This window comes from Neopelma chrysocephalum, unplaced genomic scaffold (genome assembly GCF_003984885.1).
Source record: "Neopelma chrysocephalum unplaced genomic scaffold, ASM398488v2 Primary Assembly neopelma1_86, whole genome shotgun sequence".
Taxonomy (NCBI): Eukaryota; Metazoa; Chordata; class Aves; order Passeriformes; family Pipridae; genus Neopelma; species Neopelma chrysocephalum.
The window spans coordinates 1-72,089 of NW_020897748.1; the positions used below are offsets into that span (position 1 = coordinate 1).

The following is a 72,089-nucleotide window of genomic DNA, read 5'->3' on the forward strand; positions in this document are numbered from 1 at the left end:
CTGAATCTTTTATCATTACACACGAGGGAGGCCTCCAAGCCCCTCTCAGCCCTTCGACTCCAGGCGAGGGTCTTTTTCTTCCGTGGGCTGTGTTCACCGGGACAAAGGTCGCTTCACCGCGTCATATCAGCGAAGTACAGGAGCCTTCATGACGGTCCCTATCTTCAGGGGATTCAAATTCCCTTACAGAGCTCTTGGGCTCTGATCTCAGGCTGCTAGCTTAGCTTAGCAGCAGTGAGGGGGGCCATGGTCACCCCCTCTGCATTCCTTTGGCCGTCCCGGTCCAGCTTTCTGGGACACCTGAGCTTCTTAGCTCCTCTCTGTCTCTCTGGTGCTGCATTTTAGGACTTCTCTCAGGTGGGAGTCCACCACCCCTCCTCTCTATGAGAGGAGAGGTCTCCAAGGAGTTGGGGGGAGTTTTGGTTTTCAGTTCTTACCCCAGCTCTTTCTCTCTTCAGACAACTCTGTGTCTCTCTGATTAGCTGCATGCTTGGTTTGCTGCTCCTTCAGTTCTTATCTCCTTCTGGCTCTCTGCCACCACTCTCCGTCCACTGCTGCTCTGCTGTTGCTGCTCCTGCTCTCCACGGTGGAGGGAAAAAACTTCCAGCTTCTCAGCTACAGATACTTAGCCCAGTCTCACTCTGTTCCAAGTCCCTGTAGCCCCCCAGAGGGGCTCCTGCCCCTTCCTCGTGGCTTAGAACATGGCCACTTTTCCTCCAACAACAACTACTACTACCACCTCCTTCTTTTCCAGTCTGAGTGATATGTTTATATTTTGCAGGAGCGCTCATTGGCTTAACCCCAAGGGTCACCACCCCCTGGGGGTTTACCATTTTATAACTCTAGGGGGAAAACTGTTTCCCCCCACCACAACACTATAGGATCCGGCATTATATTTTAAAATTTCATGTTTGCATCATAGTCAGTTTTTGAAGGAGCTTCCTCCCATCAGAGCTATCTTTTCTCATTTAACTTCTAAATGTGTGTCCTATGCCCTAAATAACTTATCAATCCTTTGTAATTTCTGCTAATTTTCGTCCTGAATGACAATGCCTGCCTGGACACAGTGTGGCCCGCCTTTCAAGATACCCTAAATCTTTCCATAATTTCCTTCTAAATAGGCTTTGCTGTATTTCAGATAAAAATCATTGGCAAACGAGACAAATCTGTTAACCCCATTTGCTGCCTGTAGTTTCCCCAGACACTGGGAGCTGCCTCATATTATTGTTTTCTTTCATGTAGTTATTGTCCAGAAGTAGAAAAAAAAATCAGTTTGTGATCAACAGGGATTTGTTTCGTTGTTACATCTGTGGAGCTGGCAGCAGACTTGCACAATTACATTCTGAAATTGATATAAACTCAAGGTATGCCCATGATATCTCTTACCTCATAAATGTTGGATGGGTGCTACTCAAGTTAGATTCTACTTGTTTTCTGTACTTTATTTTATTGGAAGCTATGAGTTAAGTGAAGCTTTTGGGTGAAAGTCTCTACTTAAAATCTTATTTTCATTATTCCTTATTTAGATATTGTCATGGTTTGAACAGCCTCAAAATCCAGTTCCCTTGTTCTAGCCCCCCTCCCACATCTCAACCCAGTGTGAGATGGGTTTTCCAGACAAAAACACAAGACTTAGTATGGGGGGAAGGGAATTATATTACAGTGACTGTACAACAAATAAATAGTATAATACATTATATATATAATCTTAACTCTATATCTATCTCTACCATGACAATAATATTTACAATGGGCCAAATCTCTTCTCCCTCCAAATAAAAGTCCAGGAGAGAAGAAGAAGAAAAGACCCCTTCCAGTCTCTCAGCAGCAGGTCTCTCTAGGCAGCAGGCTCTCTGTGTCTTTCATGAAGCAGTTGCAGCTGGGTCCTTGCCAATGCACACAAGGGAGGCCTCCAAGCCTCTCTCGGCCCCTCGTCTCCAAACAAGGAGTCTTTCTGTGGGCTGCATTACCCCAGACAAGGTTGCTCCACCACGGTCATATCACGAAACACAAGGGTCTTCATGATGGTCTGGTATCTTCAGGGGAAATCAAGCCCCTTCACAGAGCTTCTGTGCTCTGACTCAAGATGGCTGCCAGCTTCTCTGAAGCTGCAGCAAGGGGGGCCCAAGGTCACCCCCCACACACACATTCCTTTGGCCGTCCTGGCGTAGCTCTCAGGACAGTCTGAGCTTTATAGCTCCTCTCTGCAGTGCTTACTGCACTCCAGGACTCCTCTCAGGTGGGAGTCCACCACCCCCTCCTCTCTCTCAGAGGGGTCTCCAGGGAGTTTGAGGGTTTTGGTTATTTAGTTCTTACCCCCCGAAACTCGCTCTCTGCAGTGGCTCGGTTCTCTTTTCTGCTGCTGCTTTCCTTTCCTTCAGACAGCTCTCTGTCTACCTCGGCTGCATGCTGGCTTCTGCTGCTCCTTTGGTCCTTATCTGTTGGCTCTTTGCCACTGCTCTTCGTATGCTGCTGTCTCTGCTGCTACTCCGTCTGCCCACTCACAGTGGAGAAAACTCCTTCAGCTTCCCAGCTACAGGTACTTAGCCCAGTTTAACACTGTTCTAAGTCCCCATAGCCCCCCAGCTGGGGCTGGGGGGGGGGGCAGAGCCCCCAAGGGGCCCTGAGCTCCTTCCTCATGGCTTCTCACAACATGGCCACTCTTCTTCTAACAACAAGTGCCACAATTCTCTTCCGGTCGAGAGATATGTTTATATTTTGCAGGAGCACCGATTGGGTCAAACCCCAAGGGTCACCACCCCCTGGGGGTTACCACTTTCTTAGTTTCAGGGGGAAAACCTGGTTCAAAGCACTACAATATATACAAGCTATAAGATGTAAATGATTGTTAACTATGAGAAGGAGAATTCATATACTTTATATAAGACAGAAGATTATCATCTGAGATTGTTATTATTTTCCATGGTTTCATGCATTCTGTCTGTTTGTCCCAAGCTTTAGCCTTGGCAGACCAAGAGCTTTTCTCCTCTGCCTGGATCCTAAATGTGTGCAGAGCAGGAATACCTCACTCTCTGACATGCAGTCAGGGTATAGCTCTCCCAGTACAGATGTAGTTTGGCTTTCCCTCAATTTTTCCCTGCTGAAATCAAGAGCTGAAAGAGACTCCAAATGCCTGAGGAGGGTTGAGGAGTTCTGATGAAAGAGGAACGCCCCATCAGGCAGTTGTAATCTGTGTAGGTCAGTGCTGCCATAATTCATGTCTGCAGAGTGTTGGGTATTGTATTAGTATTGCTTTTGGAAACTGCATGCAGTGGTGAATGTAAGCTTGTGTTTTCAGGAGGGAAATTCAGTGAGGTGTAGGCTAAAACTTGGAGTTCTATGTGGCTGAAGGATGCCGAGGCCCTCAGGATCCCACCTGAGGCAAGTGCTCTGCCAGACACCAGTGCCCTGCCCCATCCTGCTGAGCATTTCCCCCCCCCAACAGCAGCCCAATGCCCTTGGCTGAGACCAGAATGTGCCCACTGAAGTGCTCTGCTTAGCTCTATACATCAAATCATAAATAAAAATTCATGTTTTATAAACATTGTAAAAACAATTAGAAAAATCATCTCTTTCACTTGCAATAAAAGAGAGAGAAATGCAATGTACTGCAGAGGAATAGGGCAATTATGCATCTTCACCAAACCAAAAGAGTTCGTCTGAGTGGTAACAAATAAACACTCAGTTGATACAATCTAGAGCCGTTAGGTAAAGCTCTAACAGTGAAGTTTATAGGGCAGCATTTAAGCTTGACTTAACAACATTTCTGGGACATCTGCTCCAATGTTTGACCACATTCACAATAAGAGCTTTTTCCCAATTTTTAAGTGGAATTTGCTGTATTTTTATTTGAAGCCATTGCCTCCTGCCCTGTCACTTAGCATTGCTGAAAAGAGCCTTGGAGTTCCTCCTCATCAGGTATTTATACCTGCTGGCAAGATCCCCCTGAGCCTGCTCCTATGCAGGTTGAACAATCCCAGCTCTGTCAGCCTCTCCTCATATGTCAGATGCTCCAGTTGCTTCACCACCTCTGTGGACCTGCACGGGACTCATCCCAGTATATCCCTGTCTCTCACGTACTGAGAGGCACAGCACAGTACCCCAGATGTATTTCACCAGGGCTGAGCAGAGGGGAAGAATCATCTCCCCTGACCTGCTGGCAACGTTCTGTCTAGTGCAGCCCAGGAGGTTCATGACTATCTCTGCTGCAGAGGCCTTTTCCTGCCTCAAGCTCAGTCTGTTCACCAGGATCCACAGTGCCTCACATCTGCACAGCTGCTCTCCATCTGGTCAACCCCCACTGTGCAATAATGTATGGGTTATCCTGTAGCGTCCACGTGGCGCTGCCTTTATATAATAAAGAAATCATAGCACGCTCTCTGTGAGGTGGTAAACAAAGAGGTTTATTCAAACAACGCGCGCCTTTTTACCTTGATCCCACGTGACTCTTAACCAATAGGAGGGTCTGGCTCTGCGCATGTCCCCTAGCTTCGGTGCCTACCTGTTGCACCTCGGGACATGTTCCCTACATTATCCAGCCCCATGTAGGCAACTGGAGTTGGGTACAAATGAAAAGACTAAGAAACCTACTACCTGGGATTCACAAAAGTCAGCAAGATGGAAACGGAGCCCTCTGTATTTATTTTACGAGTCATAGAACATTCACGCAAAAAATGAGAGACATGTATTCAGCTTTAGTCTAGCCTCTAGGGAATTCAGCCTTTGTGTATATCCCGATTCCCAGGAAACTGAGTTTCCTATGCATTACATTGAGGAAAATCAGAGCAGACCACGTAATTCTACTCATCCTCTTGAGGCTGGGTCCAAGCACAAGTGGCTGACATCACCAGAAAAGCAAGGCAATACCCATCAAGTACAGAAATCAACTACACTGACAATGGTCACCAAAGAAAAAAGTGGCTTTTGATCTCTGTCCCTACTCCAAAGATATGGTGTTTTGGTGGTTTTTTTGGTTTAGTGGTTTGGGGTTTTTTTGGTCTGTTTGGGGTTTTTTTTGTTTTATTTCGTTTAGTATTGTCCAACCAAATGCATAAATAATCCTTGTAGCAGGGGCAATGATTCACCCATTTAAGCACTGTAACTACTGCTATGTTACTGGCAAACTACACTTTCTTCAGGAAACAAAGCTTGCTTTTTTCAGGATGCTCATTCCCCTACATATGACAAAGGATGCTGTTATATTACCTGTCCATTGGCAAGGACAGCAAGACAAAAAGTATGTATTCAAGTGGTTGTTAAAAAAATTAGAATTACAGTATAATTATCTTGTTCAACATTTTATTAGAGTAGCAACAAAAATCCATCACAGATTAATCTCGGCAGTGGAATGCACCAAAGAATTACAAAATGCTTCTTTTGAACAAAAATTGTTCTACATTTATCAGTAGTACATTTCTCTGCACAATTTCACAGTCATTATAATAAACAAATGTATAAACCACATGCAGTGTCAGAATGAAATCAGAATTATTCTGCCTAGATGAAAAAGAAATTCCTTCTAAACCAGTTGCTCTTACATGGTTTGTGGGAATTCGGATTTCCAGGATTCAGCTCCCAAATTAAGGAATTCCGGAATTTAAATCACTTTGGCTGGGCCAATTCAGTGCTATTTGAAGTATCACTTTATTTAATTAGTAACGAAAGATTCAGGAGAAAACAAACTCTTATTGAAAAGAACAAAACATCAAATAAACAATTCTGTCTGAAGAAGAGAGAACAAAATACTGAAAGGTAATTTTTAAATTTCACTGCAGTTTGTACCAAATGAAACAACTGTACAAACACATAGTTAAGAAATTAATAAGCACGTTGAAAGAACAGTTTAGCTTTGTGCACTCTTGAAATCATATATTTTTTCCATGGTGACCATGCTCAGATCTGGGTTTTTTTGGTTGGTTGTTTTGATGTTTTTTAAATAGCTTTATAAAAAACAATGAAGAAAAATTTTTCTACTTCCAAAGGCCAAGTAACTGATCTGAGCCTTTACTGTGTAGCTGGGGAGTTATGGCAGCAGCTCCTGAAGCAGGATCATTCCTTCAGGACATTTTTCTGGATAATTGTTTTTGAAGGGATGCTAATGAACCCTGTATCATTTGATTTATGCCATTTACTTCCACAGGAGTGTCATAAACCCCTTCACAATACATTGGAGCAGCTTCGATATCTTTGATATATCCTTAACTTTGACCTCAAAGGGGTCATATCATAATTTGAACCGAAGTGTGTTTTAAATACACCTGACCTTTCTCATCTGGACAATTTACCAACACAGAAGCTTCTGAAATCTCAGTATTTCACAAAGGAAGCAGCACAGCTCCAGAAGCCAGATGCTACAGCATCATCTCTTCTGTTACATTCTGGGTAAAGTTCCAAATAAAAGTGCAATAATAATGCAATCTCTCACATCAAAGACATTAAGTAAGGATATAGGCATGGATTTCAATACTGGTACCAATCAGACAATTTTTTCAAACTAAATGTGGCAGAGGAATTTACTATCCACAAAATAAGTATACAAAGATAAATAGTTATATTACTGCAGTCAGTAGCTGACATTCAGTCACTTTCACTTCTAGCAAAAGAAGTTTGATATAATTATCAATAAATTTAAAACCACGCAAATTTTTAAATAAACACATGCCCACATGTCTAATTTACAACATCTAGGCACAAGAAAAAAAGTTGATTGCTGTTATAAACCGAAGGGCAAACACAGAAATAGATCTAAAATCACATTAGCCTACCAGACAAAGTTTCATAGTGTTAGCTGTGGGAATCAGTATATAATTAGTATGGATTTCATAATTAACATCCATAAAGACACAGTCACAGCATGTTATGAGTTCAAATCACACCTTAACTAAAATCTACAATTTTAAATATTGCATTTTTGCACACAATTTTGCAAGCATCATCATTTCTGTTTGCACAAATAAATACCAGAAAAATTCCATTTCATTTGTTATTCCAAGTGATGGTGCATACAAAACCTTCTACATAGATTTTAGCCCTTGATGAAACCTCACTAAGAATATGGACTTAAATACCTCACTTGAACATCTGAAACAAGAAAAAAGAATTATGGAAGAGAGGTTGAGAAAGCAGAATTGACTTCTGATATTGTCAGTCTATAAAAGCTGTAGCCCAGTCTGTGCTCTGAAAAGTGTTGAGATAAAAGTGTTTGCGTTACTGTCATTACATGAATACTGAGCTCAGTCCTCACCTGGCAGTTTTGCTCCTCTTTGGACAGTCAGGTTTTTGTGTAATGCACACTTTGCCTGATGTGAGTCCTGCCCACCTGCTCACCTTTTAAGAAAAGGAACTAGTTCTACTACCTCTTTAAAAAGTCTGGAAAGCAGAGCCTGCTCTGAAAGGTGCCTGACTGAAAACAGCATGTGAAGAGCAAAAGGATTTCCCGACACCGGTGCCAACTGTGGCCACTTCCACACCTTCTGCCTCCAGTTCAGATCTGGGGATTGTCTCTCATCAGCTCCAAGTGGTACTGGCTCACTGATACAAAGCCTTTGCTCAGTCAGACACAGGAACTTGCTTTGACTTTGAATATGTCTCTTGGCTAAGCAAACATAAATTCCTGTGTAAGGTTCCCAGATAATTTAATTTCTCTCTGATAGGTGCTTTGGAGGAAATGTTACACAGGTGGTGGTACCTCTCCTTGACTTGCACTTGTGGTGGCACAGTGTAGCTTTAAGCAAATGTGAGCAGTAAAGTGCTATAAAACTCTGTCATTTCACATCAAGCTCTACGAAGCAAAAGTTTATTCAAAGTGTATGTCACAGCTATAGAATTCTATTTATGAGACAACTGCTAGGTACTAACTCAAGAATACACTGGTATCCTTCTTTCTGATTTCTTGAACTCCAGCCAACTTTGCTCACTTGGCTGCCATGTGCCTTACTCTGTAATTTTAGTTCTTCCTTATTATTTCAAAAGTAGTCTGGACAGCCCCCTTCCAGTCATGTGGGTGTTCAGGTGCCGCAGTGCTGGAGCATCCACACAGAAACAGACCCCATGGGATGTGCCTGGTGGTCTATGCTGCTGAGGCAGACAAGCTGGCAAGCCTCAGCCCCCCATAAATAAGGAAGAGCCACAATGCAGAGGATTTAGGAAAGATTGCAACACAGCTTGCATGGGTTCTGCAGCTGGGTCTGCTCCAGCCAAATCTCTGCCAGCTCCTAGAAGTTGGTCAGACCTATACTGCTGGTTAAAACCTCCTACTGCTGGTCCCTTCCTTGTCCTTGCCATCACTTTGCCAAGCTAGAAAGTCCCTATGGAGCTCTGCAAAGTTAAAACAGGAGTTAAAACAAGGGTGCAGACAGAGCAGGATACAGACTGTTCACAGAATCACAGAATGGCTGAGGCTGGAAGGCACTACAGTGGATCATCTGGTCCAACCTCCCTGCTTAAGCAGGGTCATCCTAGAGCACGTAGCACAGGATTGCGTCTGGATGGTTCTGGAATATTTCCAGTGGGCAATCTATTCACTTTCTTCTTCCTATGCAGAGAGTGTTGAATAGAATCTTTTGGATGCAGCAGACACAGGTTCACAATTCACAAGTTTTAACATTTAAATCAGAGGCCTATCAGGGTATTTTTAGATCTCTTTAAGTTTGCAAATATAGCTGAATGTAAATGGAAGTGATGGGGAACTGGCAGGGTGTGCAAAGTAATACTGGACAGGAAAGCCTCACTGGAGGGGCTACCACTTTCATCCCACTCTGGATAGGTTTTTTACTAGAATAGAAAGGTTTTTTTTTCAAGTTTCTAAATGTCATGTACAAGAGCTGCGCAAAATGTTCATGAAAAACAAGGCACCTTCCTCAGTTTCTGTTTCTGCTGCACAGAAATGGGAAAATATTATTCTGGCAAGAATAAGCTCTGGTCTAGAGCAAAGCCAAAGCAGTACATGCTGTTTTGTCTGCAGCTCCAACAGGGAGACTGTGGCCTCAGGCTGCTGATCATGGTTCTGTGTGGGAAGAGCATGGAAGTGACTATGCTGGCAAGTGAGAAGCCATGGTGACTTCTGTTCTGACAATACTTTATGTCCTAAAGTATTCTAATAGATAAGCTTTGAGACAAAAAAATTAAAGTTGTCATTTTTCACTGAATTTTCCTCTTTTCCCTAGACATTACCTATATTGAAGCTATAACTGCCCTGCAGCTCTCTTAGACAAAATTGCTATTGAACCAAGGTAAGAGGAACTGGTGAAAGCCTGTCCAATACTCTTTAATATGTGTCAAGTTCTGACAGAATTCAATAGTAGCTGAGACTTACATTTAAAGTGGTACATCTGTAAACTAGATTGCTGAAAATAACCAAGATATTTTAAAAGCTTCTTAATAACTTTTTGTTTATTCCCTGCTGCAAATTCATTCAATGGTCTTCCTATTTCATGCTGCTCAAGGTGAAAATAAACTCAAGAAGAGAAAGATTTTTCACTCTTTGCAATCAGATACCTGTTATTGAAGTGTGCTATGATGCCCACGATTGGATTTGCTCTGATGTGGGATGAGGAAGTCACTGGCAGGTAATTACTGTTATCGGTGGTTCTGGCTGCTGTTGGACAGGCCCTGCTGGTAGTGCCCAGTGCAGCCACACAGAAGGGCAGCTCCTCTCCTTGACTCCCAGATTCACTGGGAGTATCAACCACTGCCCCACTCTGCATCCATGGATGTGTCCTAGGAAGCCTTGCTCTTCCTGAGAATGCAGACCACTCTTCAGCCAGTTAAAGAGACAAAGCATTTGGGTAGTCCATGGAAGCCAACTCATCCTCCTAAAGTTATACTGTATTAAGTGCTTTGTTCAGTTAGTCTCAGTTGTATATTCTTTTCATTCCCCAAGAGGCTGTTTTTCCTTGTAGGGCACAGGCAGGTGTGCAGAGATATATAGTAACCCTGCAATTCTGTGAGCAGAAATGTCTTTACATTCCATACAGTTCATTAGGAACAAAGCATCCAAAGGTCTTATATGGCTGCATACAACAGAAGAAGGTGTGCCTCAGGCCTGAAAATGAGGAGAGAAGAAGTAAACTGAAAAAAGACTTTTTCATTCTCATACAATCTGCAAAAAACAAATAAAAACTAAGTCTCTCTATAGATAATCTATATTTATAAGTTCTGAAGTATACAGGTCTACAAACAGCATTTAAATAGTATTGTGTAAAAAAGCATCATGAAATCAGTAACATGCATCATGATGTAGAAAAGAGCTGGATTAGAGAGAAGTGCTACACATGGGGATGTTGCTGCTGGCATGGAAGTGGGTGGCACTTTCAGCACTCTCAGGACCAGAGTGCTGGTGTGTGGGAGAACCCTGTCTTCTCTTAGCACCAGCTGCATGGTGGCACTGGGCTAGTTAACTCCCAGCTGGAGCCAAGGGGTGAGACCCCAGAAAATGCCCCATTTCCCTCCCTGCAGGCAACCAGAGCATGCCTGGAGGAATCACTGAGCTCAGACATCCACATCACCCTCTTGCCAGAGGTGTATGTGAGGCACCATGCCTGAGCACCACTTTCTGATGCTCCGCTATTGCCCTCTGCTCCTCAGAAAACAAGGCTTAACTTGTGTGTTTGTCCTTACTCTTCCCCATGCTGCAAATCCTCCAATTCCTATCATACTTGGCACACGGTCCTTTGAAAGCATTACTTTCCAGACCTGGGCAGTCCTCCCTCCCTGCCATGCCCTGTTTGGTGCATCACCTGCTACCCTCAGCCTTTCCCGGCCCTCTGCGGTGCTGCCCCGGCTGAAAGCAATCCCAGCACAGCCACATGCCCAGCAACATGCTCCAGCTCATGAGGACTCCACACAAAACACTGAAATGTATTAACTGTTACCTCAGATGACAAACATGTATCACCAAGGGACAATTTTGCAGAGGCCGGGTAGGTATTGGTAACAGTAATATCTTCCAGCTCAGTGCTGAAGTGATCTGAATCTTTGATGATGTTATAATTTAGGGCGACACTGTAACTGGCAGGCTTCTTCTCCTGTTTCTGCTGGTAGTTGCAGAGTTTCCTGAAGGCTGCTCTGAATTTCTGAGACATGAGATTGTAAATTACAGGATTGATGGCACTATTTAAATAAATACAGATTCTGCAAAATAGCAGGAACCAGTTTTCTTGGAAGGGCCTGGAGAGAAAGGAATTGACCACAACCAGTGTGCGGTAGGGCATCCATAGGAATGCAAATAGGATCACAACCACAGCCAGCATCTTGGTAACCTGGGGGAACACAGAGGTAGGCAGAAGAGGGCAGGGGGTTAGTACTCACCTTGAAATGAACATGTGCATTCCTACACCTCTAGAGCCAAAGCAAAACTACGGACAGGCCTTTCAGTAGGAATTTCTAATGAATATTTGATTCAGAAAGTTTTTCTAAAGTAAGAAGGACAAAAAAATTTGGTTCCCAATTCTTCCTAGTTTTTGTTAAATTACTCTTTCCAGGTGATATCCCAGTCAGATAACTGTTGTAGACCTTAGACTTTTCAGCTTCTCACACATATGTATAGAAGTCAATTTGTTGGTTTTGTTATAGGTATTATGATAAAGAATGTGATGAAGAGCAAAGTTACTCTACAAATTGACGTATTTTTATCTATTTGTCTTCAAATGTACATATTCAAAGGTTACAATTTTATCTTATAATTCTACTCCCTTCACCCTCACTTTTGATTTCCCTACAGCTGTGTTCAGTAGAAGTAAAAAATGAGACAGAAATAATATCTCCTTTTCTTGTCACCTGATACATTTAATTATGACTTATAGACTGTTTTTTCTGATTTTCTAGTGCACATTGTAATAGAACAAAATGCAAATGTGAATGTCTTAGGTAGCTCAAAGGATGATTTTTCCTTATCTACAAATCACTTCTAAAAGAGCAATTCCTGTGAAAATGGTAGCAAGCAGTGAGGTGACTCAGTACTGACTTGCTCTGGCTCAGGAAGTCTCAGGACTCCTCACCTCACCCTGCCTCAGCTTCAGCCTGTGCCTCCAAACTGAGCAAATCCATTCAATGGAGAATAATCAGTCATCATGGAAAATAATCCACATCTAAAGGAAGAAAGTAACTATTTGTGGAGCTTGGATGAACAACTGGACTGAGCCCAACTAACAGATGTGTTGCAGCAGGTAAGGCATTCAGTGGATAATAGTCTACACAAGCATCAGAGTATTTTAATACCAGAAGCTCTGCAGGGTACTTTGTTACCAATCATTGACAATTTACATTTCTCCCGAGCATGTCTTTAAGGAAAAATCGCTGCTTTCTTATCCACACCAAAAATCTTTATTGATATGGATGGGGCTGCACAGAAATAGTCTAGAGGAAATTTTGGTCCACTTTGTTTAAGTAAACTGCCATATCTTTTTTCAAATCACTTCATATGAAATAGAACTAAACGTCATTTGGGAGGGGGCTAATTGTTTGACATCGTGGAGTTCTAAGAGGACAAACTTTTAAAGAACATACTTTTTATTACCCATAAGCCTATACACCAAAGCTCTCTGAAAACAGCAGTATTAGCATCCTCATTCATTGCTCAGGTGACGGCAAGGATTCACTGATTGCTCTTTTCTTGTGGATGTGCACTGCATTCCTACACTCAGAGTACAAATTATTCCTAGTTAGGGAGATCGAAAACATTATTAAAAGGCTTTGAGTAAATCTAGCTTAGTCCAAATTTCAAGTATATTTTGAATGGCAATGAAGTGCTTGAGACTGAATATGGTGCTGGTTGCATACATTCTTCAAACCCTATCTTTTTATTTCTGAGAATGTTCTAAAAATATTTAAAATGTATTTTGCTAAATAGATTCCCAATATTTTAATTCTGAACTAGTATTCTCCTTTCTTTCCTGCTCCAAAACCTTGTCATTCTAAGGAAGTGTTTTTATTAGACATTTTCATTACTCATCATGGCTAGGCTTCGCGAACGAAGATTTGGGAAGGGCTCTACCCACATTTCTTGCAAGCGCGTTGGTGGCTAAAAAGGCCAATACGAGAAAGGCATGTCCGGTTGCAAAAGACACAGCAGAAAGACTCCTTAGGTGGTTGTTATAGTTTATAATCTGAGGGGAATTTTTTCCTTCCCTGCCCCCCCCTGTAAGAGAGACAGGAGCACGAAACAGGGAAGGGGGAGAAGGCGATTAGCATAACATTAGATTTAGCCAGCCTGACTGCATTCCTGGCTAATGGGCGATTGGAGAAGCTGGCTCTGCTCGGAGGGGAGAGGGGCAGTGTTGCGGGACGCTCCGGGGAGGACGGAGGCAGGGTCTGGGTGCAGGGCTTTGGCTGGAGAGAAGGCCTGGAGGCTTGCTGCCTGGCTGCCTGCCCTGGCTGGCCCGGACTGCTGACCTTTGGCTCGGCTTGAGGAGCTTCTTGCGACGCTACCACCTGGAAAACCACAGTGAGTTCTCCCATTCTCCTTTCGGCTACTCCCGTGACCTGGGACCGGCCCCAGGCCCCTTTCTTCCCCGTGGAGGCTGCCGCGACTCGGCAGCGCCCCCTACTGACCACACCAGCGAACTGCAGGCTCTGCGCCTCTGCGATCCAACAGCGCCCCCTGCAGGCCACGATTAGGACTGCGCTAATAGGACAGAGAAGTATTTGCCAGACTTTGTTTTTTTTCTAGGACTACTGCATAGTCTTGTTGTGTTCTGTTACTGTTGTTTCTAACTGTTTTGCTAACATACATATATCTTTTAATAAAGGGTTGTTATCTCCTCTGTTTTTCCACACTTTCCTCGAGTAAAGCCCCGTAAATTTTAAACCCACAATTGCAGAGAGAGAGGAGTCTTGTTTCGTCCCATAACTCATTCTCTTTAGCAAACCTTCCAGTCTCTTCAGACTGAGACATTTTTGGCACCCAACGTGGGGCTCGAACCCACGACCCTGAGATTAAGAGTCTCATGCTCTACTGACTGAGCTAGCCGGGCCGTACCCATATCCGCAGCAGGTCTCCAAGGTGAACAGCCTCTGGCATGTTCACCCTGAAGGTGCAGGGCCTGCAGTTCGCTGGTGTGGTCAGTAGGGGGCGCTGCCGAGTCGCGGCAGCCTCCACGGGGAAGAAAGGGGCCTGGGGCCGGTCCCAGGTCACGGGAGTAGCCGAAAGGAGAATGGGAGAACTCACTGTGGTTTTCCAGGTGGTAGCGTCGCAAGAAGCTCCTCAAGCCGAGCCAAAGGTCAGCAGTCCGGGCCAGCCAGGGCAGGCAGCCAGGCAGCAAGCCTCCAGGCCTTCTCTCCAGCCAAAGCCCTGCACCCAGACCCTGCCTCCGTCCTCCCCGGAGCGTCCCGCAACACTGCCCCTCTCCCCTCCGAGCAGAGCCAGCTTCTCCAATCGCCCATTAGCCAGGAATGCAGTCAGGCTGGCTAAATCTAATGTTATGCTAATCGCCTTCTCCCCCTTCCCTGTTTCGTGCTCCTGTCTCTCTTACGGGGGGGGCAGGGAAGGAAAAAATTCCCCTCAGATTATAAACTATAACAGTGGTATATTCTGCGAGGCTCGATTCTTTCTGCGTTGTCTTTTCTCCTCAAGGGTGATCCTGCGTGCTTTCTCAAAAGCATCAGCAGCGTTATAAATGGTCTGTCTCCAGGCTTCCCGATTGGAGGCCAGAGTAGACCAGTTATGGTGATCAATATGCCCAAGGCCGAGTTGTTGCTTCAGGGAGTCCTTGTATCTTTTCTTCGGGGCTCCTCTCTTGCGGCAGCCAGTGGCAAGTTCACCGTACAGCAGGATCTTAGGGAGGCGGTGGTCCTTCATCCTAGAGACGTGCCCTGCAAAACGCAGCTGTGTTCTCAGTAGCATGGCCTCAATACTTGTGATTGCTGCCTGTTCAAGAACAGATGTATTGGTCACATAATCTGAGCAGTGGATGTTTAGGATTGTACGGAGGCAGCGTTGATGGAAGCGTTCTAGGAGACGCAGGTGGTGGCGGTAGATGACCCATGATTCGGAGCCATATAAAAGAGTAGACAGCACAATGGCTCTGTAAACACTGATCTTGGTACTTTTCTTCAGGTGTTTATTTCGCCAGACTCTTTTATGAAGCTTTCCAAAAGCACTATATGCCTTCGCTAACCTGTTATCTATCTCCCCGTCAATCTTACCATCCGAGGAGATGAGGCTGCCTAAGTAATTAAACTGTTGGACTGATTTGAGCTCTGATTGGCTGATGGTGATGTGGGGATGATGGGGGACTTCCTGAGGTGCAGGTTGATGGAGAACTTCAGTCTTCTTTAAGCTGACTTCCAGCCCAAAGAGCTCAGCAGCATCTGCAAAGCAGGATGTTAAACGCTGCAGAGCTGCTTCTGTGTGGGCAACAAGGGCGGCGTCATCAGCATAAAGCAGCTCCCGGACAAGATGGTTTAAGGTCTTAGTGTGGGCTTTCAGTCGCCTTAGGTTGAATAGGCTTCCATCAGTACGATATCGAATGTAGATACCGTCCTGATCATTGAGGTCTGCCGTGGCCCTTTGGAGCATCATACTGAAAAAGACCGTGATTAGGGTAGGAGCGAGAACGCAGCCTTGTTTCACACCATTCTTTATTAGAAAGGGCTCAGAAAGTGTGTTGCCATATCTGACTTGGCCGTGCTCATCCTCATGAAGTGAGATGATCATTTTAAGGAACTTGGGGGGACAACCTAAACGTTCCAAAATCTGCCACAGACCTTTTCTGCTCACAGTATTGAAAGCCTTGGTGAGGTCGACAAAGGTTACATAGAGACCTCTGTTCTGTTCCCTACACTTCTCTTGCAGTTGTCTGAGAACAAATATCATGTCTGTGGTGCTCCTGTTAGCTCTGAAGCCACACTGACTTTCAGGTAGAATTCCTTCTGCTATAGCAGGTATTAGTCTGTTCAGGAGTATTCTTGCCAGGATTTTGCCAGCAATGGAGAGCAGAGTAATACCATGGTAATTTGAACAGTCTGATTTAGTACCTTTCTTCTTAAACAAGGTGATGATGACTGCATCACGAAGGTCTGAAGGTAGTTCGCCTAGTTCCCAACAATGCACCACAAGCTCGTGAAATTTAGCATGGAGTTCAAAGCCCCCATGTTTCCAGACTTCAGGTGGAATTCCATCAACCCCAGCTGCCTTGCCGATTTTCACCTGCTGTATGGCCTTGAGAGTTTCTCCTAAAGTGGGGGCAGTATCCAATTCGTATTTCACCGGTTGTTGTGTGATGGACTGAATTGCTGAGTCTTGGACTACACGGTTGGTACTGAAAAGAGTCTGAAAGTGTTCAGACCATCTGTTCAGAATGGAGGTTTTATCTGTCAGAAGCGTTTGACCATCTGCACTGAGTAGTGGGCTTTGGACTTGGTATGTAGGCCCGTATGCTGTTTTCAGGGCCTCATAGAATCCTTTGTGATCCCCTGTATCTGCACATAGTTGAGTTTTTGCAGCTAGATCGGTCCACCACTCGTTCTGGATGTCACGGAGTTTCTGTTGGAGCTTGCTGCATGCAAGACGAAAGGCTGTTTTTCTTGCGTGACAGGATGGCAGTGCAAGGTGTGCTTGGTGGGCAGTTCTCTTCTTCCTCAACAATTCCTGGATTTCTTGATTGTTTTCATCAAACCAGTCCTTGTTCTTCTTGAGGGAAAACCCTAAGGATTCTTCAGAGGATTGCAGGATGCAGCTTTTAATATGATGCCAAATTGTTTCAGGGGAGGAAACTGCAGAATCTGTGGAATGGTTTTCGAGCCTAGTTTGAAGGTTTGCCTGAAATCTTTGTCTTACTGTGGCTGATTGGAGATCATTAACTTGGAGTCTTCTCCTTGGGATACTGCCCCTTTTGGGTTTGAATTTGAGATTAAAGTTGAGTTTACAGCGCACAAGCCGATGGTCTGTTTGACATTCTGCGCTGGGCATCACGCGGGTATGGAGGATATCGCGGACGTCTCTCCGTCGCACCAGGACATAATCAATGAGATGCCAATGCTTAGACCTGGGGTGCATCCAGGTTGTCTTCAGACTATTTTTCTGCTGAAAGATAGTATTAGTGATGGTAAACTGTTGCTCCGCACAGAATTCTAGCAGAAGTCGACCATTATCGTTGCAGTTTCCAACACCATGCTTGCCTAATACTCCTTTCCAGGCTTCAAAATTCTTACCTACTCTGGCATTGAAATCCCCAAGGATAATGATCTTATCATCTGCGGGCACCTTTTGGGTAAGGCAGCGCAGGTCAGTGTAAAATTTATCTTTTTCAGCAGGGTCAGCTTGGAGAGTTGGGGCATATATACTGAAGATGACAACGTGTTGCTTGTTGTTTAGTGGAAGGCGTAGGGAGATAATGCGGTCAGAATGGCCTGTCGGCAGATTTTCGAGTTTAGGGACAATAGAGTTTTTGATCATGAAACCGACACCTGAGAGATGTTTTTAATTACTGGTACTCAGAGTATGGTAGTTGTTTCCTTCTCCTTTGAACACTAATCTTTCTTACATTGATAGGCAAAAGTGATAATCACTCTGGTGTTTTAAAGGCATGTACTAATATCTTTCTTGTGCTTGGTGTTCCTCGCAATGCACAGAGATTGTATATCCCAGTCCATGATTTTGTAGTAAAAAGGAAGTTATGCAACAAAGAGAAGGATTAAATAAATAGAAGGATTAAGGTCTTGATATACTAACATCACAAGTGAAACCAAATTATAAGATTGAGGATTTCACGTAAGCCTTACAAAACTTATCTTGCATTGCAAGCTGAAATCTGTGCTTGCTCTGCTGTGACAGAACAGAGAGATTTCTCAGGGGAGCAGGTCATCACAGACTGCACCACTGTCTAAGACAGGACTTTCTCTAGAGGGTAATCTGCCTGTTATAACTGACCATGATGGCCATGATGGCCTTAGATGATTTGATTGGACTAAGCAACTAACTTTGTAAGACGCACATAATGTTAAGTGAGCTGGATCCCACCTTAAGTATAAACAACGTTTGCTATCTAAGGCTGTGTTTATTTTTCACAGTCCCCTTGATACCTGAGGAAACTAGGAATTCCTTTGGGGACAGTGTGAAATCTACCTGCAAATATGTAATTCAGTGTTCATATTATGAACACACAAGAAAAACATTTGGGATCTGCGGGCTGAGCTATGTGGGATAAAGTGGAAGTGTGGGAGAGCTCAACACAGCCAGCACCAAGATCTGATCTGGAGGACCAGGCAGATGAGGAGCATGTGCAAAATGGAAAAGGAAGCACACAGCTCAGATTGTGATTCCTTGAGCACATCAGCTAGAGAATGTATGGACTCTTAGCTGCTATAAAAAGAGGTCCCTTCCTTGTCTTCCCACCTGCTTCCCATGTCCTCTTGCTTTCTTTTAAAAGATAATGAGCTGCTTGCCAAGGTAGTTCAAGAACAGATACTCCTAGAAAAAAAGGATTTCATTTTCCTCACATTTTCAAAGTTTTCTTGTATGTCAGTAAAATCCTTTTTATACCCTTCAGTTTTACGTTCTCTCTCTCTTGTCTTCCTTGTGACAATGCCTGGGTCTTCAGGACATTTTCTTGATTCTGAGCAGAACAAAATTATTCAGATTTTCAGAAGAAAAAACATGAAAATTTTAGAAATGCTGAGAGATCCTAGTACTTGTGCTGCTAGAAGAAGCACTGTTAGCAAATTAAAGCACCCCCAAAAACATAGCTCTTCTCCCTCGTACTGTATGCTGTAAAAAAGCATTTAATATTGGTTGCTGTTACTTATTAGGGAACCTTTGTTTTATTGCAAAATCTGCTCTGAATACTTTGAATAACACATCTTCTATTAATGAACTGACACCTTGTTTTCCCTCTTGACCCCTATTCAGTGCTGGAATTATGTCTGTTTACATCAGAGGCTGAAAATATCCTTTCTAATGAAACTGAACATGGTCCATCCATTCACCTTCAGGAATAGAACTTCACTCCCCACTGTTCATGTATATATATATGTGTGTGTGTGTGTGTGTATGTGTGTATATATATATAATGTTTTATACATATGCTGAGCTTCCCACCCTTCCTCGTCTCAGCTTAGGTAGCTGCCCTCCACAGTTGTAAGGAAATGGTTATTTTATTCTATATTTTCTTCTTCCTTGAGAATAGAGCTATTCTAGATGCCATAGAGGGTTGTTCCTCCATTGAGCTGCTCTTTCCATTGGTGCTTTTTGTGAGGAAGCATCCTAGGTATTGAAGTCAGGATGTTTTCCAAGTTGGATTTTGCATTTTTAGTCCATCAGCTCCTAATTCCGGGCTAACTCTCCTACTAGCAACATAAGTAAGGTATTGTCATTTTTGGAGAAAACAAATGAAATTGCACAACAGTATGACTCACAATAGAAAGTATTGACTGTCTAATCCTTGGAAGCAAACATAGAAACACAAATATGCTAACACAATAATATAGGTTAAAAAGAAAAAGGTTTAAAAAACAATTGGACAATAGAGTCTATCTCTGTCATGAGCTGGAAACAGCTTCAGACAGTGCTCTTCATCTAAAACACCGTATGACAAGGAGAAAATGCTTTCCTACCCTGGTCAAAAAGTTTTGACCTTTTTAAACAATGGACCACTTTCCAAACATAGATGATACAGTGGAAAGTGCCATGAAAATTAAAGAAAATTCTATGATTTGGCAGTCTGGGTCATGCTTAATCCAGATTAGTCAAGCAATCCAGGTCAGACTAAGGGAGCTAAATGACTTTACATACTGCCATGTTGGATTAATCATCATAAAAAATGGTTATGAAACTCCTTAATTAAACCTTCACAAGGATTGAAGAAACCTATCTAACTTACTGTTTAATTCTGTTGTATTATATAAGTGTAAGTTCATAGTAGGTTAATTATAAGTATAATTATAATTATAACAATATTACTACTAATAATAAGTAGTAGTAGTAGTAATTATAAGCATTCAATGGAACTGTACTGAATTACAGTAGCAGATTGGAGGGGTGGCCTCTCTGATAAGAAGCCAGAGACTGCCCTGAGCTGGACACAAACAGTTCCGTCCAGCTCCAACAGACCCATCAGGACACAGTTAAGCCCACCAGCAAAGCTGGTGGTGCCTCTGCGAAAACATGTTTAAGGAATGGCAAAAATGCCAGAAAGAGAGAAAGAGGGGATAAGAGAACAAAAGAATGAGAAACAGCAGGGTAACACCAAAGTCAGAGGAGGAGGTGCCCTTTGGCAAGGCTGGCACTACCTGAAGGGACTGCAGCCAGTGGAGGAATCACACTGAAAGAGTAAAAGAGTGAGAAGGAAAGAGTGACAAGAGACCAACCTCTGCAACCAGACTGTAATACTCCCTGGCCCCACACTGTTGGTTGCTTCAGGAAAGGGACTGAGTGTAACTTGTGACTGTAACAGTGGACAATAAATTGGCAATATTCATTTTCCCCAAGTCAACTCTGCATTGCCCATGACAATAACTGATAGTTTGTCTGCCTGTTCTTTTCTCCCCATCCTCAGGAGGAGCCAACCTACCACAGATACACACGCAAATTTAATTTTGTAGAAATGTTCTTGGATAAATATGAGAACTGCCACAGAAGTAGAAAGTGTACACCACATTTTCAGTCACGTTTTCTCCAGATCATATGCTGGGTATTGTATACAACTCAATCCCTGTAACGCAAGGACAGTTCTGAGAAGACAGACAGTTTCACATGACAGCAGGACTCACTGTGAGGCCAAACTGTCAGCTACGCATGCCTTTGCCAGCGTAGCAGGAAATTTTCACTTGCGTGTCTTACTAACTCTTGAGATGCTAGATTTTTTTGAATATGGAATTGTGTTTTCTCATTTTACACCACTGGCTGTCTTTTTCATGCTGCTATTATATAAAAAATATTACTAATAATGCCACACTATCCTTGCTTTGCTTCCCATATTGTACTGAATGTAAATGCAGGCTTAGTCATAATGAGGCTACTTTAAGCGATCAGGTTACTTAGGCTTTTAGAAAAAGTCTTGCTGTCTTTACAAGACATAAAAGATATCACATTATAATCTTCACCTTTTGGTTTCATAATAAAGCAGTATCCGTATTCGGCAGTGTTCAACGTAAAAGATTTGTCTGTTTTTCAAATGATGCTAAGCACATGTAATCAAGCATGGGTACTCAAGTGATATTGAGAATTTGAAGATTATCTTCTTCTACTAATTAATGGACAAAGAAAAACAACATTAAACAGTTCTTATCTGACTATTAACTATAATTGGCAACATAATTAAATATAACCTAGCCCACAAGTTTCTGTTGTGCATTTCAAAACAGGGCTCTAGTGCTCTGCAAGTGCTCGGTGCTCTAGCAGGAGCTCAGTTAACTTTCGAGGTCCGTGCCATCTCTGTAATAAGAAAATGTGGACCCTCTCATTAAACAGTAGCAATCTACATAAAATAAGAAGAATATAAAGTTCAACCCATCACCCAAGGCGGGCATTCAGGTTGTCTGAGCAGGTGCACAGCTCAGCTTTGCTTCCTGAGGGAGCTGTACAGTGTAGGGAAGCAGAAGCTTGGGGAAGCAACCCACTGGGGTACTATGCAGGGGCAAGAGCCAAGCCACTCAGCATGGAGCACTGCTTGCCAATGCTCACATCAGGCTGCCTGCTCCCAAGAGCCATGTGTGTGAAGGATGCACCCTGTGTTTCTCAGCATTGCAGCAGCTGTGCTACTTGCTGCATGCTGTGCGAGTATGAGGCAGTGTGATTTACTGCAAATAGCCAGGCATTAATCTACTAACTATATTCTACTGGTATTATGACACAGGTCAACATACATATTTAACAATATAAAAAGAAGCTAGTCAAACCTATACACCAGTTTTGAGCCATCAATACATAAAAAGAGAGACAGAGTAACAAAGATATTTAGAATTTACAAGGCACTTTTATATACATATTTCCTTAAATAGACTTTTTGCAGGAGAGTTAGAGACAGGAAAAGCGGCAACATGATTGTGTTTGCTGAGTGACATGCTACCTTAGCTGGGACCAAACCTCAAATCTCCCACATTCCCAGACTAGATCCTACTCTTCAGATCCCAAAAATTACTCAAAAGTCACTCTATATTTGGCAAGATTACTAACAGGCTGTAATATAAAGAAACTATAGTTAAAAATTTTTCATTCATAATTGATGCTTCCTAAATGCTTTTTAATATGGGAAATAAAATACTATTTCTTTTTTGGTCCTTGCAGTAGGTAATAATGAATAAGCAAGAAAAAAAACATTTATATGTACGTGTACACATATCACAGAGTTTCAACTTGACTAGTTAGCAAAAAGGGAGAATATATTTTACCTCTTTCCACAGCTTCAGAACAGTGAACTCTAAAACAAGTATGCTTTACTTTTTAGAAAGACATTTCAAACTGCTGTTCCTACCTGCCTTCGAGAAGCAATAGTGCTATTGAAACTTCTATTAGTCATCTTGGAATTCACAGGCTTGCTTTGGTGAGCTACATCATTCCTCCATGTCTTAGAGTTTTCTTTTGAGTCCAAAGGCATGGGGTTCAGGAACAGTATTCTAGCAATCAGGCCATAGAGCACAGTTGCCAATACCATTGGCACAACATAAAATATACCAAAGTCCATCATGTAGATAGGAGAGTAATAGCTCCTGGACACCTTGTAGCCACAGGACACAACAGTAGTCTCTTTGTAGGCTACTGTATTAATATCCAGCAAGAAAAACCAGAGCATACAGTATATGGAGGTGAAAGCCCAGACAAAAATAATGATCTTTTTGGCTCTTGAAAAAGTGCACAGGAATTGGGCTTTGATTGGGTGGCAGATGGCTATGTATCTCTCAATGGTGAAGGCAGCAATGGAAAAAGAAGAAGCATTGATGCCTAGATACTGGAAATAAGTGATGCAGAGACACCCCACGTAGCCATACACCCAGGATCTATACAGGCTTTCTGTGATATTGGGTAGTCCTGCAGCCACAAGCACCATGAGATCTGCCACAGCCAGACTCACCAGGTAGCAGTTAGTGGGAGTTCTCATGTGCTTGGTTCTGAGGACCACCAAAACCACCATGATGTTGCCCACAATGCCCAGTCCACAGATGAGGAGGACCAAGAGGATGGTAACCACTTGGTATTCAACTGTAATGATCTCCTGGCTTGATAGTGGCAGCACAGTTTGGTTCTGCTTGTCCCCTGTGCCATTCTCCATCTTCACCAGCCCACTGCTGCTTCTGCCCAGCACTCGATCTCAGCACCTGTTCTCCATGGTCATGCAAAAGGGTGAGTGGAGCAGAGTGTGGGTGATCTGCAGCTCCAAAGCACATTTTCCATGTAGTCACAGTCCCATTCCTGTGTCATCCTCCACTCCCCCGAAAGCACCTGGACTTTCAGTCTTTGTAAATTCAACTACCAGGCGGGTTAATCCCTCTAAGACTCCAGCTCATTTGCACAGGTTAAAAGGCTGTTTTCTCATAGCTGATTTGAGGCATTCATGAAATCCAGCGTGTGGAGGTGAGAGTTTCCTCCCTGCAGCGGCAGGGAAAGCAGAGCCCTCCTGCACCGCCAGCTGCTGAGCACTGCACAGGGTTGAGCTGATCCAGCCCGGACAGACCAGCATCACTGCTTGCCAGGAGGAGTCACAAAGCGCCGAGGGTGGAGACAGCAGCAGGACGTGAAAAGAGAGGGATTTGTAAAGGTTTTCTGCTTCACACCGCTTTCCCCTCTGTTCTCAGATGGCTATCTCACATATTGATCATATTGATCCACACCGGCAGACAAAGGAGAGATGACAGGCAATAAAATTACACCAGTTTCTAAAATTCTGACTTCCCCATGTCCCCGTTTTTGTGAAAGTAACGGTAATTTACATTTGCCTCCTACTTTGCAGGGGTCTGTAAGAGTCAATTCAGGGCTTAGAAAGAAACACAGCCCAGCTTTTGAAAATTACAGGGAAAAAAATGTGGTTTATAGACAATTCTCTTCAGAACCTCTATTGCTATTGCTGTCATCACTCCCAAGCCCTTTCTGCTCTTTTCTGAATTGTAGCACAGCAACAATAAAACTACCACAGCACAAATTGCTTCTTAATAAGATCAGTCACACACATGTGCATGTGCGCTCACGCACACACACACACCCCTACCCCCACACCCCCACCCCCACACACACACACACCCACACACCCCCACACACCCACACACACCCACTCCCCACCGTTTCCTCAAGGAAGAGTCTCCCCTGGTTGAATAAACTCCTCCATGATAAGTCAGGTTGTGAAAAACCACAGATGTATCAAAGACTGGTGGAAATAACTGCTTTGAGCCATGCAAATGAAGCCTTACTGATGCAGTAACCCAGCTGCACCTGGAGATGAATGCAGGTCTTTCCTATCTCACTTGTTGGCAACCTAAATGCCTCAGTGAATGAAACAATAGCAAACTTTCTGCAGGGCTCTGTGAAAGTGCCCTTGTCAACTCCCCACCACAGCCCCTCAACTCGTAGTTTCTCCTTATGCTATTGCATTAAAAGCTTAAAGAGTAAATTTGCCTTAAAATCCACCTTTTTTTCTCCAGTTAGGGCAAGAGCTTTTGTTCTTTGCTCAGGAAAGGTTCAACAAAATACGGTGTTGCACAACTGAGGAAGGGCAACTTGGATTTCAGAACAGTTTTTAGTGTTAAGAGAGAAGGATTAGCACAGGCACCTGGTGCAAAATTAGGATTTTTAAATAGACTGAAATGACAGGTGGTGACAAAAAGGCAGTATCACCTGAAACAGAGAAGGAAAACAGACTCAAACAATTCCAGAGGTTTGAAGCCAGTCAGTAAAGTTTTCCAGTCTTTCTTTTTCCATTTGCCTTTTCACATTTCAGTCATAACTATATGCTTTTTATCTGTAGACCCAAAAGTACTTGGTGAAGTAAAGCAAATATCATTATTCCTGTTTGACAGATGAAGAAACATGGGTGAAAAGAATCAGATTTTTTGGCCTTGCAGTGGCTTATGGGAAAACACAGGATGCTGCTTGCTTGACCAACAGTATATCAGCAGAAATGTATCATGGGTCTCATCTTGATTCTCCTTTATATGATCTGCAGAATCTGTTATTTTGCATACAGCTGAAAGAGAAAGAAGGTCAGCACTGCTGTAATGCCTGGATGTCATAAAAAGGATTCCTCCCAGCCCCTTCAAACTCCACAACATTTTATCCTTCAAACTGGACAGATTACCCCTTAGCAATCCATGCTTTTAAAGCTGTGTGACTATAGCGGGGATAGCTATGGATGTTCAACCCCATAGAATAAAATACACCACAAGGTAGCCCAGTAGTGAAAGATCACAGAGTTAGTGTCAGCATTCAGGGACCCTGCAGGGATCAAACCCATCAGGACACTGAACCGAAGTTCAAAACAAGAAACTGAGTTAAATGGCACCCTGGATAAACCCCTTAGTCCTCAGGGACCTCAGCTGAATTGGAAAATTCTGACACCTCCTTAGATTGATTTCTCTTTCAGGGGTGACTGACACCTTTTTGCCACACTGTCTTACCACGAATGCTTGTTCCTCATGCTTCTGCATATTCTGCTAACTTTTGTAGTCAATGTGGATAATCTAAGTTGAGGCTAAAAACTAACACATCTGAGAGTATGTAAGCATTTGCAGTGCACGAAGACATGGCTGAGGGCATGGGATGCAGAGAAGCTGTGAAATATTAAACAAGCCATGTGACTTTGAAGTGAATATCAGAGGTCTGGAAGACGTGCAAGAACATAGCATCTGATGCTTGTCTCATTCCTCTGCACCTGCTACTGCTCTGTGTCAGAGATGGGATAGACCATCTTGTCTGAGTCACTTTTTATGTCTTTTTATCAAGTGTTGCACTATGGTAGTGAAAAAAGTATAGAGTTGTCACTGTATGGCTATAGGGAAGTAAATCTGTAGGAGGCATTCAGAGGATTTTGACAGTATTAACATCCTATATGAAACATTTCCCTTTTCTTTCCATACAGTACTTCCCCAACCTTTAATGTTTCTGTAAAACCTGCAGTAATTGCAGAAGGAATTTCAAGACTGGATAAATGTGTTCTGTGTAATAAAAGCATCTAGTGCTGTGTACTTCACTGAAACATTGTATGATGCAAGTTGCCTGATACATTCAAATTATATAAAGTGATCATCAGTCAGAGATCAGACACTGAATCTTGGAATCAACTTTTTCTCCCCATTAACGCTGTGTTAATGCAACAGTCAAAATATACTGGCTAGTTTCAAAAGCAGTTCAGCATGAATACATGCTGAATACATGCAAGCCCAGCAGCTCTGCCAGGGAAATTTTGACAGCAGATGGACCGTAGATCACTGTGAAGCTTTTACTGTGTATCTGTTACCCCATTTTATACCCATACCTGTTGGTCCAGGCATCAGTTGACATTGCATGTACTAATGAGGACAGATGCAGTCAGCAAGTCAACAACAATAACTAGAAAAACAAGACCTGAAAATGTGCTGACTTTTGCTAGTACATTTTTGTTGGTACAACTCCTTGGGTAGGAGGTAGAGGGGAAGGCATCATGTTGACACCACCTGTGCTGTGTACCACTTAGCCAACAGTATTTGTGCCCAATTTTTTTTCCCATTTGTCTCAATTAAAATGTATCTCTGCTCACTTGAGCAGACATACTCACAACAAGCACATAACAAACTGTCTCATAACCTTAAGCACAAACTGAGATGGAACATTGAATCACTGTAAACAGTTTACCCGATAGTTACAAATTATTCTTAATTCTGTTTCTCTAACCCAGATCACTTCCCCAGCTGGCCTTTTCTGTTTCAAAAAATGACTCTGCAATTTCATACTCTATTACCTGCCTGTACTCAGGGTTCATGAAAAATAACAGCCAAGTTGGATTCTTAACTTCGCCTCCACCTCCGATGAATTGTTGAGCACTTAGTGCTGTACAAATGTTTCCACGGCTGCAGTTTGTAGAGAACAAAAGCCATCATCAGTAATTGTTTCAGTATCATCCAAAGGCTGGCTTTTAAAGATCGTATCTAGCTACTGCCATGATCAGCTCCAAATGTGTTTGGGATTTACACTGGATGGTTAAATAATGTAGCAACTGTGGTGAACTAGAATTTATCCTCCTACATCTGCTGCACCACATGGCTGTGTTTTTGTGCTGATGCAGTGAGCCAGTGGATAAGTGTTTGGTTTGTGGGAGAAATCTGCACCTGGAAAAGCTTTTCATGAGTAAAGATTGTGAGGAGACCAGACACCTTTTCTGTGAGATAAATCTCATTACCCAAGACATAACCTTCTTTCTAAATATTTTTTGTTGCCTGTTGTGGGAAATAAAGAATCGGTTTTATTACAAGCAAATGAATTTAGCAAATCACTAACATAAGAGTTTTTCTTTACTAACCTATAGGGCGTATCGCGGAGCTGTAAGACGCCGGATTCAGCCTGGAACCGGTGTCAGGGAAACATGCGAACAGGAATAGGGAACTGTAAATGAATATTGGTAAGGAAACCCCTTATACCACATGGCTGGTCCTGGAAGCTGCCATGCTGCTGGACACTCCACCTCCCAGCACGACACAGCCAACCAGAAAGAGGGGAACGCCTCTTCTATGATGTAAACGGGGTTGAACCTTAAGAATGTTTAAAAAGCGGGACTTTTGAATTGAAGGGTGTGTTCCTGGGAATCCTGCGTGCCTAGGACACCCAACACGTGTTGTAATTTTTCCTTTTCGTTTTATTCCTTTTGTTTTGCAAACTTTAGCAGTCTTTCTAAATTCAATAAATGAGATTTTTCTCACACTGTCACTGGAGAACACTGAAGTACTGTTAAAATCATGAGTGGATTTTCCAAAAATGCCTAAGTGGTTTAGGACTTATTATGAGTTGGAGACTCTTGCACTCTTACCCGACAAATTCTATTGATTTAGGGGCTTTTAATCTCCATGAGAGTTCAAATCCTGTTTCAAAGGTGAGTTTTACTGTACTATATTTATTTTCTTTCAATCTTCGTCTTGGACTGGTATTGGCTCAAAGCAAATAATAAGGAATTTGTAACTTAATTGTTCTGAAAAAAACAAGAAAATTACAAAAAATGGATTTAAGCAATCAGTTGGCTCATATGGTAAATTTCGTTCATCTGCCTGTCAGCAAGGTCACTGCACCAAACCACTGGTTTGTTGAGACAGAACTGGGATCATGTGGCAAAGGTGGCTAGAAGGACTTTGAGGTCTACACTTTTCTTCCACCAACTCAGGTGGAGATAAACTGTACAAGAGCCTGATGAAGGAGCAGGAACTTTGCCAGAATAAATATAGAAAGATCACTCAAAAAAACATTTAGAGAGGAAAACTGCTTTTATGATTTTATTATTTGGTGAATTATTTGCATTCACTTGGATTTGCCTGTTAAGGCACTATCAGCTAAGTCAAAATCACCACAGAAAAGTGATCTGAAGAAAGAAAGGGTGGAGTTCAATAGTGGTACACAAAGTGGTACACTTTGGTGGGGGCTAGCAGGTACACAAAACTGATGGGGAATAACTGGAAGAGGAACAATTCTATAGAAGCAGCTCATCTGATCCCAAGCCATGCATCCACCAGAATGAAGGGCTAACAAGAAGCTGGTGTGAAATCAAACTTTCATCTGGAGTGTATCAGCAGGAGCATCTCCAACATGATGTATGAGCTCATCCCTCACTGGACTGTGTCTGGTTTTGGGTGGCACCTTTTGAGATGTGGATACAACTCAGAAGAGCTAGAGGAAAGATCTATCTATGACAGCAAGACCCATAGGAAAAAAATGGACAAATGTATGTCAGCTACCCTTCACAAGAAAAGGCTGAGGCTGCAAAATAAAAATGATTGATCTGCTTTCCGCATCCACGATGGAAATAATAATCTGAAACAGCAACAGGGAAGACCTGGATTGGAAAAATCATTGTAAAGATTGAGGAATTTACCAGCAAAGAGGATTTGGAATAGACTATGGGGGAAGCTAGAGGCTTCTGCATTGGGAATGAGCAAAAAACTACTTGTCATAGACATGGTTGATTCTTTCTGGGAACAGTAGGATGGGCTGGGTGCCCTCTGATTCTGTCATTGTAACCCCTGTACACTCCTGTGTTCATTTGTCTTGTGCCTTCCTAAGAAGAAAAGTGGGACACAGGAACTCGTATTTTAAATGGGTTTTGGAAGATCCTTAGGTGAATTTAGAGAAAGACTAAACTACCCCCTGGACTCCAGTAAACGGGAAAAAGGTCCATGGTATCCAGTCATAACATTTGTGCCTCGTTGTTCAGAGCAAGGAGAAATGCCTAAACTCTGCCAACCTTGGCAAATTATTGCTGCAGAAGCTGGACATTCTTCTGGTTTATATGATGTCTTTTCATCCTTTAAACACATCTATTAATGTTATTTGATAATGCATAATTTCAAAGAAGAAAATATATACTCTCAAAGTCTGCTTTATTTAATATATGTCCTTTAAATTAAAATTGCTCCCCCTATTTTAAAAAAGTCTTCTGTGATTATGGGCAAAATGTAGACTATAATTCCAAAATCTTAATAAAAATAAAATAATTTTAAAATTATGCTGGAATCTCATTCTATAAGGTTTAGATTCTATGAGCAAACATGTATGTTACAGGCATTAAAATCAACTGCCTATATTTGAAACAACCAGAAAACATAACTGCCTGAAAGATCAAAGCAGAGTTCTAGTCTTTAGTGATTATGAGTTTTAGATCTCACAGATCCCATAGTTTTACTTCAAGGACACAACTTCCTAGTTTCTGTGTTAAACCAATTTTATACCATTTATCTTTTGTCTCTAGAGAACCTCAAGTCAGGAGAATAAATACTAATTCTACCATGACTCTGCATAGAGCTGTGTCATTAAGAATATAGTTGCCTGTCTATTATTCTAGATGGTAAAGTAATGAATGATCAGACAGAACTTGAGGATATTAATTTAAATTCGTAGTAGAAAGACTTGTCATAATGCAGCACAATATCAGCTTTTTATGTTCAAAAGAAATGCAACACAAGGATATTAAATCAGTCATTAAGATAATATATTTTTGATAATGTTTAATGCAAGTTCTTTCTAGCTGTGAAAATTACTCATCTCACCTGAGTACCTTGATTATCAACAGGCAGTTTGGCACATCTGTAATGAGGTGCTCAGTGGGTTCAACATGCTAACCCAGCAGTTGAGAAGAAGATTGAGTCATTTGGTCTTGGAAAGCAATTGACAGCTAAGCACTTTTTTCCTTGATGAATATATAGCTCAACAAAATCTTAGAAAAAGGTAATAGAAAAAGTGCCTGAGAGAGCAACTCTCAGCTTGTGTGGCATCAGGCTGGGTCCAGGTAAAGGAAAGTCCATCAGCTGCTCAAGTACGGAGTGAGAACATCAGACTGGTTTGAGGCTTATGGGTCCAGATCCCAAATTAATGTAAAGCTTAGTAACTTCTTACTAACCAGCAGTGTAAAACTGAATTATACCAAAAGGCAGGTAAACATGTGGTGTTTGACTAACCAGGTGTGCTCAGCTATTTCCTGTTATCACTGTACCCACAGCATAAGACATTCATGTGGAAGATAGGAGTTTGTGATCCCAGTGGTGTCTTTACTAAAGCACGGTGAAAAACCCTAGGAAAGGACTTCTGTCAGTCTGAGATGGTTGGTTGTGGGTGGCTGGTTGTTCAAATACAACACTGAAATCTGTTAGTACAAGCATATGAAAACAACATCTTGTTCTACATCCTTGGCTTCATGTTATATGCTCTACTATGCAAAGGCAGTGGAAAACTGGTTTATACCATGACTTCTTGCACACACCACTCCCATCATTAGATGGCAGCATTTCTGGAAGGGGACAGAACTACTGCTATAGATGAGTGAAGGGATCTCAAAAAAGGTTTTGTGTAGAAACAAATGCAGCCAGGATGACTGAAACAACTTTCAAAATTTTTCAATTCTAGTAAAGTACTTTTGTTGGGAAATAAAAATAGCAGTTGCATTTTGTCATTTCAAAATGTTCAAGTATTTTTAATAATTCAAAAAAGAATCATGTTCCATAGTTGAAAATGTAAACCTATTTGTTTGTTATCTTCTGAGCTTCATAAAAGTTTTGAAAACAACTCTTTTGATTTCACTTCAGTTAATCTCTCTGAGCATGCTTGCTCTTTAATGCAAACAGTGAATCACAAGATCATTTACTCATTTATATTTAAAAGTAGAACAAACAGCAGATTTGGAAATGCAGTAGAGCAAAGCTGGAGAGTGGTTGTTTTTTGAATTAGGATGAGTCCATAGCAAAAGAAGCAGAAATGACAGCATAATGCTTTCTTTTGCCTTCTTTTGGGCCCATACCAAATTAGAATCTAGTCCACTGATTTTCATTCTGATAGGAGAAAGAACTGAGAATGTGCCTCTTCATTTGTCCATTTGTTCAACCTCAGTAATTCTTAGAGGCTTTAATGAACTTCAGATATATTTCACAGACAGGTTATCAGTCTCAAATACATTAAAGCTGACAAATATTACCACAATTGGGTACATAAAGGACAGAAAGGAATGGAAGTATCTGAAACGGAGTAAGTTTGGAACAAGGGTATCAGAAAACAAATGCAGGAGAGAGTCATACACATACTATAACATAGGGGAGAAACTTGGGCCAGAATTTTTGAGTTGTTCGACACCAGAGAATTAAAGTAAAAGATGCATTTCTCCAAAGAACCAGCTACTTTTTTTCTGCTGTTCTGACAACTGCTGCCTTGATTTTGTAAGTGTAGATTTGATAAATACAATGAGATGTGCAATCTTAAAGGCCATGCAGTGACTTATCCATGTGAAACAGCTAATTAAAAACCCCACTATGATAACAGACAATCAGAGGAACAAATAAATGACTTATGTTATTAATTAGAGATGAGCAAATAGGTCTGAATCAAATAAAATCTACTCAAGCAGTAATCCTGTGAGATAAAGCTGAACAAATGTTGATTTTGTTTTCTTATAATCTTTTATTGCTTAGAATGCAGCAGTGCAAAAAGTGGTAAGTTTGTTCCTTTTGAGCTTCTTTCATTTCTTTTACAATTGTATTGGGAATGAGCTGTGAGTATGTAGCTAGCATCTGAAAATATCTTTAATTTGTTGTATAACACCACAGCTATATTAATAACCTTAGGCAAAGTAAATATCTTCATTAGGAAATAGGTAACACCACACTTTCTGAGTGTGTTAGATGTATTTATATTTGTTATAATGGAATTAAGAGTTAAGAGTTGATGCTTTATTTCACCAGACTTGTTAATGGATTGCATGGTTTAAAACACAATTTCACAGTCACAGAATGTGCTGAGTTGGAAGAGACCCACAAGGATTACTGAGTCCACCTCCTGGCCCTGCACAGGACCATCCCCAAAGAGTCACACCATGTGCCTGAGGGTATCATGCAAAAGATTCTTGAACTCTGTCAGGCTTGGTGCTGTGACCACTTCCCTGAGGAGCCTGTTCCAGTGCCCAACCACCCTCTGCATGAAGAACCTTTTTCTGATATCCAACCTAAACCTCCCCTGACACAGCTTCAGACCATTCCCTCTGGTCCTGTCACTGCTCACCACAGAGAAGAGATCAATACCTGCCCCTCTTCTTCCCCTCATGAGGAAGCTGTAGACTGCAAGGAGGTCTCCCCTCAGTTTCCTCTTTTCCAGGCTGAACAGACCAAGTGACCTCAGCTGCTCCTCATACGTTTTGTGGATTTTTCATAACCATTTTAGCAGGGAGGATCAGAGGCTCTACTGTCAGAGACGCATTCACAGCTAGAGACCTTTATCCTCTCCCCTGGCTGCTCTCAGCACAGCAGGTTGGAGCAGGAAAGGAGAAGTCTGTCATGCTCTCACCCCCGCCCCTCCAACCCCATCAACCCCCTAGTGTGACATGGTCAATACTGTTACAGGCAAGTGGGGTTCTTGCTCATTCAGTTGCAAAGCTGAAGACGGTGAAAACAGTGGGCAAAAATACCTGCTGAGTTGACTTCAGCCTGGTATTACGTGCTGCGGAGGTTTAGCCAATTACAGTGCTCTACCTATTGTTTCCGAAGTGATCAGTAGCACAGTGGGGTGTTGGTGGCTCAGGTGTATCTTCCTCTTAACTTGTCAACAGAGAAGGTAAGTAAAAGGCAGTAAAACACTTTAAATGGGACAGAAACTGAAGTATGGTTGTATGATCCAGAGCTCAGTCGCTGAAATGAATGAGCATCGTTGCAATCCTTAACAGCTGTTCCAGTAATTTTATGATGTATGGAGATTTAAGAGTTCAGTGGAGCTGCTCCTCATTCATCTCTTTTTATCTTTTGGTTTTATCTTCAAGGTGAACTGTCAGACTCAGCTGCCATGTGTTAGTAATGAGTTGTTACCAGAAAAATTTATGTTAGCACCACAGGCTAAAATCAATTCTCCATAAACACCAACAGAGCCATAACAGGGAACCATAGACTCTTTCCCTGATGTTGCTTTGTACTTACACAGTGTGCAAGTACGATGAATGAGGTCATGAGAGCATGTAAACAGCAGTTCCTGTTATTTGCTGATATCATGGGAGAACAAATGGCTTTACTGAGAAAAAGCAACCGTCAAGAACAGTTCAAAATGTATGACATATCAGAGAAGGGATGTTTCACACTTCAGATTCCTACTTCACATGTGGAATCTAAAGGGATTAATGCTGTTCCTGAGGACAGGGACGAAAAAATAAGAGTGGAATAAAACAAGGAAGAAGGAGACAAGAAACTGTGAGTGAGGACATGGGTACCATTGACAATGGATGTAATAGTCTGAAAGAAATGTTAATCCTGTGCCTGGCTGAGCATCATCCTCCCATAAATTGCTGGCAGAGCACCTGCACAGAGTTTTATTGGTGAGTCCCATGTGAAGCCCAGTAGCACCCTTAGAGAAGGTCTGTGAAGGATTCCGCACTCCCCATCATGACAGAGAGTCCTGTTCTCCTGTGCTTATATATAATCCAGCACTTCCCTTCCTCTTACTGGCCCATGAGGAAATCTGGAAATGTTTTACAGAGGGGAAAGGACTGCAGAAGTAAAGGCTCTGCTCCATACCCTGCTCCTGCCTGCCTGCTCCAGGCTGCATGCTGTGAGTATACAGCTGTCCCAGGGGTGAGACCAGCAGCACGCTGTGACCTGGCTCACCCACAGACACTATCAGTCTGATATCTGCCACTAAGGCAACTTTAAGAGACAGCCTGGCTGTTCCCTGCTTTCTGCAAAAGACTTTGAACTGGCAGGAGAAGGGGATGATAAATAACTGCCTAGGAATCCTTAGAGGAAAAGATTTGGGGCCAAGCAGCAGGGAGGAAATACAGTTGATGACCATTTTTTAGAGAAAGAGGAGGGTTAAGAAAGCCACATAAGCCAAAAAATAAAGAAACTGGGAAAAGAAAAATAACAACAACAACAACAACAAAACCACAAAAAAAAAAACCACCCTGCCCCCCAAACCACAATACAAACAAACAAACACCAACAAAAGGACAAAAGGCTAACTTGGCTTGCAAGTGGGTCTTGACAGCATCACTGGAAGGAGAAGACTCAGCTGTGGGTGAACTGAAGGAGAGAGCATCTGTGCAGAACAAAGTCAGCAAAACCAGCCAACCATCTCCCTGGGCCTGGGGTTGGTTTCCTTCCCCCCCATTCACCTCATCCACATTTGCAGGCCCAATCCCACCACAGAGGGTGATGGAGGAAGACCTGGAAGGCTGCTCAGCTTTGAGAAACACAGCCCACTGCCACATGGTGCTCAGTCCTCTGCATGCCACCTGGGATGAAGGGATGGAACACGCAGCTTTTCCTCCCTGAAATCAATAGTGAGTTAGTGGTGCTGGGTGGGGTTGGGCTGTGTAGCCACAGTAACGCTGCACTGCAGGTTCCATGGGAAACTGTTTGGATGACTGATTTTGGGACTCTAAACTTGGAGGTTTTCAGAACTTGCCTAGGCAAGACCCTGAGCAGTCTGATGAACCTGTAAATGCTTTGCACAGGGAGTTGGACTAGATGGTCTCAAGATATGTCTTCCCAACTGCCTGCTTCCATGACTCTAAAGGGAGATGTTGGAAAAGACTCTAGTGTATTCCTGGGACTCAGACTGGGAGGCTGTGCCAGGACCTGTGTTTGGGTGCAGAGCAGATCGGATCAGTGAAGGATCTGACACCAGCACACGTATGGTGGAAAGTCAAACATAGCAGAGCAGCACAAGCAGAGTAGTAAGGTTAGTTTTTCTTATATATTTTTGCCAGATGGATACAATTCTGGGGTTTTGTCAAGCACTTATTATTTTTCATGTAATTGCCAAGAAACAATTAAGTCATAGCTTGGTGACAAGGCTTGGCCATTTTTTAAAACACACATGCTACCTTAGCAAGTTGGTAAAGTGACATCCCTGTTCCCACACACACAGTAGATGCAAGGGCTGTGGAAAATTACATTCAACAAAGAAAAGCTACCTTTACCTAACACATACCACAAAATGTGAAATATAGTTCATACAAAGAAACAGTTTAGAAACCCCAGGACTTAAACTAAACAAGCACAAAATATGTCTGAAAATAAACACTGCTATGAGAAGGTGAGAATTTGTGGCTCCAGGCCCCAACAACCATTCCTTGCACGGGCAACCTTGAGATGAAGCGGTACCAAGAACATTGAGGTGGAATGTGGTTTGTGTACATTTACATCTTCATTTAACACTGCAAGAAACAGAGCTACTTTAGCCAATTTCAGACAGCTCTTGTGAACCTTATTGTCACTTCACACTCACAAAACTGGACAGCACAAAACATGAACCCAAAAATAAGTTTGTTTTTTTTTTAATCCATGCAATCTGGATATGTCAGTCCACAATTTCAGTAGAAAGAGCAACTGGTATCTCAAACTGTTTTTGCATTTCTTTATGCATGAGGAGAAGCACACAGTGGCTAACCATGTCAAAACAGTGACTGCTGCAGGGCAGAGCTGAGGTAATCCAAGCCTCGCACTACCTGTCCTTTCCACAAATTGGTAGAAAACCTCCAAATGGACAAGTTGTTCTGAGAGCAACCTGTTGTTTTTACAGATTTTAAAGACATTTCTTCATGACTGGATCTTCTTTGTTGTTATTTTTGGTCATGATCCTGTTTCTACACAGACTGGACCCAAAATGTAAAGTATGAGGGAGTTTTTCTCATTGACTCAAGCAGATATCAGATTAGATCCTGGCTGTGCAAAGAAACAAAGAAAGACTTCTTATCCTATTATTCTTGGGCATCAGATGTATTTTCTTTCTAGTTTGACTGCTCTTATAACACATCGTTCTCATAAATTCTCTTATGTAGCCACTATATAATATGCAGTTACAGCTTGTTTCCCTATCTTGGCTCCTTGACAGGCATAAAAAACCTATAACACTTTGTCAGGCATCTTCTCTAAGAGGTCAAACCCCATCCAGTTTGAACGCTGACTAGGTTATCCAATTTTCATGAAGACAGAAAGAAGGAATTATTTTATATTGCTTTTTGTACAGTATCAATGATTATGCATGGATGGTCTTTTAAAATGAATTGCTTATTCTGAGCTTTTTGCTTTCCACATAGTGATCTCACTCTGAGAGAGGTCAAATGATCTCCTTGACAACATAGCATTAGTGGTCAGATCATTTTATCACAGATGAAATTATGTTAAATAGTGGTATACATACACCTAAGGCTCATGGAGGCTCTGTGGATTTTCTAAATACCTGTAGCACATTGAAATATGCATCCTCTGCAATATGTAGGGGCATGAAGACAGCAGATTCCAGAAGATTTAATCTTGCTTCACAAGGTATCTTCATAACAGCAGACCCACAAAATTCAGGGCCTTTGAGGCAGCATATTCAAGGCTGAGACAGAACTGAATGTAAACAGAGATAAAATAGTTTTAGGCATCACATCTCTTGTCTTTTAAAAATAAAAGTGCAGCAGCTATCTGTCAGACCTCCTCTCTCCCTTCTGATGGTGATACAGATCAAGGACATCCCACTTGGCCCTGCAAAACTGGGAAGATCCTCTGACTTACAATGAGTAATCTGTTTGGAAAAGGCACTGTCTCTTTCAGGAAGTGTCATTCAGTTTTCTGAGTCCTCAGTCAAAAAAAACCAGTCATTTTTCTTTACATCAAGATTTTATAATATTTGAAGTTATAACAAAAACTCGAAGCATTCCTATTTAACCATTGTTTGAACACCAGAAAAACAGCAGCTAGAATCTATAGAAGCTACCAAGAAGATTCAAAATAAAGGTGAACACTGTGTGGATGTGTACAGTGGGCACGGTGCTGCCATGACACAGCTGTTTGAAAAGCTGCTCGGAGCTGGAGCAGAGCCAGCAACCCTCATACATCTGAATTTCTGTGAATCTTTAGCTTTGCTGAGAGTCCATAGCGATGAAGTAGCAAAGGGCTCAGGCTTTTTTCCCTTGTCACATCTTCATGCAGGGTTGCTCCAAAATATGATGAGCTTGTGGCGAATAGGGAGGCTGGCATTGTGAAGGCTCTAGCAGCGTGTGCAGGTTCCTTTCAGCAACGGCACTCTTCCAAAAGTCCTTGTCCCAAAACCATGGTGAACACCCTGAGACCAGTCTTGGCAGTAGAGACATGGGACCTGAAGAGACCATTGATCCTGGCACAAGACCCCTCATTTTCTTACCCTGCTCCAGCATGGGATTCCTCTCACAGAAGTCTGTCCGCCACAAACTTTTCCAATCTGAGTCCTTCCCATAGGCTGCAGTTCTTCACAACCTGCTGCAGCCTGAGTCCCTTCAGAAACAATGTGGGTCTCCCACAGGGTCACAAGTCCTGCCAGCAAAGTTGCTCCAGCGTGGGCTCCTGTCTCCATGCGGCTAGAGGTCCTGGCAGGAGTCTGCTCCAGCATAAACTTCCCACAGGGGCACAGCCTCCTTCAGGTATCTTTAGCCTTCTTCACATGCTCCAGCATGGGAATCCTCCACAGACTGCAGGTGGATATCGGCTCTACTGTGGACCTCCATGGGCAGCAGGGGCGCAGCTGCCTCACCATGGTCTTCACCAGCGGCTGCAGAGTAATCTCTGCTCCAGCACCTGAAACGCCCCCTCCACCTTCTTGTTCCCTGAACCACGTGTCGGCAGGGCTCTTTCTCTCACATATTCTCACTCCTCTCTGTCAGTTATTGTTGCACCACTTCATTTCTCAGTGGGTCATGGCTGCACCAAAGGCATTTCCAGAATGCTCTAGAAATTGCTCCATGGCATGTCTGAGATACTTGCATAGGCTACAGCTTCATTTTGCTGACAAGAATAAACACATTAATCATAGGGTGCTCAAAACTTGGCATTTATAAAAGCCAGTTACAGTACACACATCATTCATTTCACAGGATAAATGATCTGAGAAGGGTAATTTTAGACAGAAGTGATAAAATTATTTCAGAGGAATTTAAATGGCTACTAAAAATCCTCAGCAAAGTCTATTTCACACTTCTTATCATGCAGCAATAAGTGGATTAGGATAGTGCTTTGTTTGGATACAAAATGGAAGTATTAGATTAAATTGAAAGTAACTCCAGAAAAGTCTCCAGAATATAATTTGCATATTTTCTGTAATCTGTCTTTATCAACATCTCATACCTAGGAAATGTGGGTACTTGTGATTCACTCAAAGCAAATAAAGAAAAGACAAAAATCAGGGTCAAGGAAAAGCAATGGTTCTATAGCAGACATCCTCCATGACTCTGCACTCAAGATTTCAGTCAAAAATGCGGGAGAGGAAAGAGGCAGAGCTGTTGAACAGACAACAGTTCCCACATCAAGGAAAAAAAACCCCACCCAGACAACAAAACAAAGTTTCATGGTATTATAGGAGAAAAACAGTTCTGAAAAGGAAGAAAGCCCTGGAGTCAAGTTCAAGAGCCATGCATTTATAGGAAAGAAAACAGAAATGTTTTATCAACCTCAAGTCAATGAAGATGTTACTGTGCAGAATGAGTCACAAATGAAGAGATCTTCTAAAATGCCTCTTATGGGAGAAGCACAGCCTGCCAGAAAAATAAGAAACCTCTGAAAATGTCATTGGTAACTGTTGTGATTTTTTTTCCTGTGTATTAAAGGTGTTTGGAAACACTTCAGTGACATATCTATCAGTCAAAAAATGGCTTATTTCTTCTAAACAAAAAAATAATGTGAAAAATGTACTGGAAGGTAGTGGTCAAGGGTCATGTTGGAGAGCTGGACTCAGCCTCCTCACAGTGATTTGAATTCCTCCATGTGCCCTCTATTCAGGTGGACTGCAGAAGTTCTTACTTAAAAAGTAGCCTCAGGGAGACTGACTCACCAGCTTTGTGCTTCCTGCCTCTTCCTACCTCACTAACTATAACACTAGGTCCTGCTATTTCCCCAAACCCCAAAGATTTTAGTCCCTCCTCTGCTTGACTTTGAGAAGTGGGTTTCACAGTCAAAAGTCTACTTATGAGGTAAAATAGTAACTAGTAAAAAGAGGAAGTAAGAAGAGAAATCTCTAGATTTTTTACTGGACTTAATATTTTTTGTGCAGTTCTATCATATATTACCTCTTAACAAAAGAAAACAGCTTCTTCTTGCTCTAGGGAAATATGTAATTTCTATATCCAAACTCAATGGTATTCAGCTGTCATGAGCTATTGATGAAATACATTGATCCCAATCTCGTAAGGATCACAAGACCTTTAAGCACAGTCAGTGCTGACAGTTCTTAGTTTGTTATTTTCATAAAAAAGAATAAAGATTTTTTGGGCTAAAAGTGCAATAATATCAGAGTTGTAGTTTATGCATCCAAAAACCTCAGATAAATAAAATATCTCCTAAAGAAAAATGTGAATGACACAAAATATTCAAAGGAGAATAAGGAATAACACCTGATTTTAAGCTAATGTTGATATTTTCCCACGTGATGTGTCAGTTTGATGCAAGATTTGAAGCAATGACTTTTCAACCATTTGCAGAAACAAAACAGTTTTACATGTAGGTTTTGCAATGTCTTGAGGAAGATTTGAAATTTACTCAAATACTGTGATCTAGATCACTTTCATTGTGTTTTGCTGTTGTTGTTTTTCTTTATTTTTTAGAAAACCGAACTCCAGGATTTCTTCTTTAAACTGAACAGTATTAAAAAATCTTATATAAGACAGGTTTGAAAGAAATGGAAAGAACGGTTCCACTAGCAACAGTTCCTGTAACAAGGGAAATCACTCCTCTTGTGTGACCTGAAGTTGGCAAAGGGATACAACCTTTGTGGTTGTAAACACATTGCTACCTTGTAGCTTCATGTTTTTCATGAAGTCAATATATTTCATGAAAATGAGAATGGTTGGTTGGTTTGTTGGTTGGTTTGTTGGTTGGTTGGTTGGTTTTTTATACAATCATTTGTTTGATTCTTCCTCCCTTCTTATGTACATAATTTTCTCCAAGAATTATAAAACAAGCATCAAATAGAATAGTTTGGGTTGGAAGAGACCTTTAAAGGTCATCTAGTCCAACCTCCCTGCAGTGAGCAGGGACATCTTCAACTAGATCAGGTTACTCAGAGCCCCGTCCCACTTGACCTTGAATGTTTCCAGGGATGGGGCATCCACCACCTCTGTGGGCAACCTGTTCCACTGTTCCACTGTTCCACTACTCTCAATGTAAAAAAAATTCTCCCTTATATCTAATCTAAATGTACCCTCTTTTTAGTTTAAAATCATTCCCCTTTATCTCTGCAGACTCCGTTAAAATGCCTGTCTCTGTCTTTCTTGTAGGTCCCCTTTAAGTACTGGAAGGCCACAACAAGCTCTGCTTGGAGCCTTCTCTTCTCCAGGCTGAACACCACCAGCTCTCAGCCTTTCCTCATAGCAGAGGTGCTCTGGCCCTCTGATCACCTTTGTGTTCATCCTCTGGACTCACTCCAACAGGTCCATGTCCTTCTTATGTTGAGGATCCCAGAGCTGGATCCAGTACTCCAGGTGGGGTCTCACCAGAGTGGAGTAGAGGGACAGAATCACCTCCCTCGACCTGCTGCCCACCCTGCTTCTGATGCAGCCCAGGCTTTCTGCTTGATTTACTGCATCTTCATCATATTGGAAAATATTTCTTCCAGATACACTTTAAAACTTGAAATATGGGTTTGGATGTTTCATCTTGAAATAGGTTACAATATAATACTACCATATTAGATCAGACCATCATGAGAGAAAAGATGTCCACACACTTGTTCTAAATTTTCAGGTTGCTTGCTTCATCTGATCCTCTTCTCTTTATAGGAAAGGCAATGAAAAACTATTCCTTCTTCTCTTGCCTTCTGTTATCCCTTTGAAAGACTTTCAGCATCCCACTTCAACTCCTTTTTCTCTTCTTGAAATATATTAGTCTGTTTAATGGCTCCTTGTATTTTATATCTTCCTTTCATCAGTTCTCTCGACTTTTCTTTTGTTGTTTTACCTAGTCTTTTTTGAAATCAAAACATCATGATTGTACACAGCCTTCAAAGTGTGCAAAGGCTTAAATATCCATTTAAGTAGTGGCATAGTGACAATTAACTCTTCCTGACCACTGAAACTAAACATAAAATTATCTACTATAATTCCCAAATCTGCCTCATAATTATGAGTAGCCAGTTCAGAGCCTTCAAACTTGGATTCCCTTCCTGCTAACTTGATAATGTGCTTATTTGAGAACAACCTGAAAGAACATATAATTACTTTTTTCTTTCTTATGGCAGACCTCAATTATTTAATGACCCATGCATGAAAACAAGTTCATGTCTGCATCTACATATGCATAATTTATTTTGTTGTCTACCATGGAAGTAGAGAGAAAATTTGACATTAACTAAGTTAGAACTCATTTAAGGTATTTCACCTGCTTCTGGCTCCACTGTCAATGCCATGATTTTAGAGATGTATTTTTTCTGAGTTGGTGTTTTTACTTTTAACTTGTGAATACACAAGAGAGTCAAGCAGATAGAATGTACCTTAGCAAGTTTGCTGATTATACGAAACTGGGGGTAGTGGCTGATACACCTGAGGGTTGCGCTGCCATTCAGTGGGACCTTGATAGACTGGAAAGTTGGGCAGAGAGAAACCTAATGAGGTTCAACAAGGGCAAGTGTAGGATCCTGCATCTAGGGAGCAATAACCCCAAGTACCAGTACAAGTTGGAGGCTGAGCTACTTGAGAGCAATTGTGTTGAGATTGACCCAGGAGCCTGGGTGGATGACAAGTTGACCATGAGCCAGCAGTGTGTCCTTGTGGCCAAGAGGGCCAATGGTATCTTGAGGTTCATTGGGAAGAGTGTGGTCAGCAGGTTGAGGGAGGTGATCCTCCCTCACTAGGGAGTAGTGAGGCCACATCTGGAGTGCTGTGTCCAGTTCTGGGTTCCACATTACAAGAAAGACAAGGAGCTACTGGAGAGGGTCCAGCGAAGGCCACAAAGATGATTAGGGGCATCTCTCTTATGAGGAGAAACTGTTGGAGCTGGGTCTTTTTAGTCTAGAGAAGAGAAAAGACTGAGAGGGTATCTCATTAATGCATATAAATATCTCAAAGGTGGCTGTCAAGAGGTTGGCATCTCTTTGTGGTAGTGCCCAGTGACAGGACAACCAGCAAAGGCCATAAGTCAAAACACATGAAATTTCACCTCAACATGAGGAAGAACTTCTTTACATTGAGCCTGGCAGAGCACTGGAACAGGCAGCCCAGGGAGGTCATGTTATCTCCCCCTCTGGAGACATTAAAAACTCTGGGTGCATTCCTCTGTAACCTACTCTAGGTGACCCTGCCTTGTCAGAGGGGCTGGACTGAATGATCTCCAGAGGTCTCTTTGAATCCTGATGATTCTGTGATTCTGGGAATTCTGTTAGGCAGAAAAAGAGCAAAAAGACATTTGACTTATTCCCGGTCCTCATCTCTTCTGAAGCACAAGACACAGCAAAATGTGCAAATTAGACCTTCTGCAGTCAGGTTTCTTGCGCTTCAGGCACTTTGTCCTTCACTCTGCTTCACACAGCACCTGTGACATGGCTGGGACATGGGACTGAATTTCACCTGAGGAGTAAATGATCATGAAGAAAAAGACTTTTGTCTTTTTACCTGTTTTTTTATCTGTTACCTCCCCTGATGCTCTTCTTAATAAAGTTTCAACATTGATCTTCTGAGTCTTTGCTTCTGTGTGTCTTTTGCTATTTTTAGGATGCTACTACAGAAGATTTTAGCACCACTAAAAGTATGACACTGTATTATTGTAGCTACTCAGGAGATAGTGATGGGAAAAAGAGTGCTTCCTTCCTTTCACCACCTCCATGACCCTCAAAGGGCCTCTCTTGTGTGCTGCTGCTGCTGCTCCCCCTACCCTGCAGCCTGGCCCAGCTCAGCTAACTCAGAAACTTGCCTCGTCTCCAAATAAGTTGTACTGCTTAAAGTATTTTTTCTGTTGTTGTTTTTATCTGAATTAGTGTCCTGTTGGGTGAGTCAGAGTGGCTCATGAAGTCAAAGGAAGGCAGATGCACCACAGAAGAAGAGGCTGGAGTGCAGGGTTGGGGGCAGAGCAATGCTGTGGGCTCAGCTACGGTAGTTAATTGCTCCTGAAGGAAATGCAAACTTTGGCAAAGTGTTGACTAAAAAGAGGACAAAAAATAAACCCAAACCCAGGAGAAAATTCTTACTTTTACCTGATCCTTTTGTGCTCAAGCAAACAAGACTTTCTTTACACTTTTGGTGCACAGGAGGCATCATACCAAAGGTGAACTAGGCTCCAGAATTGGTTTCTTCTTCTGACAGAATAAATCTGCAGGATCCCAAAATGCTGGCTGGTTTAACAGGAAATTAAAAATTGCTCTCTGCTGGTTTACATCTCCTTACATAAAGTACTCCTCGGGCTGACTGCAAAAACTCCTGGAAAGAAGCTATCCTTTACTTCTGTTTCATAGAACATAGCTTAAATCAGTCAGTTTCCAGGCTTTATAACAATATGAATACATGATAGAAGAGATTCAGATGAATTATAAACACCTCAAGGATCACAGTTCTGGGCTCTGGACTCTTATTCACCAAATATGAAGTACATTAAAAAAAAAAAAAAAGAAAAAAGAAAACAAACAACCAAACACACAAACAAAAACAAACCAAACCAAGAAGTTTGATCTTCCTTCTTTTTTTTCTTCCCCAGCAATATTTCATGTTTTTCTTGCTTAACTTCAGTCCAGGTACCTTGAGGTTACTCTAGTTCTTTATAAAGGGTTAAATTATTCTGCTTTTGTTGTTAAAAGTGGTGACTTATCCTAGCAACTCTGGTTCAGCAGATTTACTGACAGAGAATATGTGCATGTTCTGGTGAGAAAATACTCATATGTGGTTCCCAGGGCTCTGGGATAGTTCACTTTCACCTCAGAGACCCTGAGCTGAGTGACAGGTTTGTACAAAACCCAGCACCCTTCCCTAGTCCTGTCTGCTAGGAGTGCTGCAAAATCAAGTGGAATCAAAAACGATGCAGAGAGGGGAAAATCACCAGTGAAAAATGGAATCATAAAAGAAGACAAAGGTATATCAAAGCTGCACATGTTTCTGGGTCCCTGAAGAGGGGATCTAACACAGATGTGTCCCTGCTCACCTTGGAGCTTGGCTGATGAGGACAGTGAACTGATTTCTCAATGGACCAGGGGTCCTTCATCCCCAGGTGGGTCACTCTGTCTGGTCCTCCCTCTGTGCATGTAAGCCAGAGCAGTGGCACAGGGGTTTGGTGTGGTGTACTTACTCCATTTTAGATACAGCACTCGAATGCAAGTCTCTGTCACTGATTTGACTGTCAACACTGCTGAGTTTATGAAGTCTCCCCCACCTTGGTTGATAGTTATCACATTCTCACAGTTGTTGTTTCCTTTCTTTATTGTAACTTCAAGAAAAAATATTTCATTTTCATTTCATTTTTAAAAAAAATTTCACCAAATGAAGAACATAACTCCTTCACTCCTTCATTTTTTAAAATTCATCAAAAAAACGCAGGGCTTGCTAAACTTCTCAGATTCCAGCCAGAAAAGTCAGATGTCTCCTGTGGCGACAAATGGCAAGTACCTCAGCTCAGTCGCATATATTAAAGCACTAACTCATTAGCATTCAAGTCAGTATCAGAGGAAGCACTGAAAAAGACATTGGCAAAGAGGAAAAAGTAGGAGAAAAAAAATGGCCAAAACCCCCCATTTTCTCAAATAAATTGTGCTTTCCTTTCTCTCTTACTGTGCTCTCTCATATGAATCAAAAGAGACTGTGAACACTGGTTTTGAATACCACTGATTTTTTCTCAGAAGGATAAGACCAACACATTCATTATAATGTTCTGCTTCCCAGAAAAGAATAGCTGTGGCTGAAATACTTCTTCTTGTTTTAAGGGAAAAGTAGTTCTAATCACAAAAGCAGCATTTATGATAATGTCTGACAAATGTATGACTGCCCAGGACTATGTCCCATTATGACATGCCAGTAGAAAAAATTGATCTGGTAATAATGATCCTTCCAGTCCAAAACCTTATAATTTAACCTCACTTTTTCATCAGACTAAATTAATCTAAAAAGAGCATTTATGCCAATTTGTACATAATGCTAATGTATAAATCACTGGACATAAAACAGATCAAGAAATGTTCACTATTACCATTCATGACCGAAGAAAATGATTTAGCTGTTCTGTGCCTTGGTACCCAGCTGTAACTGAGGATATTATGTCCTACTTTTGGTCTCTGTTGTCTCTTTAGACAACCATCAGGCAGGTTTTGACCCTTATTGTATGTTTGTATAGCACCAAGAACTAAGAGGGGTTGCTCTCAGAGTTAATCCAATGAATGAGAAATAAAAGTGCAAGAAATTCAAGCCTATTACTACATTTTGCATTTTCTAATTAAACTAACTATATTTTGGGAGTGGAAAGGACCACACCTTTTTCTCCATCTTAAAAATACGAAAGTGTTGACTAAAGCTATTTTGTTCCCCTCTCTGGAAAAAAAGTCAGTTCTTTCTATCCCGAAGACCTGTAATGTAAGTACTGTTATTAATGTAAGTAATTTGCATAGCAGCTATTGTGAAACAGGCAGTCCTTTCCAGTCCAGCTCAGTGAAACTGTTGTCAGCTCGTGGATTCACTTGCAATGAAAGGATTTTTCGTGAGGTCAAGGTAGAGACGCACACCAGGATGTGCACCTTCTGCAGACGGGTACCTCTACCATAGTCATTGCACTGCCAGTTTTGAATGCTTCAGGGAGTTTTCTCTCCTTTAAGGTGCAGCTGTGTGGAACTGATAACAAAACATTCTTCCACAATAATTTTATACTGCTGGCTTGTTTAGTGGGGGGGGGGAGAAGGAAAAACTCATTTGTGCATTTCAGATGGAGCAAATGCTTGTTTGTTCATTTGTCTGCAGAATTATTAGTGCTGTTGAGTCTCACCTTCATTCCAGTGACCCCTTAGGGTGTAGCAAACCATGCAGGTTATAGTGCACACTGGGCACATGTCTGCTGGTTAAGCAATCTGCTGTTCCCACTGTCTGAAGGGAAGCTGACTGGGTGGTTTTGGAAACTGCTTTCCCTACTGTTCTTCTGCATGGAGATGGGCAACTCTGATTCCCACTCTGTGCCCTTCATCATACCTTTCCCTCTTGGGCTGCAAGAACATGGCAAGCAAAGCGCTCAGGTGCCATCCTGCTCCACAAGTGCTTCCCAGTGCTAGATCTCCCAGCTGAAGAGGAGACTCAGCTGTACAAGGTGGCTTTCACTCACAGGTGCTCCTCCCTCCTGGCTGCCAGGGCAGGCAGAAGTCCACCTGCCCCTCCTTTGCACTAGATTGCTAAAGATGAGGGAACCTGAGAGTGTGGGTGGCTTTGTCTTGGCAAAGACCAGATCCCTGCAGGCAGTCTGACCTGACCAGTGGGTCTTAATCTTCAGAAAGGCAACTTTCATATTTTCCAATTTCTGTTTTCTTGGACAGTAGATGTGGGCAATTCAGCCCTCTTTTCCTAGAGAAAAGGGTCATTCTCTTGCATACCTTATCACCACAGCATGGTGAAACAGAAGTCTCTACCACCTCTCAAATTGCCCCTCAGTATTCCTACAACTGAGACTGGAAGTGAAGATGGGACAACTCCTTTTTCCTGGGGGTAAAGAGCAAAAAGAAATGACTGGTAAGTCCAACCACCAAAAGGAAAGGAATAGTAACTGCAAAATACAGCAAATGCCAAAAAGTGATGTCTGTCACCCAAGTCCTAGGTCTCTACACCAGTGGTTCTTATGAAAGGTGAAACATCCTGGGACCTTTTGGGATTTCCCTGTGAAGAGTCTGAAAGTTGCACAGAAGGGAAGCAGACTGACTTTTTTCTCTGTGCCTTCGTGCATTACTTAGAGTCAATTCAGAGTGAGAAACTGTGCTCTGAGCTGTGCAATGTTTATGTCTGTGATGGATGATCTTCTTCCACTGCAAGGAGCAAAGAAGAAGAGGAGGGAAACATGAACGTGCAAGATGTAGGGAGCCAGATATCCTCACAAAACAGATACCTCTACAAATTGGTAGTATTGTTATGCATTAGTTTCCTTGTCTCCCAGCAGTAAAAGAAAAAAAATTATAATGTTTTATTAATACACTCATTTTTAAATACAGGTAGAGTTGAGAGAACTGCTCCCTTTCCTGGATTAAACTGGTCAGCTTCAGTTTTGTATGAGGCCATCCTGGGTCCTCAGTTTATTTGGCACTTCTGTTGTCATTGCTTGCTTGACTCAGCTTTTATCTTTTTTTGAGAATTGGGGTAGAAATGTTTGGTTATGCAATTTACCTGAACTTGGAGTCAAAGAAGGTCAATCATTCTAGTAGATAGTGCCGAGGGTTTCAAGTATACTTGGAAAACAAGGAAAGCCGTTATGAGACCGTGACTGTTCTGTACAGGAGAGCAAAACACTGTGTCATGAAATCATAATTATTACATTAATGGACTACACTTAAATCAATATATCTATCCAGAGGGAGCTGAAAGCATCATTTGACCCAGCACTTACATTTCCCCAGGAATACAAAACACTGTAAATGTCCTCACATTCTGTGCACTGAGGATGACATGTGGAGCCCTTGGAGGAAAGTAAAGGGCACAGAGACAAGAAGATGGTAAGCACTGCAGCCTGCCTGAATCCTGAGCTGCCAGACTCCAGCCCCCATCACAGATACAATACAGAATTAACCCCTCACCCAAACAGCCACAGCCTCCAAGTGGTTTAATGAGGCTCTTACTCATCGTTCTCAAGCATAAAGGCCAGGAAAACTATACACAGGTGCATTATAAGTCAGCAGCATCTCATTATGGTTTTAAGTTGCAATGAAAAGCAGAATTCTTTGCCTTTACATTTCAGGTTATTCTTTCAATAAACTCAGTTTCAGGTCATCAACACTGACAATTATACTTTGGAGAAAGTATAATGGAAAAATAGTTAATATGTTGGACAGTCTTTGGAGGAAAACTATATTGCTTCTTGTCTTCCAGTACAGCCATGCAGCATTTAAAAGTAGAATGACAGATTACTCTCAATAAATTAAATTTGTCCATAAAGCTACTAGGCATTTAAATTGTTCTGCCCTTTTCAAAGTACACTTGTAGGGTTGAAGTAATTTTCTACTCCACTGGTGAACTTAGAGGTTCATCATGTCCAACATGGGGAGATATTTCCTCTCATCTCTCTAAATGCACAGGTCATCAATTTCATCATGTTTTGGAGAGTGCAGGGTAGGCAAATAGGAGGAGAGAAACAAATACATCATTTAGGACATGAGAGAAATATTTAACAGCTTAAAGAGTCAGAAAAACCCAGTATTCTGTAACATTGCTGCCTTGGTTCAGAAAACAAAGGAAGTAATTTCAGACAAAATGTGGCAATAGGAGCTGTTTCTGTGGGCTGGAAGCATGCTCCTTCCAGGGAACAACTGAGACATGTATGCTGCCTAAACATGCTCTGCTATACTTACATGCTGGACATTGAGCTGCCCTGTAAAGAACATATACTTTCACATTTGCTCACTAAAGCAAGTCCTGAGCAAAGCCTTTGTGCAAACAACAGTTAGAGAGCATTGCAAAGTGAAGCCAAGAGCAGAGAGCGTAAACGAACAGAACTTTTGATCGTTTGACATGACATTTGATCTGACTAAGCAGTCTGGCCAGCCTGCTGACGGCCTGGGGACAAGTGAAAGCCTTTGTTAAAGAGAATGACATATTTTGTCTGCAGAACTTCAACATGATCAAGAAATTCCCTTCTTCCTTTCTTTTTTTTCCCTTTTTTAATCAATGGATGATCAAAGCCTCCACCCCTTTTCATGTGCCATGAGAGGGATGCTTGAACACTTGCCAAAAGCCCTTTGACTAATGCACACCCAGCTCACCTGAGAGTTAGCTTGCAGGTGATGGAGTTTGCTTGCTTCAAAGTAAGGAAAGTCTCTTGAGACTGTAAAACCAAAAAATATTAATATTTCATCTTACCAGCTGTCAGGTTTGCCTGTAGTATGGAACTTCATTAGCTCATTTATTGCACAAAGATGGGATAAGGTGAAACACCAGTTATTAAAAAACCATACAGAAGGTATCTTGGGGGGCTACAGTAGTCAGTCACAGGTGATGACGACTCAGTAAGGGATTGCCGTGTTTTGTAGCCAACATATGTTTTTTCACATTCTTCTCCTTGCCATCTGGGACTTGAATTATCTGGAATTAAAAATAGGACTGCTTTTAACTTAAAAAGAATTAGCATACTAATCTAGTTTATTTCAGATTTTTATTACAGAAAGGCATGAGGCCGTGATGACACCATTGTTCATTTTGCTAGTGAAACATGGGTGGGAGAGGCAGATGCCACCTGCAAAGCTGTGCAGGCAGCTCAGCACTCAGGTTTTCAATGCCCCTCTGCTGTAGGTCATTCTTGTCTCCTACCTGCTGGCTGAGATATCCATGCGATGGGAACATACCCAACTCAGCACATCTGCACTAGCTACTCTGCTGGGTGATTTAGCAACTCCCATTTGCCCCTGTTTTCCATGCTTTCGGAACGGTTTTGGAGTGCTGAGTTCTGTATGCGTGAAACTTATTTCATCTGGATGAATTTAGAGCTGAGACACACTCCAGGAGTGCAGCTACTGCTCTCCAAATGCCCGTGGGCATTCAGGGCACAAGGTCCAGCTAGACACACACAGAGGCAAAGCCTCCTGACAGCCTTCTGTAAAATTACGGTGATGCCAGTAATATCTCAATGTTAGGCACTTAATGAAATGTTAATACGTACATAAATGTCAGCATCCTGTGTTTTCAGTCTTGCATGCTACAGGTATGGGTCCCCCAGAGTGCTGCTGTCCTCTCCCCTGCCAACAGGCACTCCCCAGCACCCCCCAGTACTCTCAGGAATGATGCTTTGTCTGGCCTGGGCAGAGGTGGTGATGCTGGTGGGGCAGCTTCTAATTGTGTCAAACCCAGCTGTGTCACAATTTTTCATGTGCCTTTCATCTCTCTTTTCTGTGTGACTCCTTCATATCAAAAGTCATGCATGGTTGCTGCTTAATCTGACTGATGGTCATCTCCCACTTCAACACCATCAGCTGGGGCCTGGTGGCATCATCCTCTTTCAAATGATCAATGTGGACAAATGCCTTTGAGGCAGTATTGTGTATTTGTTGTACACACACACTGCACACACTCACATTTGTATCCTAATGTGTGGTGTTTTCCAGACCACTGCTGAGTATCCCCCAAGGCACTCAGGCAATAGGCACAAGGCACAATACACAGGGGAACCAAAAACATGGGAACACTGTAAAAGGAAATGTGCAGGTATAACGCTGCAACAAGAGAAATAGAAAGCAATGCACCCTTGAAGACAAAACTGCTCACTATTTCACAGCCATCTCAAGGGCTAGAAAACAAAATGTATTGCACTGTGGGATGCTGCAGTTCTGCTGTAGGATTTCCTCTTCTCCTTTCTATTCCGAAACCTGGAAAGACAAATTAAAGTAATTGAAGCATTTCACTGGGAAAAGGAAAAGCAATGGAAATCAAACCTGGAGGGCCACCTTCTGAACACCACATTAACTGTAGTAGGTCTTCCAGTTATTCAGCTCCCTGATTGTCTGCAAAAGGGCTACGCCCAAGCCACAACAGCCAGCAGAGAGGTCCCAGCCTTCTTACCATTGAGTTCACGGCACTGACTGCAAGAACCGCTGACAATAACCCAGTATTTCCAACAACAACTTCTCAACCAGGAAAGCTGGAACACAGGAGTTCTCAGGTCTACCCCAGGAGCTGGTGCATTTTCAATTAGGCTGAAATCCACTGATGTCCCACCAATGTTTCATCAGAAATATAAGGAAACAGATATTTCCATGAACCACTTCACCTTGGAACTATGTCCCATCCAAAACAAGTACTTTCCAACAAAATTCAGTGTTTCTAATCCAATGCAGCTCAGCTCCTACTATGCTTTAGCAATGTGTGTGTGTCAATCTTGTATCTGAGAGTAAAAGGCAACAGGAACAAAGTCATGATTAATTCCCGTAATCAACTGGACCTGTTTGGTAATTTATTTTTATTTATTATATTAACTGATTCTTATAATATGCATCCTTCCTAGGAGGAAAAAAAACAGATGACAATTATTTTTAATATGTTCATGAAACACTGTCTGAAAGATAAACCTGTTCTGAACCCAAGTTCTACTGTCTCCAACCTCCTGCATATCTGGCTTATTTGAGATGTTAACAGCCCCACAGGTCCCTTGTTTATATGTTTTTCAGAGATGTGGGGTAACATGTATGCCTCACGTTTCAGATTTCAATAATGGCTTTTGCACTCTTACCTATGCGGTAAGATCAAAGAGAGAAGGGATATCAGAGGTAAGAGTCCCATCTATTGGCCAGAGGAGGAACATGATAACTAAATGCTTTCTGAATTTTGAAAATTTGCTGTCTACAATGAAAAATTACAAGCAAAGAAAAATTACCAGGAAAAATAAATCATCTAAATGCTAATAATGGATATTAGTGAAGGCAGAAAATAAATTCTTCTTTTAGAAAGGAAAGAAAAGGAAAACAACCTGTTATTTGGGAGAACTGAAAAGGAAAGAAAATATAATGAAAAAGTAGCTAAAATGCGCTATGGCGTAAGTGCAATAGTTAAGTAGTTTTGCCTACAAATCAGCAGGTCCCAGACCTGAGTTAAAGAGATTTTTATCCTTGCTTTCAAAGGAGCAGCATTTTGCCCTTGAAGTAGTGCTGATCTGTTCCTAGCCTGTCATTTTTTTACAGTTGGCAGCACTGATCACTAGCTGAAGGGCCACCCTCATGTTATCCTCTGCTCTTTCCTTGTACACAAAAGAGTCTAGATTCTGTCTTGTGAGTGAAAGACTTATCTCAGGTCCAAGTAGGTAAAGGTTGCCTCAGGAAGAAGCAGTTGCAAGAGGAATCAACCACTATTTAGACTTTTAAACACAATTATGCTTTTGCTCCTGCACTTCCTGCCACACTTGCTGCTTTCTGTCCTGCTTTCCCAGTACCCAAACCCCTTCCCACAGGGACAATGAACTAGTGATTAAACATCACCAGTACAAAATCTGACCTTGTTGGTGCAAGGATTTATGTCCTTATGATCTATTAAAAAGACATACTTGATAGTAAAAGTACATGAATCTCAAAATGCTTTATTACTATATCCTGTTTCTCTGTTTGTTACTCGAGAGGTGAGCTTCAGCTTCTAGACACATATGTGTTTAAATATAGGATGTACATGTCAGCCAGGCATCTAAACTCCCGCTCCAGTCAGTGGACAGCATGTCATGTACAGGTACCTAATGAAGCTTGGGATCTCATCAGCTACCCAACTGTTGTCCCAAAGGAGCATGAGGCTTCATGCAGGTCCTGCACTGTCCTCCTGCCTACCCCATGCTGAAGTCTTCAGCAGTTCAGGGCATCTCAAATAGCACTCAACATTGATGCTTGTGGAATGGCAGCAGTCTCTAGCAACCAGAGATCTGGAGCTGGGAGTGCCTAGTCCAGAATTTAGTCCATCCTAGATGATCTCTAAGGATTGAAGAGCAGCTGGGGGAAGAACTGAGCTGTTCCATCCCCCGTTCAGCAGGTGCTAGAGGTGCAGAGTTTTACTCTGGATATTTTCACTCAAATATCAACTCAAATCCAGAATTCCTCTGCTAGCAACCTTAACATGAAATTTAGGTTGCAGTACATATTCACTACCAGGAGACAACACTATCCACAGCAACCTGGGATATCATCTCCTGAAATGTAGATTTTGCTAGGTGCACTCTAAGAGTTGCAGCACGGGTAGGGTGAAAGGGATACCTGCTTCAGGTAACCTCTGAGGGTTTCAGGGGCTCCAAATGGGTGTTGTGCCTCTGCACCCCTCTGCCAGCAGCTACTGCCATCACCAACAAAGAGGGGCTATGGGACAGGGGCACTAATAGGCAAGCCTGGAGAGGGTGGGAGGTTAATGGGAGCCTCACCTGTACTGGGGTAGTGGATGAGGATGGCCCCAGTGCCCAAGTGTGTCACTTCATCTTGCTGTATACTACTGGCATTTCATGTTTTAATAACAGCAGTAGTGCTGTTCAGCCCTGAAAGGGCATGGCCACTGAGAAATCTCACTGAGTGCAGCACTGGTTAGCAGGACCTTTCTCAGTCCCCTAGTGATTTTAATGCTTACATCCCAAAACAAAGGAAAGAGATATTTTCTTTTTCAATTGAGAGAAGCATTATTGATTCAGCATAGTAATTGCTGTATTCAGTAATTTTTCAACATTATATTTGCAAGGCTAAAAAGCAAAAGTAAAGATAAAGTGATAAGGAGGAGGGAATCTTTGTTGCCTTTACTTTGATTGTGTGTGCGGTTGGGATCATTTCTCAGGAAACTCTTTCTAGAGGAACAGTCACATTTAAATAACTCCTAATTGTTTTTCTTGAGTTTCAATTCAGGAAATTTTAGTCAAAGCAGAGACATAGTCTGTTGTATACACAACAGTTCTAGCACTATCTCATTACTCTTATACTTAGGAGATTTGCTTTCAATATCTTGTTAAGTGACACAACCAAAATCTGTCAGTCCATATTTTCTGAAGCGTAGGACAGAGACAAATGTTTGTTTTACCTGAAAATGTCTTAATCTGGGAATGTGTAAAATTGCTCTTCTTTAGCAGACCACTACTAGGTTTGGATTTGAGCAACAATCTCCAGGGATTTTTTTCTTTTTAGTGTGTGTGTTGAACACCACCACCAGCAACACAGGTGACAGCAACTTCTTAATTCTGAGCCAAACCACATAGTGCCTGGAAACCTGGACTTCTGCAAAGCATTTGATGCTGTCCTGCACAGTATCCTTGTCTCTAAAATGTAGATAATTAGATTTGACAGGTGGACCAGGTGGTAGATAAGGAATTGGTGGGAGGTCACACTCATAGGGTGGCAGCCAATGGCTCACGATCTGGGTGGAAACCAATGATGAGTGGTGCCCCTCAGGGGTTGGTATTGGGACAATATTATTTAACCTCTTTGTCAGGGATTTAGTAGACACTCAGCAAGTTTGTGGATGATGCCAACTTGAGAGGTGTGGTTGATACTCTAGAGGGAGAGGATGCCATCCAGAGGGATCTTGACAGGCTTGAGAGGTGGGCCTGGGTGAAGCTCATAAAGTTTGACAAGGCTGAGTGCAAGGTCCTGCACCTTGGTGGCAATAGTCCCCAATATCAATACAAACTGAGGGATTCAGTGATTGGGAGCAGCTCTGAGAAGAAAGACTTCGGAGTGTTGATTGACGGGAAGCTCAACATGACCTATAAATGTGTGCTGCAGCCAGAAAGCCACAGGTAATCTGGGATGCATCAAAAGCACGTGGCCAGTAGGTCAAGGTAGGTGATTCTCCCCCTCTACTCTGCTCTCAAAACCCCACCTGGGGTGCTGTGTCCAATTATAGGGGCCTCAGCACAAGAAGGATGTGGACCTGCTGGAGCAAGTCCAGAGGAGGGTCACAAAGATGATCAGAGGGCTGAAACACCTCTCCTATGAAGACAGGCTGAGAGAGTTGGGGTCATTCAGACTGGAGAAGAAAAGGCTGCAGGCAAACCTTAAAGCAGCCTTTCAGTACTTAAAGGGAGCCTATGGGAAAGATTAGGAAGAACTCTTCATCGGGGAGTGTAGTGATAGGACAAGAGGTAATGGTTTTAAACTTGAAGAGGGTTGGTTTAGCTTAGGTATAAGGAAGAAATTCTTTGCTGTGAGGGTGATGAGGCACTGGAACAGGTTGCTCAGAGAAGTTGTAGATGCCCCATCTCTGGAAGTATTCAAGGCTGGGCTGGATGGGGCTTTGAGCAATCTGGTCTCATGGAAGTTCTCCCTGCATGGCAGGGGGATTGGAACTAGATGATCTTTAAAATCCTTTGCAGCATAAACAAATTCTGAGTCATAAAACTCTTTCCTACCACTCACTCCCTCAGGATGGTGTAGTACACTGTGCTTCATGCTCCAGTCAAAAGTTCTTCCTCTGTTTTGGTTTGGCTCTTCAGAAAGTTCTTCGTGTCAGAACACAAGAGCAAATATACTGAATCGATCTAAAGCCAGAACTGGATGTCTAGGCAAAAGCACAAGAACAGAACCTAGGGGTCTTCTCCAGTCATTTGCAGCTCATGAGTTTCACAAGTCCCATGATCTGTGTGCATTTTAGGAAACCCCAGAGAATTTCTCTTCCATTAATTTGTCAAATCAACCCTTAACACACATAAACTCTTAGCATCTGCAACAGCCTGTTGCAAGAACTGCACATAAAACTCTACTTCCAGTATGCTTTAAGAATATCTCACCTTTCCTGCAATTTTTGATATTTTAAATAGTTCGAGCGGTTGGATGTCTTGAAAGCAAAGGGCTTGTATTCTAGACTATCTTCAATATTCTACTAAAAAGCCAGAGTAAAGGAGCTACTTATTCTTAAAATTGTTGGGGTTTTTATTTTGTTTTATGAAATGAGACTATACCAAATGGAAGCAGTTGAGCACACAAAGGTGTGGACATAAAACTAAAGTAGTGCATGTGTATGCCCTGCTCTCCTTACATCCCAGTGAAAGCTCTGGGGGGTGAATTGCAGTTTACTGCAATTACTATGATGTACTCTGGCATCCCCTTTTCACCCTTCTGATCAAAAATAATTTGCAAAAAAGCAAATATGAAGAGAGAATGGAAGTAGGAGAAAACCAAAGTCTCTGAAGTTCCCTGCCCATGCTGCCTCACAGACCAGCCCACACCGGGAACCATCATGCCTGTGGTGCAGAGAGATAATAAGGTAAATATTGCAGTTAAACACACTGAATAAATGTCAAAGTTTGCTGTAACTTGGCCACCTCTCACAGACCATCTCACAGACCACAGCTATGTCTCTTGTCTTGCTGAGAGCAATGCTTGTTTTAGGCATGGCCAAGAGGAGCAACTGATGCAGGTGTACTGCCACCATCTCCCACATGCATCCAAAACGCCTGTTTTACACAAGTGGTCTGTACTGCCACAGAGTCCAGATACACAGTGTGGAGGAAAATTAAAACCCCCTTTTTGTTCTTTTCTACTCATGAGCACCAAAGCAGGAAAGGGCAGAGACTAACACTCACCTGAGCAGTAAACTTGGTCACAAAAATGCAGCTGTAACATTTTGCATCTTAGAAGTTGCTGATTCACAAAAATATGAACATCTTGTTGTGATGATGAAAAAAATCTCCAAACCCTAAAATTCTTTCTTTTTGAAAAATTGTAAAACAGGCTAGCAGCAGCCTGTTTAATACTATTCAGTACAGTGGTGCAAAAAACAGGAGGTTCTGCATTATGGATCACTGATACCTTCATAAGCAGCAAGGAACAAAACGTTTTTAAAGGTAATGTAGCAGAAATGTGTATGCAGAATAATGCTTTTAAGGGTTCTAAATATGTATGTAAACAATGGTTTGACCTCTATTTTTCCATGAAAATTGCCACAGCTGTTTTCTCCAGAAGGCTTATTAAAATTGCATCTTTCTTGGAGAAAGATTACATTTGCTCTTATCCTGATCATATGATATCAGGTGATGTAAATTGATACAAAATCCAATGTTTGGATCAATACAGTGATAATAACACTAAGGGAACTGAAAAAATGGATAAAAGCATCACTCTCCACAGAAATGTTGATTCACTGACCATCTGTCTTGCTTCAGCTAAGTGCTTCACCACTTCAGTTTGGCATTAGACAAGTCAGTCAATAAATTAAATAACTGAAGTCATACTATAATTCTTGGCTACCCTGCTCTACTTTTTTTAAGCTGTCAACATCTAAAATGTCACATGTATTCCTTTTTTGGGCATATAGTGACATTGTGCCAAGTCTTGCCTACTCATCCTAAGCCTGAACACAGATATGTAACTAGCAATTATAGTCCTGGTTTCTACTAGTCACCCAAACTGCAATAAGAACTCTTCAGTTTAAATATGTGCATTAAATATATTTCTATTTATTTGCTTACCTCCTTATATGAACACAGTCTGCACTATACATACTGAGATAAAGAAGTTGTTAGCAAGACACAAATTCACTTGGCATGTTAAAGCACTGCACATATTCTGCATTCAGAAACAGAAGAAAGAGAACACATTTAGAACTTCAAAATATCACAATAAAAGGTTCATTTTTAAAGACCATTAGGACTCTATTAGCCTCATCTATTCATTTCCAGACTGCCCTCAGACTGAAAAGTGAGTATCTAATAGGATGTTTTATTAGACTAAAAAACCTTACCAACCAACCAACCAACCAAAAACACAAAAAAAACCCAAAACAAACAAACAAACAAAAAACTCAACCAAAAACCAACCCAACAAAGAGATTGTGATGGGTGCCTGTCACACAATTGGAAGCTTGAGAAGAAGATCAGAATGATTTTCATTTTTTTTTTTTGGACAAATTTAAAGCACAAACTGCAGAGAGAGACATCTAGAAATATTTTAGTGATGTGACAAAGCATATTTATCGATTTTAGAGTAAGAGTAGCTGTTGACATTCGATACTCTCATTATCTGCATAAAGAAGCTATACCTAAATAGGAGAAAAAAGATTATGTTATTTCCTAGATGACAACATTTCCATGTTAATCACTTAAACACCAGATGCTGAAATAAACATTTAAAAGCTGTCTGCTGGAGACATCAAAGTCTGAGACTCCAGGACAGCAAAGAAAATAAGCAGCTGATTAAGAAGGTAGTATAGTTTAAACATTCTCACAATTAATAAGACATACAGACCTGTGCCTGGTGGGTTCCAAGTGTGTTCCTGCAATTCATCACACACTTAAAGCCCTCGTTTGACAAAGCATGGGATGACTCTCCCCAGGAAACTTACTCAACCTATGCCAGAGTCCTTGCTGTCAGTGCTGTTCTAAGCTCAACCAGATTTAAACCAGCCCTGTGAGCATGGGCTGTATCCTCATGTGCTGTGCACCCATATGAGTGAGCTTTAAGGCAAACTTGTTAACAGATGGACAGAATATATTGAGTGTTACCCAAGAGTGACTGTGGCAAGATCCCAGAGACCAGGAATGAGGTAAAATGCTCAAAGAAGCTGGTAGTACATATAGGCAACAGGAATCCTTACAGCAGTGTGAGTCAATGCAAAGATGTTCTGGAAAGAAGTGCTGTTTTAGTGCCTAATCATTCTCGTGAAAGGTAAGCATGACATCTCTTGGGTGGAACAAATTTGTCCCCCTAGACTACAAGAAGGACCTGCATCTCCTTTTGAAGCCCAAGGATCCTGCTGTTGGAACAGCTCTGCTCACAGGCTGAGTCCTACATTCCTCAGAATGGGATAAACGCTGTGCTGGATAAAACATCAATGGGCCCAGGGACTGAGCACTCCTCTTGTTCTGCAGAAACGGTGTTTGTAGGAAGAAGAGGTAGAAGATTCTTTTTAAATTTTTTTAAAATAATAGAACATATCAATAGATGAGTAAAAAGTTGGGAGCAAATAAACTTTCAAAATCATATTTCAAGATAACATGGAAAAACATCCAGAAACTTACAAAGCTTTTTGCAGAAACAAGGATTATGATTCAGCGTCAGGCAAAAAAAAAGCGTGGTGGCTTCCCTGTAAAAACATTTTAAATCCCACACTAACATGACAATTTTTTTTTACATTCAACTGCTAAACAAATTTTTATTTCTACCCTTGGTAGCCATAATAATTCATATAGGGTTTTTCCCATGTAAGGGCTTTCTGGGTTTATGATAGAATATTCCAGTGCCTCAGTATTTATGCTACATCTGTGTTTAGAGAAAAGTAGGTGTTCAGAAAAGATTGCAAATAAACTCTCCACTCTCCCAAACAACTCTCAACACCCCCCTCTCCCCAGGGCGTTACTTCCAGATGTGACAGCTGTTCTGAAACCAGCGCTGGCAGACTCTGACACCTGGTGGTAGCTCTGGTAGCTCTGCAAGCCTCTGGACTTGCTTATTTTCTGTGAAATTTTTTATTTGATTAGCTTTATTTTATTTTTTGAGGAGTGCTTGGAACCAAAGTTGATGTAAGGAATAGTATTTTTACTAGAACTTCAAAAGTAGGAAGCAACAAGGAGGTTAATTATACAACTGAATGTCAGTCTGGGAAAGAAATACTAGGTAACTGCTCCCATGCTTACAGGTGCTGACAAAATATCTTTAAATGACTGAAAAATAGTTTAATCTTAACAAATTGTAAAATATCACATATGTAGTTTTAATATTTCCTAAATCCACAGCTTTTGATTATAAAATCTACAGTCTGCAAGTAGAAGTCTGTATGATCTTTTCTGTGTTCAGAGTGTGGTGTTTTAATCCTGTAGACCTCATGACTGCAAACACCATGTTGTATTTTGGGAGCTTGCAAACCATTTCCTGCCCTTGTCCACAGCATCTATGCAGTTGTGATTATCTAACTTTTGGGGCAGACCCTGCCCATTGCCAGCCACACAGCATAGTCTATTTGCCCACTGGCTTCCCATATGGCCCAGCATAGCAACCATACATCATGCTTATTCATATCAGATCATGCATTTCATTATCTATGGATATATGTTTCTCTCCATGGATACTAAGCCATTCTTCTGCCTGCTGCCACCCAAATTTAATCTGCTGCTCCACTTTAAGTTTATGCTTAAATACTGTAGAGAATTGGGACTTTATATTTCTTACTTTTGAAAATGCAAAAAGAACATAAGTAATTATTGCTCTCAGTACAGCATAAACATATTTGTTCACAACTCCTTTAATTTCTAAGAGATTTTCAATTTTCATTATTATTCATTGTCTCAACAGTTTTGTCTTTATTAGGCATTCATAAAAAATACTTCATTATCATCTATGAAGCACAGTTCATTAGCATGGCTGCACTATGAAGTCAATTGTTTCTTCATTAGCAACAACTACTCAGAAATTCAGGCTTTTGATGCTTGTTTGAATTACTTGTATCTTTTCATTTCCTTGGTTGTGTTTCTGAAAGATTTCATTTTTTCTATAGCTATTTACATTTATGAATATCCTTGTAAGCCCTGCACTTCTAATTTGTGATGTATTTTGCTTGCAACTACATTAGTTGTTCATAAAAATGCATTGGCATAGAGTTTATTCATAGGCTTCATCCTGCATTTTTGAGTGCTAATCTATTAACTCTCTCTATTCCTTTAGGCAGGAATGAAAACATTTGTCCTCCAGCACGGTCCAGAGAAGAAGGTATAATTTTGAAAGCCCCACACTTTCACTGGCATTCACTTGGATGCCTGGTAACACCTATATAAAAAACTACATGGATGTGGGGTGTGTGAGACACAGAGGTGTCATTTTGCAAATATAATCAAATTAATCAAACCAAATGACTGCAGAATGATTAAAAGTTTATTTTTCTTTGCTTGAGTGTTGCCTTTCACCTTGCCAGATGGTGACCCATACATACTTTCCCTCCTAGACCACTGGCCTTCCCTCCAGGCTGTGGTACCCAGATGCTCCTCCTACTTCACAGTCAGTGGGAGTTGGAGATGACCTCTGGTGCCCAAAAGGACCCTCTAGTGCCAAAGAGGACCCCTAGCATGATCTGCTGCACCGTCGAACTGTCTTGGCCCCCAACAGCTCTGACCTGCCTCAGTCTTGGTCTCCAACTTGCCAGCCACATTCTACTTTAATAATTCTACTGTAATTTGCTTATGAATAAAACAAATATTTTTCTGATTGTAAATCCCTGATCTGACACTGACTGTAAATAGGTTCCTTTCAAGAGCTGCTGCCCTCAGGAAAAAGGCCTTAGAAATGTTGCTGAGTGTATTTTCTGTTTCCAAGTGTATTTTTCTTTTTATTCCATCACTCTTTTGGTATTTTTAAAGGTTTTTTTCTGAAATGGAGTACATTTCTTATGGGACAGATGGTTCAAAAATTTTAGAATTACATAAACCAGGGAGGACAGATTTGTTGAACCTTCCCTCTATATGCATCTCACTCTTTATAAAGAACCTAAGCACAGTTACAGCTCACACACACACTCCTGGGTGCAAGATTGCTCCTCTTTTCTCTATACTCCAGTGGTACACAAATTTAAAATACATGCTTGAAGCCAAGAACAGCCAAGGCTGGTGTCCTATGTCCTTTGCTTATATTTAATATGAGGTAATATGCCTACATTCATTACAGTGCAATCAACCTCCACACAAACAGTTAAAAAGAAATACAAGTCCTCTACTTTCACCACAAACTCAGGCCAAGGTAAAAAACCCAGAGCCAGCTGGCCAGCTTTCAAGAAGAGCTCACTTGCTGGATAGAAAGAGAGAAACTTTGTTGACATGGAAACCTGTAATTTCAATATATATCTATAATTAACAGATAAAATAGCAAGATGAGAGAGAACTCAAAAAGTCATGATCAGCTACAGTTGTGAGACAATTTTTAATACCCAAATATTAGAGGTGAAAAAATTAAAACAGCGACAAGGGAGTTGTTAAAACAAATTGTTTGTTCCAGGCTGTTGTTAGAGGGCTCAATAGGAACATGAGAAATGAAACAACAGTAATCTGATGCTGGAGCATGTTTCTGTATCTGTACTCTGTTGCTGCTATAAAAAAAGCCCTTCTTGTGGATTTCATCTATGCATATTCAAATGAGAGCTGCTGTCCTTAAAAATTTCAATCTATTCTGATGGCAGAGAGGGAAAGAGGATGAAACGTTCATAGAGGTGCAGAGAGACAAAAGATACAGCCACAATGCAAATGCAGAGGGTGCACAACCACAGTTATATCTGATGACACAGGCAGACACTAAATAGTTCCAATTTGGGAACAATCCTTGGGACAAGATGCTGGTAACTACCCTTTAGTCATAAGACAAATCCATACCAGAGAGGATCTGGATTAAGCAGAGAGAATGAAACTTTCTGGACATTGCTGTTCGTGGTAGGCAGAATTCTTCCACTGTGGCTTTTTTTCTCTTTCTGGGGCATTTCAAAGCTACCAACCCCCAAGTAATCATACAGGATGCTTAGACATATTGGATGTCTTATTAGTTCAGGTTTTGATAACAGCTCAGCACTAGATCTCATTTCCGTGTAGAGAAATCTCTAAATAAATACATGTCCCATCATCAATCCAAAAACAGAAGGGCAGAAATCACTAGATCAAGTTAATATTTTCACTTTCAGAAGTGACAGGCTCATTACCTCTAAAGAGAAAACAGTTGTTACAGTATTGTCTTTTCTTAATATTTGCACTTAAAATAATTTCGGTTCTTGATTTCAGCTGTTCCACTGAAAGATCTGGGCATGCATCATCCTTCACAGATAGACAAGCATTGTTATAGGGATGAAGGCAGAGATCTAATTAACTTTTCCATGTCCCATCTGAAATAAGAAGGTGGAGTTCACAGCTGGCTTCATTTATGGTTACAAATATCTGTAGTGCAAGGTCATTTGTATTTCTCCCCTTGCCAAGTCTGGGGAGAGCTGGTGATGAAAAAAATAATAAAAAGGAAAAGAAACCATTAATTTGTATGTAAATAAAGTGAGCATAATAAAGACTAGCTGAAGTTACCACCAGCTGCACAGCTTCTTCACAGAGATATAGTAGATATATGGGGGTAATCTTGGTGTTTGATGGTGTAGTGGTTTGAACCAGGTTTCCCCCTGAAGCTGAAAGTGGTAACCCCCAGGGGGTGGTGACCCTTGGGGCTTGACCCAATCAGTGCTCCTGCAAAATATAAACATATCTCTGGAGACCGGAAAAGAAGCAGTGGTACTTGTTGTTAGAAGAAGAGGTGGCCATGTTGTAGAGGCCACGAGGAGAAGGGGCTCCGGCCCCTTGGGGGCCTCTGCCCCCCCCCAGCCCCCGGTTGGGGGGTTGCAGGGACTCAGAACTGAACTAAGTGCCTGTGTCTGAGATGCCGAAGGAGTTTTCTCCACTGCGAGTGGGTGACGGAGCAGCAGGGACAGCAGCGTCTGAAGAGCAGTGGCAAAGAGCCAACTGATAAGGACCAGAAGGAGGAACATAAGCCAGTATGCTGCATGGAAGACACAGAGATGTCTGAGGAGAAAGGAAAGCAGAAAGGCAGCACCTGAAAGAGGACTGAGCCAGCAGCAGGAACAGAGTTTCGGGGTAAGAATTGGATAACCCAAACCCCCAAACTCACTGGAGATTCCTCTGAGAGAGAGGAGGATGATTGGACTCACTTGGAAGAGTCTTGGAGTGCAGTATGCACTACAGAGAGGAGCAAGAAGCTCAGACTGTCCTGAGAGCTAAAGCCAGGACGGCCAAAGGAATGTGTGTGGAGGGGGTGACCTTGGGCTTCCCCCCCCCCTCCTTGCTGCAGCTTCAGAGAAGCTGGCAGCCATCTTTGAGTCAGAGCATGGGAGCTCTGCACAGGGGCTTGATTTCCCCTGAGGATACCAGACTGTCACGAAGACCCCCGTGCTTCGTGATATGACCGTGGTGATGCAACCTTGTCTGGGGTTACGTAGTCCACGGAAAGACCCCCGTTTTGAGGACGGAGGGCCGAGGGGCTTGGAGACCTCCTCGTGTGTGCTGGCAGAGAGCCAGCAACTACTACTGCTGCCTGGAAAAGAAGAAGAGAGCCTGCTGCCTAGAGAGCGCCTGCTGCTGAGAGACTGGAAGGGGTCTTTTCTTCTTCTTCTCTCCTGGACTTTTATTTGGAGGGAGAAGAGATTTGGCCCATTGTAAATATTACTGTCATGGTAGAGATAGATATAGAGTTAAGATTGTATGCAGTGTATTATAGTATTTATTTATGTGTATAGTCTTTGTAATATATTCCTTCCCCCCATATTGAGTCTCGTGTTTTTGTCTGGAAAACCCATCTCACATGGGGTTGAGATGTGGGTGGGGGGCTAGGAATCAGAATTGGATTTTGGGCCTGCTCAAACCATGACAGATGGTTATTAGTCTATTCATTTTTCCAAAAGTCAATGAAAATTTGAGGTGCTTTAAAAGTTGCAGTAATCTTTTTTTTTTATCCATTATGTGGATACTAATGAGAGCTAAGGGAGAAGAAAAAGATATACGTCCGAGATCACTTTAAGTATAATAAACCCCAAGAGTTAAATGACAAACTCTATTTTATTTCACATATTTTCATTTTTAACTGTGCCTTTTTAATATTTTTCCTCTTTTATTTTGTAAAATACAAAGGGCCAGAAGCTCCCTCACTGGGAAAAAAATAAGTTTCTTGTAACTGGGTTGCTGATCTCTTCATTGTTATTTTTATGGGCCTTGGAAAATTGTAAAAGAAAACAGATAAAATTGTGAAAAAATAAAGTAACTGCCTTCCTTGCTCTCTGTGCAACTGCTGATCATCAGGAAAGAAAGGCACAACTTGAAGCATCTCTTCTCCTGTTCCCCAGCTCATTACAGACCCGCAGGTGTGAATCCCTGGGCAAGACTGCAGACAATGTAAAGCTTCTAAGTGTGGAGGGTGTTTTTAATACAAGTCTTACATTAGAAGAAGTAAAACCTTGGGGCATAAATACATCATTCTCTTTCATATCATTTAAGCTAGCTGAATGCTTCTTAGTGTTCAGTAAATATAAATGTATTTTGCCCCAGAGCCAGAACATGCTACAAAGAACTATTGTTCTCCTTAGGATGAAAACCTAGAATGGATTTCAAAGTCTATCTTAGACAGACAGTCTGTTTAATTGTCAGAATGTATGAGAAGCCTGGGCACTTTTCTGCTTTGTCATGTGCAAGTTTTCTAATTGTGCAGCCATAGAGACTGTTGTCACTTCAACCACAAGTTCCACATACTATGGAAAGGTTGTACTCATTGAGTTGGCTGTGGCTGAGTGATGGAGGTGGGAATAGGATCAGGAGGAGAAGAGCACTGGCCCCATGCTCCATGCTGGGCTTATTAACCTCTCACTGTGTGTCTTCATCTTCCCACTTAGGCACCCCAACCAGCCTGAGCATCAAAAATGGCTCATTTGAGCTAAAGAGATCAGAATATGATGAGACACATCTGAGGCTAAAACCTGAGATAGTTACAGCTTCCTCTGTGGTCATTAGCTGTATCTTCAGTTAATGAACCTTAGCCAATCACCATGCCTTAGGTGTTTTAAAGCCAATGCAACAGCTATGGGCAAGCATGAACAACATTGCATGACTTCTGCAAAAAATGAGCAGTATTGACACACCACAAGCACAAATCCGATCAAATCCTCTAATCTGTGTCGACTTCATCTCCTTTTTCACTGACATGACAGTGATTCGTATGCTGTGCCATTGGGACTCCAACAACTGGAACAGGCATGGACATGAATAGATATCAGGGCTTGAACTACAGTACCTGGCTCAGACAATCTCTCTCAGAGGTAAACAAAATGAAATACCATGTTGCTCTTCTTTTGTCATGTAGACAAAGTCCTCCTAATGAAAATGCTGAACTTCACTGTCTTTCAGTCAGTATATCTGAAGCCACCCCACTGCTGATTATATGGGTCTGAAAGGGTGTTTTGGGAAGTCTGGTGAATTTAGTCAGAGGATGAAATATGCTGAAAACAAGTTAAAAAATCCCCCTCTTTTTTTCTTCGGGGCTATTTTTATTCTGTGTATATTTCAATGCAATAAACAACTCAGAAAAACATCCTTTATATTTTTCCTCTTATCAAAATAATTCCCTTTGGCCCTCATAGAAGAGTTCTGGAAAATGTATTCAGAGCCTGATCACATTTTCCATCCCTTTTATATTCTTTTAATTAACAAAAGTAGGATTGTAGATGCCTTAGGAGTTGGATTCTGCTTATTCTCACTAATTTCTGAGCCATATTACTGTATCACCTGCTGATCCGAAGGACATCCGATACTATGAGCTACACAGCCTATAGGACAGCCCATGGGTGGGGTGGCAACCCTTTCTTCTTGGAAGTCACTCGTAGCAAATCACAGATCCTCCCCATGACAAGTTAAATGGACAGAGGATACAAAAAAGGAATATACGACCCAAACATGGGTTTTGCTTAGGTAAAAATACATTAAAATCTTTCCATGATCCATCCATCCAGTGATGGCCTTTCTGTCATATGGTTTTTCACACAGATTTTTAGCTGTCAGCCTGGGTGCATATCACCAAGCCTTGATGCAAACCTCTTCATTTAGAATCAGACAGAAATCACTTTGCCTGAAAGGGGTTATCTGAGGTGCCTTTTCTCTTAAACACCCATCTTAGGAGCTGTTTCAGAGGGAGTTTTCATATACAGTTTTGGAATTTGATGAATTAATCTCTGAACTAGTCAGCAGACATTTCTCCGAGTTAGCAGACCAGACATTTCTCCTTGCCATTTGAATTATATTTCCATCTCCTTATTGTTTCATTTTTCATGCAGCATTTCAGCATAATCAGTTTTATTTGTTTATTCATTTGTTTTTATTCTAGCTTATATAGAATTCTCTAAGTCCTCTTTCTGTGTTGGTGAAATACTGAGCAGGTGCAGATGTGGCCCATCTGTGAAACGGTCATTTATTTATATGAGGTAGACGGAGAGGTAGAGAGGAAAAATAGTACTGTTTGCCTTCTTTCTAGGAGGAGGAGATAGAGAGAAAAAAGAAGAGGAAAGTTTTGGCTGTAGCTGGGACTAGAAGTCATGGATTTGGGCATGTGTCATTCTGAACATGTGATAGTCATGTTTTGACATTTTCTGATTTTGACAAAAAATGTCTAAATTTTGCTATTCCAAGTACTCCTTCAGAGTGACAAAGAAACACTATACTGAAAACTGTATTGAAAACTCAGTTATTTTTAGTTGTCACAGAGTGGCTGTGCAGAGCGCTGAGCTCCCAAATAACCATGTGCATTCAGAGAATTGCTTCTCCTTTTCTGTGAAAACATAAAATCAGAAATGTGCAGCAAAGGCACTAAGGATAAAAGTGTTTGCTAATGGTAAGAGGCCAAATGTTCCTACCGTGGCCCTTTTCAGGAAGCACATAGACAAAATTTGCAGCTTGTCATTCCCAGCAGGATTGTATATGCATGTTTTGCACATTTTATCCCAGAACATACATTGAAACGGGCTTGATGCTTTGCTCATCCACAACTGCTGCATCAGTTCATGATGTGAAGAAGCACAGCGGCACTCTGGCAGATGGGTCTTAGCACGTCCATGCCAGAAAATCAGCATCTGAAATAGGTTTGAATAAGGCACGTAGATAATGTGAAGGCCAATACAAGCCTTTTGGAATCCCCTGCTCAATTAGCTTTGAAAGCAAAAGCTGCTGTCTAAGATATGCTCTGTCCTCAAGTATCTAATGCAATTCAGCCAATTCCAGCACTTCCAAGGTTTTCTGTAGCACAGAAAGATCCTGTTGATAAACTCCTTAGCTAAACTTTGGTTTTAACTACAGTGGTGTTCAGTTAATTCAGTCACACAACATCTGTGTAACTTAGGCAATTTAGCAAACTTTTAGTAAACGCTGGATGCTGTTTTGTTTTTTTGACTTGGCTCTTTGTATATGTTCCTGGTTGCCAGAATAAATGAACCTTGATACAAAAAACTCTTTAAAATTTACCTTAAGAGAGAGTTCAAGTACTGGGTGGGGTCTCTGAAGAATTTAAAACCATCTGAAGGCTGTCACTTAGAAATGAATAAACAACTTACCCAGCTATGGAAAGTAATTTTTATCTGCAATAAATTTGTCTTCCTTCTTTTTACAAAATGAAAAGAGTGCTTTTTCACAATTTTCTACAATAAAAATGTTTCTCATCCCAAAAAACCTTTAACTTAGCTGTAGATTCTGCCAGAAGAAATACATATATATATAAACTTACATAACTTCTGCTGATTATATTCAGATCTTAATTTCATAAAGAAAGTTTTTTGTAATGCACCAGCAGGTTAATTTGTATTAGTTGAAAAGTGTTTTACAGTGGAAATCAGTATATATTACATATTGGGGGTGCCGGTGGATGTGAAATTGGACATGAGCTGCCGGTGTGCAAACCGAAAGCTACACGTATCCTGGGCTGCCTCAAAAGCAGCATGGCCAACAGGTTGAGGGAAGTGATTCTCCCCCTCTGCTCTGCACTGGTGAGACCTCACCTGGAGTACTGCATCCAGCTCTGGGGTCCCCAGCACAGGAAGGACATCAATCTATTGGAGCAAGTCCAGAGAAGGGACGCAAAGATGATCAGAGAGCTGCAGTGCCTCCCCTATGAAGACAGGCTGAGAGAACTGAGGTTGTTCAGCCTGGAAATGGCTCCAGGAAGACCTTGTAGCAGCCTTCCTGTACCTACAGGAAACTTGGAGAGAGACTTTTCACAAGGGCATACAGTGATAGGCCAAGGGGTAGTGGCTTTAAACTAATTTTTTTTTACAAGTGTGGTAAAACATTGGAATAGGTTGCCAGAGATGTGGTGGATGGCCCACCCCTGAAAGTGTTCAAGGTCAGGCTGGATGGGGCTTTGTAACCTGATCCGATTGAAGATGTCTCTGCTCATTGCAGGGGGGTTGGAACTAGATGACTTTCAAAGGTCCCTTCCAACTCAAATTATCCTATAATTCTATACACTCTTCTTTAAAAAAAAAATTCTATCTGGAAGAATCAAAATGGGAAGCTGGAACTACTATAGATTCCTTTTTGCAATGACAGTAAAGTGTGCATTTGGATACCATGTCACAAGTCTGAAGGTTTTCAGGAGAGATGGAAAGAATATTCTCTTGGCATCAATGGCATTACATATAAATCATGTCTCATATCTGACTTTAATAGAAGAATTTCATTACCAATTAATTTTTTTAAGGCACCATTTCATTTTTTTGTCAGTGAATTATCTATTACTCACTTGAAGTCATTACATTTTCAGGGAAAATCTATTTATAAGTACTCATGAAGCAAACTAATTGAAAACATAATTAAATAGAGGCCAGAATCTTAAATAAATGACAGATGCTTTCTCCATAGATTAAGCCCATTAAGCAGGCAACGCTTCTCACATAACTTTTCCAAATAGTCCTATATTACCATTTTGCCCTTGACACTGACTACTGAAACCATGTCATCCTCTGAGAAAAAATAGTATTTCAGTCCTGCTTGGGGGCAAGAGGAGAGTGCATGTCCACTGCAGCTGGCACTGGCCCCTGGCCATTGTGGAGGTCTGCTGTCCCTTGCCAGTCTCAGCCAGTGCCAGTGGGGGCACTGGCCCTGGCTCTGGCTCACACAAGTCACTGCACAATTTTAGGATGCAATGTTAAAGGCCTCCTGCCCTCGGTTTTCTTCTGGTTATCCTCTGTTTAAAATATTTTTAAATGGCAGGGTACCTTGAGAGGGACTGGGAATAAGAAAACTCCTCCTCCATCCCCAGGAGCAGGCTTGCCATGGTGGCACAGAGTTTGCTCCAGATGGCATGCTGGGGTTGGCATGTCCCACAGGAGGAGCAGCATTTAAGGAGATGATGGATGGCAGTAACAGATTCAAGGAGATGAAGGCTGGAAAACTCAATCCCTACAGATACAGTTCTGGGGTGGTGCTGTGCAGGATCCTGCTCTCCTCACAGAGGCTCCCTGGATTGCGCAGCTCCATCCTCCCTGTTGGCCCCTGCTATGCCAAGCTGGTCAGCCACAGTCCTGCCTGCCCACCTCTCAGCTTGGCAGTGTAATGACTGGCATTTAGTATTTTCTAGAATAAATACTAAAAATAAATAGCATTCACTAATAAATGTGAAATTTAACTAATTAATATACTGATTAATATGTTTAATTAATATATTAACTAATAAATTTAGTATTTTCAGCATCTCTCTTTATTTGCTTCATCTCCCAATATTTTCATTGCCTGTACACATTGCCTGAATATTTAAGAAAGGAAAAAAAGGCTATTTCTAATAGGGCTAACTTTTTTAAACCAGCTAGTAACAAAGCCCATCATCAGCTTCCTCAACCTGCTGCCGTTCAGGGCTGCTGAGCCATGACAGCACCTATTAACTTCAGGCCTAAATGTGGTGATATTGCCCAACATGCTGTACATATCTCTCAAATCTCTGTTGAGAAAAATTTTTCCATAAATGACACACTGATGATGCCTCACCAGCTACTTACTCCAGAGCTGGGCATCAAGTCCATGGACCCTACATCTGCTGCTGCTGCAGTGGTGTCCCAGAACATTTGTGTGAAGACTACATGGGTCACTGTGCAGTAGCTGAAGAGTAACATAGTCATAATGTCACCTCACTCCAGTGTGATTTTCTAAATTATATCCCCTTTGATGTTTGCATGTGTATAATCAAAAAGGCAGAAATAATTGTAGCATGTGTTTAAAATGGCACTGCCATCTAGCATTCCCCATATCTTCAGCTGGTCTATTATTTTTTGCTCCTTATAATCTTATGATAAAGAATTCTCTTCCTCTCAATCCAACATGAATTGTCTACGACTAGCGTTGAACAATATTGTGGGTTTCCTCTCCCCCTCAGATTCTCCCTGCTTAGCACCATACCTCCTATACACAGCCCACAGGACAGTGCTGTGTGTGCTGCACCCCCTTCCCAGCACACAGCACAGGGTGCTCCTCACTGCACCCACTTCTGCTCCTGGCAGAAGCTAAAGCTACTATCATACAGTAAGATCAGAGTGGAGCCAACCAGGCACAACAGGGACAGTGGAACCCAGATGAAGCCAGTTGAAACCCTCCCAAAATACCAGTACTTATTGACTGACTGGAGACATGAGGAGGAACATAAGGCATGGGGAAAAAAGGCTTAGAGACAGAACCTGAAGCTGTGGGTGCTCAGGATCCTCAAGCTTTTACAAGAAAGTCAGTCTCTGATGTTATTGTAGAGATCTTAGGAAGAGAGCCCTATTTCAGAATGCCTATGGAAAAAAAAGCTGGAAGTTTAAAAGTAAGCTCTTAATTCTCAAATGTGTCAGTATTGAAAAATGAGCAGGCAGACCAAATAATCTCTTTACTTTGTAAAAGCAACCTCTAATTTTCTTGTGATGCCTTGGGATTAGTTCACAGCACAGACATCACCCTTTAAAAAATGCAAGTCACCCTGTGACCAAAAGGCATCCTCTTATTCCAGGAAGATCTTGCTCTGCCCTTTGCAGTAGCAAGCTTATCACTGGAATAAATGTTCAAGTAATAGATGGATTTGGGGCTTAGAAGAAAGGTTGACTCGTGATAGAAGTACTACTGTTTGGACATTTCTATTGCTCAGAATGAATCTCAGCAGCACATGTTCAGCTTTTCGTTCCGAGCTCGTTCAGAGCACCCAGTAACTGAAAAATAAAATCTTCCACTGTGAAAAATATACACTAGTCATTCCTGAATTAGAAGCTGGCAATAACAACACTAGCAGATGTTTGGGGTTTTTTTTTAAATGCCATTCTATCTTTTGCCTGATTAATTTGCTACCTATAAAAATGTCAACATGAAATTTTCTGGACTAGAAAACTCCCACACATTCCAATACTAAACAGTAGTGATGACATATC

The 72,089-nt window shown here is 41.8% G+C and overlaps 1 protein-coding gene and 1 non-coding gene across 2 annotated transcripts; both read right to left on the reverse strand.

Moving 5' to 3' along the window:
• Nucleotides 1–8,513: 8,513 nt before the first annotated feature.
• TRHR (thyrotropin releasing hormone receptor) lies at nt 8,514–23,539 on the reverse strand. The gene is made up of 3 exons (XM_027692536.1): nt 22,407–23,539; nt 10,872–11,258; nt 8,514–10,042 (listed from the first exon to the last, which is right to left on the reverse strand). Exons 1-3 carry the CDS (start codon nt 23,199–23,201, stop codon nt 10,037–10,039), a joined length of 1,188 nt encoding a protein of 395 aa, XP_027548337.1. The 5' UTR covers nt 23,202–23,539; the 3' UTR covers nt 8,514–10,036.
• Nucleotides 13,898–13,970, reverse strand: TRNAK-CUU. The gene has a single exon. It is a non-coding gene; the product is annotated as a tRNA-Lys (tRNA).
• Nucleotides 23,540–72,089: the final 48,550 nt, after the last annotated feature.

Excerpts from the sequence above, each read along its gene's own strand:
- TRHR (XM_027692536.1), bottom strand. The coding sequence starts at position 23,201 with ATGGAGAATGGCACAGGGGACAAGCAGAACCAAACTGTGCTGCCACTA. Across the intron at positions 11,259-22,406 it reads CTATTGCTTCTCGAAGGCAG|GTTACCAAGATGCTGGCTGT; the intron begins GTAGGAACAGCA and ends GTGTTCCCCCAG.